A 72,089-nucleotide genomic window follows, 5' to 3' on the forward strand; every position below is an offset into this window, starting at 1 on the left:
CTTATCCATCCCCACTTCAGGAATAGTGATTGACCTGGAGTCCTGTTGTCTCCTGAGTGCAAGGACTGACCCATTCGCCAGGTCCTGTACAGGCCTCCAGGGTGGTGAAGGTCCTTTTGTCTCTCTTTCCCTGCTTGCTTACCATGTAGCACTGCGCACAGTGTAGTCCTGCAGTTGCTCCACACATACAAGATCTGTTCATTTGTATACAGCACACTGGTTTAGCATGGGTAGACATCATCTTAAATGTCTGCAGTAGAGTCAAAAGATATCCAGGGACACATATGGAATAAGATTTCCCATGGGAAAAGATGAAAAGGTAGCCCTAACTTACAACATAGAGCTAAGTTCTACAGTGACACCCAGTGCACCTTTGGCCTTTTTCATGGGGTGAGTGCTGAACTTGGTCCAGGTGAGTACAGAAATCCAGTCATTCTCTGTTTGTTCAAACTCTTCAAGCAGAGAAAATGATTGGCACTTCTTTGACACTATTAGTTACCCCTGTTCACCTTTTGATAATCATAGGTAATATCTGGAATAGATTTTCCATTCTGATGGTAATGGATTTAGATTTTGCATGTCCTGCAGCTGCCACCTCACACATCTGAAATAGGATCTGTACAATTAGCCTGATGAAAACAGGTTCACGCTAGCTTAACAATGGGGGTGAGAATGCCTTTTGTAACAGTCTGCCAGTGGGTGGCAAAGGAAATGGTTAATGCTTCCCCTGAGTAGAGGGAAAACCACAGATCTCTGTCCTCTTTACAAGGAGTGCTGGGGAGCCCAGACATGAAAGAAATATGATTGAGCTCAGCTGGAATGTTTGTTATTCTCCACAGGGTAGGAAAAGTAATGTGAAGACAGGACATATAATGAGCTTTTGATCATCTTACTTATGAGGTGGACTGATAAAGGAATCAGATTCATCTTAGCAGAAAGGAAAAGCCTGGCTACAAAGAGCTCTTTTGACTAACTTTATTTGGACTCTGATGGTAGAAAAACCCTCCTTTTAGCTAAATCTCAAACCTTTTAACTTTCTTCTTCCTCTCCCTCATCAACCCCAAACCCACTGCATGAATTTTAAAAGTATTAGGGCAGAGCACTATTCCGTTAGCTTTGTGGTTAGAGGGAAAGCCGGTTACAAAACAAAATGTCTTCATCACTGTTAAAAGGGGCCCAATTCTTGCCACTTCTTTGTAAAGCTCATAGCAACTCTTTGTCTGACAGCAGGTTTATCATAGGGGATTTTTTTCTGAAATGCTTCCCCAAATTGCAGTATGTTTGATATGAAAGTTAAGCAATCTCACTTTCAGTAAGTGAACGTGTTTACTTCTTCAGGCACTTGGTGGCATGAAGGGGAAAAAATCATCTATGACTTGATTAGATTTGGTTTTAAGCTAAAAGCAGAAATTTGATTGAGTCCCAGCAGGCAAAACTTGAAGAATCACAGCACACAAGCAAAATGTAAGGATTTGATCTAATTTCAATGAGCGTTAGTTATGCAAAAAGCAATTTAAATTTCCCTTCTTTTCTAAGGATAAACCACAACGCTTTCGTAATGAAAATAAAATAAAATAAAATAAAATAACCTATGCATATTTATTATCCAGGGTAGCATAGACCTAAGGGCTGCATTCACTGTGTTTTATCCATGGCCTTCCAAGCTGTAGAGGCCACGGGTGTTGGCCCCTGGACCTGCTTATCCTCAGCTGGGCTCAGAATCCATGAGGTATAAATATGACAGGTGAGTATCTCGTCTCTTCCACCCTCACCCTCACTCACTTCATCTATGCTGCTTGCTGAGTGCATCACCGAATCAGGGCTCCATTGCTATAACAGGCTTAACCACTACATTTTACTTATTTATTTATCTTTGGTATGAAAAAAAAATACCCCCACAAAACATCTGAGAGCCCTGCCAATAACTCGACTTTTATAATAACCACTCACTAGCTTTAACACTAATCTACAAATAAAAGAACTCCAGCAGCCTTAAGCAACCAATGGAATGCAACCATTTATCTCAGAAAGCAGACAGTAAAACTACAAAACTGCAGAAAAGCTTTTCACCCATAATTCATACCCAGGAACATATCGCTTGATGGTCCAAGTTAGACAAGAGAGAGACACAAAGTTGGGTGCCGTCAGCATATTGGTGGGGAAAATGTAACCCATACCTCTTTATTAGTCCTCCCAATAGCCTCATATACATATTGGAAAAAGAAAAGTGAAAATATAGGATCCTGATGTGCCTTAGCTTGATAGAAAAATTTTCCCCAGGTGGAAAGTTTGGCTTCAGGGAGAAATTCTGGCCCCAGCAAAGTTAATGGAAATTTTACTATTGATTTCAGTGGGCCCAGGATTTCATCCTAAATTTCTATAGAAAACCACTTCACAACTGTCCATGAGAAGAGAACTCATAGAACATCACTATCCTCCTTTTGTTATGCTATTCATAACTGAGACAACCTTGCTGAGACCACCTTACCTACTGATTACTTCTCTGGGTAGGTCAGAAACAGGAGCATAGTCTGGCCTAAGGGTGGTGGGAATGTGCAATGGAAGAGTATAGATGGCAATAAAAGGATAAATAATTGTTCAACATTACCATCGGACAATGGAGTGTGTATTTACCATTCCTGCTTTCTGGCGCTTATATTTATGCAGTCTTGCCTCGAGCGTTACTAAGTACAGAGTTGCTGACACAGTGAAGAATTTGCGGTAGCATGGTGCAAGTTGACAAAATGATGTGCAAGCATCACACATCAGAACATTACTCAGGATATGGGGAGGGGACATATGGTTCTGTATTTTTTTTGTAATAACTACAGGTCCTAGCCAAAGATTTTTGTTGATTTGTACAAAATCTCTTGATTAGATTCTTCAGCCATCTGCTGTAGAACAGCAATGTACGCAAATGTCAGCAGAAAAAAAAAACAGGGCTTATAGACTTATTTGTGGAAGAATTTGATTTTGGAATGGGTGTGGCGTAAGCAAATGTGTTCGACTTCAGTATGCTCAAGTCATCTTCCATAAATTGTAAATAAATAAATGTGGGTTACTCCCTAAAGAACAACACAGAAAACATTAAAGCATTAAATTTTATTTTTTTGTCTCAGTTGACAATCTCCAATCACGAAGATGGGGAGAAGAATTTTGCTGGGATGGAATCTGAATGATCTCCTAGCCTAGCCCAAAGAGTAGTTTATACATGGTCACTTGCATTATCGTTGATTGCACCGTCAGTATACTACACAGTTAAATATGTATTGTGTTTGATTCTTGTGACTCTTTCTTAACCCGCTTGAGTCCAGAAATTGATTAGTAGTATGCCTCATCACAACAGATGCAGTGTGATGTGGCATCCCAGCTGTCAGCAGCTGGAAATTGTCTTTCCATGACTGATAGGCAATTCTCTGAGAACCTGAGTTAAAAGCCTCTGCCTTTGATATAAACTCCCCTGACTTCAGTCAGAGCCAAAGCTTGGTCATATTCAGACCCCACTGTAAGATTATTTTATTCAGAGAAGCTTTTGGATGAACATTTTTGTACGTTGGATGTCTGTGTCAGGATAAGGTTTCAACAACGGAGGTCCTTCTGTATGTTTTTTGTTTTGTTTTGTTTTGTTTTTTTTAATTGGGAGAATGTGATTATCTCGAACTTCAAACAGGCCTAAGCAGAGAGTATTGTGACACTTCTAACTCTGTACACATTTTTAAATATCATTAGCACTCTACTCCTCATTTATCACTAGCTTTAACTTACAAAACAGAATGAAATGAGTTGAGAAGAAGGGGAAAGGAAGAAAATTTTAATCAACTTGCTCCAAGGTTATTAGATACTGGTAGTGTCAATTTTGTGTGGCTGTGTCGCTTTCCAAGAACTCATCTATGAAACAACCAGTATCATCCTCCATATAATCATGCATTTATATACATGCAGTCACAATAAGCTTGGGTTCTACCAGCATTTGGTACATTATTGTTCATACAGCATGTTCATGAGAGAGATTAGAAGGAATAGGCCTGATAGGAAAATAACAGGTTTAAAGGGAAAAATGGTCCATGCAATGTGTGAAAGTCTGTGTCAGGAGGTGCTGTTGTCTTTTCTGGATTCCAGTGGGGTGGGGGTCACTCAGAGAGAACTCCCCACTCTAGGGGCACCAGGTCATAGCCCCCAGATGCCAATGATGTTAGCAGACTGCATTCACTTATTTTCTGTTGACCGATTGTTTGGCTTTCCTTTATGGTCTCTTTACTGGCAGACACACCACCCATTTCCCCGATGCTCTTCTCCATCCATCATCCTATCCTTCCTCTCTCACCTTGATCCTGTTAACCCAACAGCTATTGCCGCAAACCCTATTCTCCCCTTCAAAAGAGAAAGAGGGAGGAAAATAACTTTGTAGACTTCCTGTCCCTCTCCCTTTATCTATTGGTGTTGTGGTTTGGGTGTTTGGTTTGGTTTGTTTCTATTAGGTTGTAAGCTGTTTGGGGTAGAGAGAGTCTCTCCTTGCTTGTTTGCATGACACCTAGCACTTCTGGATTATCTCTCCACCAGCTCCTTCTAGTGTAGGGTGTTGTGTGGGCACACATACTGCACATCCCTTTGGAAGGTGCCACCTGTTGCAGCACACCCACTCATTACATACAGAAAAAAGATGTCCATTTTAATACCACCTCCATTTCCGTTCTCGTCCCTCTGAGGGATGTGTACTCCAGGGAGTTCTTTCAGAATTAAAAGAAGGAGAAGGCTCTTTGCATTGTGTACCTGCACTGAGGAGAAATGCAACATGTCTGTTTTTTCAAAAGATCTCGGGAGACTTATTGCATGTAGTGAAATTGCTCCAAAAAAAAGGTATTTTTTGCTGATTGTTTTAATTTCATTATTATATTCAATTAGCATTTTTGCAGAATAAGATGCTTTCAGCTAATTTTTTCAGTGTGTTTTGAGACTGAGCTGTTATTCATAAGGGTTAAATCTATTGCTTCCAGAAGGTGATAAAAAATTAACAAGACTTAATCAAATTTGTGCACAGTTTGCTGGTGCAGTTTTATAGCTGAATGAAGGACTAAGTCTCCTTAATAAAACATCTGTAAATTACAGTTTGAAATGCCAGTTGCAAAAAAGGATGTAGATGAGTTGATTTGTACCAGCACAGCTGTATGAACCTATTCAGTGAGATTAAAAAAAACACATTGCAGAGGACAGCTATTTCTATCAAGTTTGCACCTCCCCATGGAAATTTTAAATATGCATGAATATAGAAGGTTTTAAACTCTAGCAAGGTAGTATATATATATTATACCCGAATAAGAGCAAGATTAGCATTAGCCTCAGCACAGGAGGATATAGTTTTTGTAGTCACAGTGTAATTATATGTCTGTACATCCGAAGATACCAATAACTATGTTCATGTGGCACCAGGACTTACAGAGCTGAATCAGGTTCAGTGAGTTCCACTCCATGTTTGTGCTGGTGTAACTGCATAAAACAAAGCTCCTGCAGGTACTCCCTGTAATGGGAGTCTTCCATGAATTAAGACTGAGGATTTTGACATAAATATGAACACTTAGAAATTGTGCAGTCTAAACAGTTTGTAGATGAGTTGATTTGTACCAGCACATCAATACCCTTTCCTGCTTTTTTTATATCAGAGGCGAGGTAGGTTCTATGGCACCTTAATAATGGTTTTAGTTTGAATTCATGAGCTTTCCTCCATGCTAGTGAATTTTAATATATCCTCCCATTATATTAGTCTTAATAGATTCCTTTATTTTTGAAATCATACACTAATGCTATTTTTCAAATATTTACTAACTTAAAAGAAGTTAATGTTCTGAAATATGGTCATGTTTCAACTTAAAGTTCCAATCCTGGACTCCTGGCATGCATACAACCCTAGTGAGTACTTTTCAGCTATTGGTTGAATACAACTAAAACTGCGGATGTAAGCAATACATATGAATGTGAAGGCTGCTGTAGTTCATTAAAGATCTGAACTGTAGTCACCCAATATTTAGCAGGTTGATATACTTTCCAATGCTTCTAAAAGAAATCCATTGTGGTTAGATCTTAGTGCCAAAGGGAATTTAGAAAATGATCTCGACATGTTTTGAGTTACAGAATGAGTGTCAAAATAGAAAATTGATTTAATAGTCTCTTACTTTTAGCTTTTGTGTAGTATAATTCAAAAACAGTTTATTTTGTGGAACAACAATGTTCTGGCATTTCCTCATTCTGAAAGAAGTCAATTAGTAAACTGACCTCTATTGTTGGAAAAATAAGAGTTCACACAGTGCACTGAGGAAGTTTTGATATCCCCAAAATTCATCAAGTATTTTAGTATATAAATTCTGTGTGTGTTTGTGATCGTTTGTCTCTTTTTCAGTATATGACTTGTAAGTAAGATTTTCAAAAGCACTCAGAGTTGGCCCCACTCTGCTCCCAAAGTCAATGGTTTACTATTGCTTTTAATGGGAGAAAGGTTAATCTAATGGTCAGGGCTTTTGAAAATTCCTCCCTGAAAGTCTGCCCAGACTCTAAAAGGTGTATCTTGAATTTGTGCAAGTTTATACAAGTTATACAACTAAGTGAGCAAAAAATATGAATGTGGCCCAAGCTCTAGAATTTACCTATCAAACACTTGTAGACTATTTTCATTCCCTTAACTGTCTCTTACTTTATTTTATATATTTCAGCTCCTGCTCTCTCTTCAATACTATTCCCAGCCCATTTATTTGGCTCATCTACCTCTTTCCTGCTGTTATTAACCTAGGCCTTGATTCTGCCAAGACTTTCATGTGTGTCTTTATTGCATGTTTGCATAGTGTTTGTCATAATGAAGCCCCAGTCAGGGAACTCTAGGTGCTACTGTAATACAAAATAATAATCTCTGAATTTTACCTCCAATATCTTTCTGCTAATAAATTGCTCAATGATGAGTGCAGTGATACAGGTGTAGTTGCGAAAGAACAGAATACCTAAGGATTAGTCTGTTTAACTAGGGAAAAAAGTAGCCTTATGGGATAGTAATTGCCAGCATCAGGGTGTGGTTTTATTTTTTGTTTGAAAACAGTAGTTAGGTTTGTTTTCCACAACTTTTTTTTTAACTTCCCTAATTCTCCATGATTTTTCAACATTTCCAATTATTCAGATTTTAAAAAACAGAAACAAAAAGCCCCTCAGGGTTTTTTTTCTTCCCTTTTTCCTGAAGCTGCCTTTCCTGCTTTTTTTATATCAGAGGCGAGGTAGGCTCTATGGCACCTTAATAATGGTTTTATTTTGAATTCATGAGCCTTCCTCCATGCTAGTGAATTTTAATACATCCTCCCATTATATTAGTCTTAATAGATTCCTTTATGCTTGAAATCATACACTAATACTATTTTTCAAATATTTACTAACTTAAAAGAAGTTAATGTTCTGAAATATGGTCATGTTTCAACTTAAAGTTCCAATCCTGGACTCCTGACATGTGAAATGCCACTGATTTCCCATTCCTACCCTTACCCCCCTCAACACTCTCTCTCTTCTGGTCAGCTGGAAAGGCAGGGCAGTTACTGACTCTTAACCTGACCCCAATGGCTCCATGCCCCTCCTGTCCATCCCTGTAAACTTTCTTCCTTCTCACCACCCATTGTAAGAAAGTCCTTAAAGGGGAAATGCCCCCTTTCTTTCAGCTAGCTGGACAAAGAGGTGGAAGTATAGGGCATTCAGTACTATTCAAAACTGGCCATATCCAAGATACTATCAAGATTAGTGCCTACATTGACAAATATGAAGAAAGGATTGTATTGTCTACTTATATGCCTGTCTCTTGAAATTGAAGAAATAAATTCACTTCAAGAATGAAAAATGGTGTGTATCTTGGAACGGAAAATGGGAGAAGGGAGTGCATTGTGCATCTGGAAACCACACAGTGTGTACTTCTGCATCTTGGAATAAGAGAATTCATTATGAAAACTTGATGAAACACTCTTTCAATACAGATTATATAAAAGGATGGCACAAATTTTGTGAGTAGGGTATGAATTACATTAGCCATTGTGTTCTACATCATCAAGCCTTTTATGTTCCTTTCTGTCACTCTTTGTACTTACAGTCTACTGTTCTCTTCTTACAACATTTATGGGCTTTTTCCTTATTAACTTTTGGGCTCCCAATGCAGCAACCATTATTCTTTTTCTTCTAAAATTACAATATCAAGCTTAAAGCAAAAAACCACAGACTTTTTTGTCCATATGTTGATAATATTTTAAAAACCATCCCCAAAACACCTGTATGAATGTAACATCTGTCCTTATGTGTCAGCAACTGAGGGTGAGATAGATGTTAATATATTTTCAGTGAGATGAAAGTTTAAATTACCCTTGGGTTGTAGCTTCATGACAACATTTTTAACACAGTCTGTGGTTGTCAATCATGTTGTCATATCAGATTTATATTCACAACAGCAACACAGAGCTCATTATTGTGATCTATAATGTATTTTGTACTAAACAAATTGTTTGGTTAATATTTCATTTGTATTCAGGTTTCAGCTGAGGTTCCCAGGTATTTTTATAAGAAATATCCATTGTCTATCACCTAAAGTGTTACATGACCATACATCATAAAAAATGAAATGACCGGGGGGGGGGGGGGTCGGGTGGGGGGGGGGGAAGGAAGAGGGTGATTGAACTATGAACGTTGTTTTAGTAAAATCAACTGTAGTTGTACCACACTTGCATTTTTGCCAGTATTTTAAAACTTTGGTAGATGGTTACATTCATAACACAATTTAAAAAAGAAACTATTTGTACTTTTAAAGAAAAATTAATATTTTCCCATTTTGACATCTGTAACATATATAATTCAATATAAAGACAACATACAATGGATGAACCTATAGAATATTCAGTACCAATAAAACAATATCTTTAATTCATGGGTGCCACAAAATAATTTGAAACCATCATTTACAAACACCTAATTAGATCAAACACCAGTAAATTTTTAGGCAATTACTCTTTCACTCCTCTTTTGCATGTGGTCAACTAATAATAAGCTTATTGCTTGGTATACTGCAATGCCATACACATTATCCTTAATCAACTGGAGATATGTTTTTTTAAGGAAGAGAGAAAGTAAGTCTTCTGCTTGCTCAGTGGCTATGGAATTTTAAAAGGGATTGAGAATTTAAAAAGACTTGAGTGCCCAACAGTGCATCATCTCTGCAAAACTTTACACATATGGGGAGTTCTTGCTCCTGTGAGTAGTACAATTAGATTCAATATGATTACTCATGTGAGTAAAGACTGCTCATCTAGCACTCAGATACTCAAAGACTCAGGTCTGAACCCCTAAGGTTAAGTCTACATGGTATAACCTTAGGCTGGCTTTATTTTGCTGCACTGTAATGTGAGCTGCAGTCTCTAAACCCAGCTCTGAGACTCACTGGTGCAAAGTGTTTTTTATGCCATGTAGACAGACATACCCTAAAATACTCTGGATAAAATCCTGATGCCATTAATATCAATAGTGGTGATGGTGGTGGTGATGTGGGGGGGGTTACCACTGACTTCCATGATGCTAGGATTTCACCCCATATGTATTCACTACTATCTTGAATACTGGGCCAAATTCTACTTTGCTTTCCATAGGGCCCACTAAAGTCTGTCTTTTTCCATTGATTTCAATGGGTGTTGGATCAGGACCTTAGTAAATAGTCCTTTTGGTTCTAATTCAGCCCCAGTGGTCATGGATGCCACTCCACTGAAGCCAGGGGAGATGTAGCTGCTTATGTCTGTATGAACTTGTCCCTACTGCTAGGATGACCAGATGTTCCGATTTTAGAGATACTTGGGGCTTTGTCTTATGTAGGCATCTATTACCCACTACCCCATCCCAATTTTTCACACTTGGTATCTGGTCACCCCAGGGATTACTCAGTTGATTTAGATGGGCATTACTCTGTTTACTCTAGGCGGGAGAAATGAGGATGGGCAGTGGGAGTTTCCATAACAAATATGTTTACGGAAGGGTGGGGAAAATTGGACTAACCCCAACATCTATGTTTTTAGGGAAATACTTGACAGAACATTAAAAAAACAAAAATCCAGCAGTTACTCTACATAAATATGTACGCAGAAATCAAGAATGGAAGAACCCATTGTTTTGGGTATCACAAAACACTTATTTTCATAATTATCTGAGGATAATATAATTTAAAATGTGAGCCAGATCCTCAGGCAATGTAATTCAGCATAGCTCCTGGGAAGTCAGTAGAATTGGCCAATTTACATCACCTAATATGCTCTCTTAGGTTTGCTTTTCTTTTTTTTCTTTCTTTCTAATTCTGTTCTAAATCTAGAACTTGGTGTTTTCGACAGGCTTCTAAATTTGGCAAAATGAGTCATCCCATCAGCTTCATCAAGCTCTGTGGGAGCAAGTATGCTCTACTGCCTAAATGCCAGAGATACAAATTAAATACTAAAGAGTGGAGTGGAAAATGGTGACTTTATGCCACTTCTTCCCTCATCTCCATAATCCTGGGACTCGCTGGTAAACAGTTTGTCTCTTAGTTCACGTTAGAACAGCTTTAAGGCTATAATCTAAAATTTGCCTGGGTGTAACAGCCTCCAATGGGCTCTTCTGCAGTGGAGGAGAACAGGAGAGCAGTGGTGCTCTGGCTTTCTCATCCCTCCACCATAACTCTGATACATATTCTAGGTGGAGAGGAAGATGCCATTCCTACACAAACTAGAGATTCCTCTATGCTAGTGAAATCACAGCTGGCGGTTTATAATGGCTTGCAGGGTTCCCTTGCACTGTAAGAGCAGTGTAAAGGAGCCAGAATTGAGTGGAGGCTCTGGCCCATTTGCCTTCATTAAAAAGTGGGCGACATTTTGTTGGTTTCAGGCTGAGGTGCTTGAGCACATCTGTTAACCATTGAGCACCCTTCACTCCCTCTGACTTCTCTCAGGATTGGGCTCATATATTGTACTCTCTAGTTACATGAAACACAACTGTACTTCTAACCCTTCTGTATTTACTATACTAAAGTTTTGAATTTTAATTTGTCTAAAAACCTGTTTGGACATTCGGGCTCTGCCTAAAACAAACCAGTAAATCGCTCTGTAGACAGCTTGATATCTTGAGCTTTGTCCTTGAGAGCGGCTGAAGCTTATTGGACTGTAAAGCCAAAATTACCTGGAGCATAAGGTATTTTTAAACACACGTTATTCCAGTAGACAGGTGCTCACTGCATGAATACTCCACTCACTGCTGTGCACAGCAGTTAACTTTCTCTACATGAAAGCACCAGAGCATGGAAGATAACCTATGCCCGTTGTTTTTTCTATTAGTCTTTACTATCTACTCAATATTATCAAAACGGCTGTATTTTGACAGGGAAAAAAAAACAGAACAAAAACCTTCTGGAAGCGCAGCAGAAAGATCACAGCTGATTTAATTAAATATTTAAGAAAATCATTTTGCTTTTTGATTAGTTACTAAAGGCCACCAAGAAGGAAAACATCAGGTTTCTTTGATTCAAAATAAGAGGGACACACCCTTCTATGACTGTAACTCTAGCATTTATTTTCCTCCTTTCACATGCCATTTAAAGTCCACCATTGGGGGAGCGAGGGGGTTAGTAGAGAAGAGCTAGAATGTTGACATTTTGTTACAATAATACATATCTTCCTCAGTAAAAGTAGGTTAGAGTGCACTCAACAATAGGTATAGCTAAGGCAACATGGAATACTAAGGGAAAATGGACTATTAACCATCTTTGAGGTACCAAGGGTACTAAGAAATTAAATCTATGCTGTAAATGTCATACATATCAGGAAGCTGCTGAACATGTGTACTAAGTGATGCAGTATCCAACCAAGTATTGATGTATCAAGTTCCAAACTTAAGTATTTTTAAAATGTAACTCTACTTGATATATTGACTTTCTATCTAAATTCCCTTAATTTCATGAACCATATAATTATCATGTGTCTACAATTTCTTATCTGTGCTTATACAGCTTGTTTCTGTCTATAAAGCTTTATAGAAGAATATACAGTAAAGGATTCTTCAAACTGTTCATGTTACTGGTGCACAATTCTAAAGAAATTTAGATTATTTTGACCAACTCATCGATAAAGAAGTACGTATAGTGTTATCAGTTTTAAAAAGTAGCACAATATTTTGAGAAATTTCACATCTTAATTTCCAAGGGCAGATTAACAAGACCCTGAGATTTGTTTGAATGGTCTCTTGTGTGACTACTGTAGTGTTCAATAAATAATATACTATCTATCTAAGTGCTTTTGGCTCCAAGTGTTCCAAAAAACCCAACAATATCCCATTTACATCTTCTCAGCATTTACTAGTTGATATATATAGATTAGGTTGTGTGAGAAAGAGAGAGAGAATGCACACACACCTTCTGAGGGAAAACTAAATCAAATAAATGAGGGGTTTTTTGCATTTAGTTGAAAATTCAGTGAGTGCTGAGATGATTCTCGGCTCTTCTAGGAGTGAGCTCTGTAGTCTTGGTCCAGCTAGAATGCTGACATTTTGTTTCTATCTCCTGCACACGGGAATTTTGCCATATTGATCAACAGTTTTGCAGAGTGAAAAGGAACAAAGGAGCATTCATTTAGAACAAAATTAAGATGTTGAGAAAAAAATTAAGGCACCAAAGGATATGAAGAGAAGAAGTTCTTTAAGTGTCTATGGATCAATGCAGGACTTTGGGTAATAAATAAGAGGAATTGGATTTTCTTATTTATGAAGATAAATTCAACCTAATTGGAAATACTGAAACCAGGTGGGGAGACTGATAGCAATGAATATAAATGAGAAGTTAGGAATTATAGAAAATTGATAAGAGAAGCCGCCGCCCCCCCAAAAAATTGAGAGAGAGAAAACCAAGGAGACATTAAAAGCCAGCAGAGTTAAGGAATTTAAGTATATTAGAAACAAAATGAATCCTCACAACATGTTAGTCCATTACAACAAATAGATGCTAGAATCATTAATAATAATAATTCAGGAAAGGCAGAAGTGTCCAATAAGTATTTCTGTTCAGTATTTGGAAACAGCAGGATGATGTATTCATATCTGATGACTATGATAACTTTTTTCCATTCCAATAGTAACTCAGCAATATGTTGAACAGCAGCTACTAATGTTAAATCATTTGTTAAATCAGCAGGTCCTGATAAACTGCCCAAGAATTTTAAAAGAGCTGGTTGAGGAATTATTGGAACCTGAAACTATGTGGACAAGCTAGGAAGGCATCTCTTGCATTTTGTATATTCAGATCCAATCCACAGTGAGCTTACTTGGTAAAGAGTTTTAACAGTAAGTTTTGGACCATGTAACAGAGGTGGCATCTGTGTAAAAGTCACCCAAAAAAAAGCTTTGTGAATTTAGTGTTTGCTTATAATGCCTACCAAATTCTCTGCACAAATCATTATAGACCCTGACCCAATGAAAGCAGGATGGAAGATATCCCCTGGAAGACCTAAAACACAATGGCTGGATGGCATCAATAGATAGCTGTCATCCTACTTAACATGCTAGATTTGGTTTGGAACAGATCACGGAGGTGCATAATGCATTAGATGGCCTCTACGCTGTCCAAGTAATGGCATAAGAGATAACCTAAGTTCTCCTGCATTTGAAACCTGGCATGTTTGAAAGTTTTTTGCATAGTGAATAGGAAGGGACATGATTCACATTATTCTTGTGTATTTATCTAACAGTAATATTTCACATACATATAATGTCTTGAAAATGAGGATCCCAAAGTATTTTCCAATTAGTCTCACTAGTGGGTAAGTGACATTGTTGATGGACGGGGTTACAATGTACAGACATGTTAAGTGTCCTGCTTGAAGCAAGAGAAGAAAATGCAATTAAAAGTCACTTTTTTCAGAAACATTAGTAACATCATATCATTATTAAAAGACAACTCATCTGAACTCAATTTTACTGTAAAACCAATTGTGTCCCTTTAAAAACCACATGAGAAAGCTCTTAACATGCAACCCAAACCCACATTCTATATTTCTTTATATAATATAAACTACCATATTAGCATTCAATTCTTTTGAACAGCCACACAAAATCAGCTTTACCCCTTCATAAAATATCATTGGCAATGGTTCTTTTAAGAGCCACTAAAAAACAGTCCAACTTAGTGCCTTTATAAAATATTGCAGGCAATGACCCTTTAACAAGCCACATAAATGAATATCACCTCTTAAAAATGCCAAAGCACTAAATAACCCCTTAAAATACCATTAAAAAGAGAAGGAAAACAACATACTTTTATCTTCTTGGCCTGTTGACAACAGTTTCTTGCCTCCTTAGAGGAATCAATTCTTCCTCTCTTGTTTGCTGTTTTATTGCCTTGTTTTCAGTCCCCTAGCAGTGTTAGTCTTTTTATCTACTAAGCAGCTGGTAGCCTTCATTATTTTAGTACCAGTATGGCTTTAAAATTTTCTGTCCCATTATTGGCTGTCATGAGACTGGAACCCTTGATCACATCTCCAGGATTGAACAGTTTAGCCACATGCTTTTGGCAGTCATGAGGAAAAGTGGCTTGCAGCATTGAAAGGAGATCAGCCTACCATAAAACTGTGCACCACCAAAACAGCCTCTAATCCTGGTCCATGCAGGCAGACAGTGCTACCTTCAAATTTAATAGTAATTGAAAAGACTTTTGCTTGTCTGTTGTGTTCTGATGACTGTATCCATTCTTTCCCTTCCTCATACATAGAGCCAAATCCTGTGACATTTCCTTAGATTGAGCACGATTTTACGTCATAAATTGTTGCATTGACTTCAGTGGGACAAGTAGAGCGAGTGAGTGAAGGTATTAGAATCTTCCCATAGTGTCATCGTCCATAGAGTGGAAATAGTACAGCAGGACCCACGGTCAGGAGAGGAGGTTACAATATGAATGTTTATTTTGGGGACAGGGTCAGTAAGGTCTGAAGACTCCAGTGAGACTGGAACATTAAAGCAAGCCTGACATCTCTGACTAATAATCAAGTTTGGAAAATCCAGCAAGTGACTAGTTTGGAGAGGCCTCTCAAACATTTCAGGTGCCACATATATAATTGTGCAACCAATAAAAATAGCTTCTGTCTTAGATTTAGGTTGAAAGCCAGTCTCTGTGGCCTGTTTATCATATTTACTCACGCTTAGTAGCATCTTACTCCACAAGTAGTCCCATTGACTTCAGTGGGACCATTCATGGAGTAAGGTACTATGCCATGTCAGATATCAGAAACTGCCTGTATGCAAATTATTATTGTCAGAAGGAGTTCAGTGGTACTAAATTACAGGTATAGTACAGCTTCATCAAAGCTAAGATGTCTATCAGCTAAAGGCAGGACACATCCAAATTAGTTGTTTGAGAAGTCTAATATGAAAAGAAAAATTATACAGGTTGATACTGGAATGCATATTGGTATCTTTATAGGGTCATAAGCCTTCAAGCCAAGTTGTGTCCCGCTGTTTGAAATAAAACTCACAAGAAGGTCAGGAACTGTGAATTTCCACTTGTCCAATTTCCACTAATCATCATCTTGGGAGGGAATGGTTTATTTCCATCCATAGACTGCATGTGAAAGAGTAACCAATCCTCCCCCACCCCCACATAGGAAAATCACAGCTATTGTCTACAGAGGGTCAATGTATTTTTTGCAGAGATGCAGTGCATCTATGGTACAACCAGTCTCTCCAAAGTCATTCTGTTAGTTCTCTGACACTGCCCGAGCTGAAGTCAGATTCCACACAAGATAATGCTTCTAGCCAGAAGCAGAATAAAACAATGTTCAATTTTGTTAGTATAAGTTCTCCTTCTAGTAGTGAAAATGTTACTTAATGTGTGTAACTGAAATGCTGCAAAATAAAATGAGAGATGGGTTCAATGTGACTGCCTCCTATATTGCTCAACAATGCCTTGTATGGGAAGCAAGCCCCAGAGAATCATCCTTCCAGAGTCAACTCCGTAATTCCAGCCTGAACCTCTGAAATATGGGAATCATGCATGGACACTTCAGGCAGTTTTGATTGAGGGTGTAGGCTTTGGGGTATAGGCTCTGCCTGTTCCTTCCCACAAAATTTGGCCCATTTTGTGAATCTTCTGTGGTTTTCCTGCATTAGTACAGGAATGTCATGTTGCCCATGTCAATTTCTAAGGAGGTTTTAAAGTTCATTTTTGCTGTATTTATCCTACACTGTTTACAGAATCTTCAACCTCACTCTCTTCCAATCAATTTGTTATTGGGGACTGGAGGGGGGAAGCTAAAATGTATCCCATTGAAAGTTTATGGTTGGCATATGACGAAAAATTCTATCTTTCATTGATAAAGTCAGTAAGCATGTTATCAGGTATTAAAGAATGGATTTAAAACCTATGCAACTATCAAAACCAATGAGTGTAGATAAAAGCAAACACTTCATGTTTATCCTGTGCAGATATTTATGGCAGTCTTGTTTATCTGCTCGATTAATGGGCGCTCACAAAGCCATAGTGCATATGTTTTTTCCAACATGCTTGGTGGGGTGTTGTTTTTATACTACTGTCAAGCATATGACACTACTACCTAAACTGGTCATATAATGTACCAAACATTATTCATTCTCAGTATATATCTTTTCTGTTTCTTAGCCTTCTCTCGTTTCTTCCTCAATTGCTCCATCACTCCGCCCAGATTCCTAATTCCTCCCTCCTTCATTTTCAAAAGGAGCACACTGCTTCCACCATCCTAACCCTCCATTCAGAACTCCCTTGCAAAGAGCTCCAGTCGACCCACATGCTTATTTCTCTTACATACAATAATCCATTGGTGTATCAAATTGTCAGACTCCTTATTATAACCAGCTAAAATCGCTTCTCAGACCTGATTCAGTTTTCAGATGGATCTGTCTCTAATCTCCTAAATTTGTCATTCTGGCAAACTCACCTTCCAGTGCTCTTCTGTAGCCTGAGTGAAGTGAAGAAATGGTATCGGTGAGGGGGGAAGTTTCACAGAGAAATATCAGTGAGGGTTTCCAGCAGCAGAAGAGCAGATCAGGTAGAGTGAATTTAAGATTTCATCCTAAAAAAAGTCTTTTGGTCCTCTGCACTGTTGGAAAGCATCTCTGATCCTCAGATTAGCTATGGCCAGCCAGCATTTTGACAGATGCAAAGAAAGACAACAAAGTTAGTCAGTCAATGGTGCTTGACAGTAGTGAGGGAGAAGAGACCTATGCATGAGCAGCAGACCTTCCCACAGTGTCTACAGGTCCACTTGCCAGATGGAGGTTGGTGCATATTCTGCTTCCTGGCTCACCTGCGGGCCTCAGCCTGGGCTGTCCGTTGACTCTCCACAATGACTGCACAAGTCTTGACCTGGCTTCTCCAGACTGAGTGCCTGTAGGCAGGGTTCTCCCAGTTGTCAATGAGAATTCTGAATTTCTTGAGACCTTGCTTTGCCTTGTCACTGTATCAGAGCTTTGGCCTTCCTCTGCATTGCGGGTAGTTCTTGAGTTGGCCTTCAGCAGATGATCTTGGTACATATTCTACACGTGTCCCAATCAGCAAAGCCTTTGAGTGTCCAGCATAGTCTGCATAGACTGTAGGCTAGTTCTCTCAAGAATCTTATTGTTAATGATCTGTTGGTCCCAAGTGACTGCAAGGATTTTCTAACACAGAGAAGGTGGAAGCTGTTCAGTCTCTGCTCCTGCTTGGAGTATATGACCCAGCTTTCACAGCCATAAAGGAGGGTACTGATGACACAAGCCTGATAACCCTCAACACAAAGGTGTCCATTTATCAGCTTGTTGCTGCAGACATGTGAGGTAAGTTTGCCAAAGGTGGCAGAGGCTTTGCCAATTCTTGCAGCAAGTTCTCTATCAAGGCTAACTGAGCTGGTTAGAGTTGAGCCAAGATAGCAGAAGTGATCCATGTTGTCCAGAGCTTCATTACTGATGTAGATTTTAGGTGGGATGTTGGTGCCCTGAGACATGACAACTGTTTTCTTGATACTGATTATGATGCCGAACTTGATACAGTTAGAAAACAGCTCTGATCCTCAGACTAGCTACCTTACCTGCAAAACACATTAGGAGCAGCCAGTTTCCTGGAGTTTTCCACCTGGGAATGAACCAATACCCTTACAGTACTGTTATCTAATGAGTTATTGGATTTTTGTGTCCATAGTTGATACCTAGGCTCATTCTTGGCAGGCTTCTTGAAAATATCACAAATAAACTTCAGGTAACATTTTGAAAAGTCTCTCAATTACTTAGGGCCCTAAGTCCCGTTTTCAAAAGTGATTTAGGAGCTTCAGTGATGATGATGTGTTTGGAAAATTTTATACTTTATCTCCTTTGGCCTGGTTCCTTTGTATTCTAATCCTCATCAATGGACTATGGATTTTGAGATATATTTTCAGACGGTCTGAGAACTGGTCTCTGTGCTTGGGGTGCAGTTTATGGACAAAAAGAAAAAGCCCACTTTTTTTGCTCATGCAATTGAAATTTAGATGCATATTTCTCCCACATACAAAAATCCACTGGATTACCAATTTGTGTTGGACTGGGACTCAGGACACCTGAATTCAAATTGTGCTTTACCACTGCTTTGCTGGGTGATCTTGGGCAAGTCACTTTCATCCTGGTGCCTTTAGTTTAATAGATTCATAGATATTAAGATCAGAAGGTACCATTATGATCATCTAGTCTGACCTCCTGCACAATGCAGGCCACAAAATCTCACCCACCCACTCCTGAGATAAACCTCTCACCTATTCTGAGCTATTGAAGTCCTCAAATCATGGGTTAAAGACTTCAAGGAGCAGAGAATCCTCCAGCAAGTGCCCCGTGCCCCATGCTACAGAGGAAGGAGAAAAAACCCCAGGGCCTCTTCCAATCTGCCCTGGAGGAAAATTCCTTCCCGGCCCCAAATATGGCGATCAGCTGAACCCTGAGCATATGGGCAAGATTCACCAGCCAGATACCCAGGAAAGAATTCTCTGTAGTAACTCGGATCCCACCCCATCTAACATCCCATCACAGGCCATTGGGCTTATTTACCATGAATATTTAAAGATCAATTAATTACCAAAATCATGTTATCCCATCATACCATCTCCTCCATAAACTTATTGAGTTTAATCTTGAAGCCAGATAGGTCTTTTGCCCCCACTGCTTCCCTGGGAAGGCTTTTCCAGAACTTCACTCCTCTGATGGTTAGAAACCTTCATCTAATTTCAAGTCTAAACTTCCCGATGGCCAGTTTAGATCCATTTGTTCTTCTGTCCACCTTGTTACTGAGCTTAAATAATTCCTCTCCCTCTCCGGTATTTATCCCTCTGATATGTTTACAGAGAGCAATCCTATCTCCCCTCAACCTTCTTTTGGTTAGGCTAAACAAGCCACGCTCCTTGAGTTTCCTTTCATAAGACAGGGTTTCCATTCCTCGGATCATCCTAGTACCCCTTCTCTTTACCTGTTCCAGTTTGAATTCATCCTTCTTAAACATGGGAGACCAGAACTGCACACAGTATTCCAGATGAGGTCTCACCAGTGCCTTGTATAACGGTACTAACACCTCCTTATCTCTACTGGAAATACCTCGCCTGATGCATCCCAAGACCACATTAGCTTTTTTCACGGCCATATTACATTGGCGGCTCATAGTCATCCTGTGGTCAACCAATACTCCAAGGTCCTTCTCCTCCTCCATTACTTCTAATTGATATGTCCCCAGCTTATAACTAAAATTCTTGTTATTAATCCCTAAATGCATGACCTTACACTTCTCACTATTAAATTTCATCCTCTTACTATTACTCCAGTTTACAAGGTCATCCAGATCCTCCTGTATGATATCCCTGTCCTTCTCTAAATTGGCAATACCTCCCAGCTTTGTATCATCTGCAAGCTTTATTAGCACACTTCTATTTTTGTGCCGAGGCCAGGAATAAAAAGATTGGTCCCAAAACCGATCCCTGAGGAACTCCACTGATAACCTCCCTCCAGCCTGACAGTTCACCTTTCAGTATGACCCGCTGTAGTCTCCCCTTTAACCAATTCCTTATCCACCTTTCAATTTTCATATTGATCCCCATCGTTTCCAATTTAACTAGTAATTCCCCATGTGGCACCATATCAAACGCCTTACTGAAATCTAGGTAAATTAAATCCACTGCATTTCCTTTGTCTAAAAAATCTGTTACTTGTTTCCTTGTCTGTAAAATAGAGAGATGATCCCAAGTTTTGTAAAGTGTTTTGAGATCTGTGGATGAGAAGGGCTGTATCCGATGTGGTGGTGGTATGATTGTCCTTCTTGGACCTGATCCAGTTTTCAAATGTTAGACATCTAATTACTTATCTTGCATCCACAGTCAAGTAGCTAGACAGATATTAGAGTTGGAGGGGGGAAAAGTGATTTTTTTTTTTGAAAAACAGGAAAATTCATATTGTACCTGAAAGTATCCATGCATGTTCACTAGCTCAATAAGTCTAGTAAATAATGGGGGAAGTGTTAATTCAATCATTTAATTTTAAAGAAATGTGAAATTGGTTTGGATACTATTTGTCAAATAACTTATTAACCAGTTTTATTTCATACAGAACTACCACTATTTGTGCCTGCAATTCAACTATAGGTGCAAAAATATGGGCGTGGGTTTTTTTAAAGCAGGTATAAATTGTGCCTGCAAAAGGAAGACCAGGCATATGCCCTTATACCCTTGAGTTGCATGCCCAACAGGTGGCTTCTCAACTGGCTTGGATTTAATCTAAGTTTTTAATTCTTCAAAATGTATATTTTATTGTTGCAATACCAGTGTACTTACAGCTGTTGGATGCTATTCCATTAAAATGACTGACTGGCTGTATTTTCCTATCTTTTCTAAGACAGCAGTGACCTACTTAATCCATACAGTGTTAGTATGTGCTGAATTTTTCAGAGCTGAAGTGAAACACTGAATTGGTAACTCTACTCACAGGCTGCATCTGGAATGATTTAACTGGTTAAGAAGACAACATAATAGGTAAAATGAAGGAAAACTTTTTGGGGCTGATTCTCTTTTCACTTACCCCCGTATGAACCCCAGGTAACTCCACTGACATAAATGTTATCCCAGTTCTAAAGTGGTGTAAGTGAATGGAGGATCAGGCCATTTGAGTTTTGGAGGTGACCGACTAAATCCTCAGCTGATCAAGTGCTTTGTTGAATGTACACAGCTTGCTCTCTAAATCTTTAGAGAATTTTATCTTTTTGAAAGAATATATTTTCTATTTTTCTGTCCAAGGGAGATAGCATAAGAAAATTTACCTCCAGCTTAAATCAATATTTCCCTTGACCAAACTGATAAACAATACTTAATGAAAACAGTGAAGAAATAATGGACAGCAACTAGGTCAGCAAAACTTCAGACAAGTAAATTTGTCTGTTAATACATTATGATGAAAATGTGTTTTTCCCTTTATCTGTGGTTTGATTCCCTAAAACAGTGTTGCTGTGGAACTACCCATGAGAAGCTAATTACAGTACATTGAAGTGACACACACCAGCACAAGCTGATCAACAGCACATTGAAGAGACCAGGTAGATGAGTAATATTTTATTAGACCAATTTCTGTTGGTGAGAGAGACAAGCTTTCGAAAGACTCCCATTGACTTCATTGAGATTTTGAATTAGGCACATAGGACTCTGCCCTCCTCCTCCTCCACCTCCCTCCGCACAACTGATAGGAGAAGGACGAAAAATCCAGTAAAACTGTGCCTTAAGACACAAAAGTGAAGTTGTAGCAGTTTTATGGCATATTAATCCCTCCCCCCTAGTCCCTCCACAGATACACTGTTGGTCTCTGAAGTGGGAGAGGCTGTCACCAGGGAGGGAAATGAAAACACTGAGATGGCTGCTTGTGAAACCATCCAGTCTTAAGTAGCACCTCTCATCTATAAAACTGAAAATTAGAGCTGGTTGAAAATTTCCTGTCAAAACTGTTTTGATGGAAAATTGGGTTTTTGACAAACTAATTTGTGGGTTTTTTTGTGAAAAAAATTGTTTCTCATAGAAAATATTGACTTGAGAAACCAGACACATGAAAAAGCTAAAACTTTTTGACTCAAAACTTCTGTTTGGAAATGCCCTTGTAGTGTCTCCCGGGAATTGGACTTTGGGTGCCTCTTGCCTCCGTTCTTTCCTCTGATGCAACATGGTGGCTCAGAAGGGAGACCATGGTGAATCATAGGAGGTGTAGTTTGAAGCCCAATACATAGAGGAGAATCGGGGAATGAGGCATTATATTACAACTCCCATGAGGCACTGTTGTAGCATTTCTTAACTGCAGATTTTGAGTGTTCTGACAAAATAAAATTGGCCAAAATTTTTCATCAAAATGTTAATATTTTCTATGGAAAAACTTCCATTTTCCAATCAGCTCTACTGAAAATCTTTTACAAGGAAGGTAAGTATAATTTTCTCCATTTTATAGATAGAGATTAAGTGATTTGTCCAAAGTTGCACACCTCGCCACTTGGAAACCAAAGAAAAGATCCCAGGTTTCCAGACTCAGTCCATTGCCATTAACCACTGGATCTGCTGCCCCAGGCCTAAAAGTTACTTCACCATAAGACCATGCTGATTTTCCACCTGCATCCTGGGACCTTCCTGAAGACAGTTGGGGCTAAAGTATGCTGCCTCCCTTCATTATCAAATGATATGTTGCAAAAATCAGAAGTTTAAACATCTTGTGTTTCCTGGCCCTTATAAGTGAATTTTCCCACACGGGGCACCATCCATCCTTACATGATTCTCAGACAGAGTTGTGCAATTTGACATTTTGATCCCAGGAAATCTCCCCCACCAGAAAAAAAAACAACAACTATAAAACCAAGAAGTTTTGTAATCCTTAGAGGAAACCAAGCCTTTTAGCAAAATAAATAAATAAAAATTAAAAAACCTAACTCCCTCCTTCCAAAATGCATAGTACTCAACATAACTGATTTTGAGGATAATTGAACAGGGAAAATTTTCAAACAGTGCCTTAAAATTATAGACTTTATACTAAAAAATCCAAAAACTCTTGGATTACATAATGTGAACTTTCATGGTATTCAATAACTGTCAAAATTTAGATTTGTTACCACTAATGGAGCTGTCTAAAAGTTATTTAGTTATTCTATGTGTTTGCACTTTAGTAATCTAATGATTTCAGATCCTTTGGCTTTTGAAGTTGGCTTTTAAACTGTTTGCAAAGTAAATCGTACTTTATTTCCTTCCCAATGCATATACACCTCTACCCCAATATAATGCAATCGATATAACATGAATTCAGATATAACGCGGTAAAGCAGCGCTCCGGGGGGGGCGGGGCTGCATGCTCCGGTGGATCAAAGCAAGTTTGATATAACGCGGTTTCACCTATAACGTGGTAAGATTTTTTGGCTCCTGAGGACAGCTTTGCATCGGGGTAGAGGTGTATTTTTCTTTTGTGTTTGCCAACATGCCACATACTTATTAGACATAACAGTAGCATTTATAATTTTTTATTGTTTTCTTATAAGTATAAAGAACCCATATCTGACCTAAAGGGAAGAAAGTGTTCCTCAAAAACAAAAGTACTTTATAACCTGGGAATCTGATGCACTGATACACAGGGGCCATGAGAACATACCAAGAAGCTTTGAAATGGCAAGAGAAAGAGAGTGCCATTTCCTTCAGAAAGAATTCTAGGAAACAAATATCTTCTGTGGGAGACATTTTTAAATGTCACCTGCAAAGGGTGTGGTGGGGGAATTGGGGTCGTGCCCTTTATTATTTCTTCATAATGGATGAAAATGGTCAGAAAGAGGTTTTGGGTTTTAAGTAGTTATTTAAGGTAGGGGTGTGTGTGTGAGAGAGCAAGAGCACTTAATTAGTGAAAGAAAGGCGTCAAAGAGTCAGGAGAGTGAAAATGGTGTCACTGAAGGGCAAATGGCTTTAAAATATATCTAGTAGCTTTGAAACGCTTCTGTTTGCTTGCGTTAATGCCTGTTTAACATTTTGGCTAAATGCCTTTTTTTTCCCCTGAAGATTCAGGACCTCCATCCTTTCAATTAACATGTTAGCGCTCTCTATAAACATGATCTGAGACTTCAAGTAAGTCTTCCAGCAAATTCAAGAACGACTGACTTGACATTCCTAATGTTTCTGAAGGAAAAAATAATACAAAGAAGCCTTAAACCCCTCCCTTCATGCCTGCCTCATATATCACAAATAATGGGGGGGGAACCCACAGGGAAGTGGAAACGATCTAAAAAAAACCCTTTGTAATCCATCTTCAAATGAAACTTTGTCTCTTCCTCTCTTTGCTTACTCCACACTTCTGCCAAAGGACAGTCCTATTACATTTGGTTTTGAGCCCCCTCTCTTGAGGGGCCTGTAGCAGGGCAGTTACCCTGCTCCTAAGAGAAAAGGCTAGGCTGATTGGAGAAACAGCCACAGCTGGTCCTATAAAAGGGCTGTGAGCCAGGAGCTAAGTCAGTTTCTCTGTAGCTGTGGAGAGAGAAGGGACCTGAGTAGAGTAGTGCTGGGGAAAGGCAAGAGGAGCTGGGGAGCTCCAACCTGGTAACTCCCCAGGCTGCAGGCCTTGTGCAAGGCCTACAGAGGTACTGGGGCTGCAGAGGTGTAGCCTGCAAAGGCAGCCGGTCGGTCCAACCCCCCCACTTGCCAATGATGAGTGGTTTAGACTGCAGTCTGCCTCAGTGAGCAGGGGCTGAATGATGACTGGCAGTAGCCACTGAGGCAAGGTGGGGATAGAGGGTTGGGGGTTCCCTTGGGAGGGGAGACCCAGAGTGTGAAGGCACTGCTAGGGGGCCACACCCCAAAGTAAAGGGGCACCGGGGTCCAAGAGGGACATGGAGGCCAGCGGCAGGCGAGACACCGGCCAGCGGGAGGCGCTCCATATGCTGGAGAGCTAATTCCCAAGACGACCAGCAGGAGGTGCTGCGGCGGCAAGTCTTCGCATCGCTACAGGGCCAGTACTGAATAAGCATGAAAAAACTTCCTTCAGTTTGTTTTCTTAATGTCAGAGTCAATTCTGGTGGCATAGGGAAGGTTATTCTTCTGTTGAACACTGTTTTGAAGTTAGAGATCTTTCAATAGCCATCAACTTTCAGAAGCACGAGATTAAGGAAGAACAATCTAATATGGATACAGCTGACATCAAGATATCATTTGTATTTCACATACTTGTGTTCATCAACTTATTTTGCTCTAATACTCCCATAAAGTTTCAAATAAAAAAATAGGACTGCCTGTGGATACCTGCATAATCCCAAGAAGTGTCTCCACATAATCCTACAAATAAATGTTCTAGCAGATGACCTACAACAGATGATGGGCAATACACAGCTGATTTGCATTGCAATCATAGTGCAGAACAGCTAGTGTGAATCTGGCATGAGAAATATACCACTTTATCCTCATTATACTTACATTTGCAGATATTCAGGAAAGACTTTAATTGTAGCTCTTCAAAACACTTCTCCTATAGAGCAAAACAGGTAAATTGTTACCTTTCAGATGGTTTGGTGGACAAGTGAGATGTTCAGTGTATAGTTCAGTTCAGTTTTACGAAACTCCCTGTAATCAAAATACTGTCTTTTTTAAATCAGCAAAACTAATAATCTTTTCAAACTGAATTTAGTTCTCATCAAAGGTTATTGGCTTTGACAGCTCTCAAACCCAAACTCCCTCTGTTTTTAAAACAGCAGCACAATCTTCCTTACAATGCTTTCTCAATGTTGTTCACTGGCCTACTGAAATGACCCCTGGAAGTTGAAGACATGATCAACATACATACTCATTCAGCCTGTGGCCTCTCTGTTCACACTGATAGCAAGGGTGAAAATAGCGCTAGTAAGGGTAGTGGTTGTCTGAAGTGAACATTTTTTCATTACACTTTGACAGCTTATGTGAAATTAGTCATTGGTCTATCAATGAGACATTGTTGACTAATAGCTCGGGTCTAATTTGGACTAATAGCCAGGCCCCCTCAGAGGTCCAGAGAGGCCTGGGCCACTTCCAGCTTTTGAGGCCCCTAGCCATAATAAAAATAAAAAATTATGACACATGAAAACAAAATAAGGCACCAAAAAAGACATAATTTGAATATTTTTTTATTTAACAAATGCTTTTCTAGCCTTTTTCTGTGCAAATGCACTAATTATTGAGGAAAAATCTAGCTTTCGTGCAATGTCACAGTTGATATTAAGCATGACGAGCCCATTCAAATGCTCTTGTCCCATAGTTGAATGGTGATAGTTCTTTACCTGCTTCAACACATGAGGGTGCATTCACCTGAAGCCCCTGATGCTAGCAAACTGACAAAAATACACAATGCAATTGTGATATTAGGAAACACCCCAGGAAGTCCAAGTTCAAGTATTTATTGAAGCAATTCCTTTGGCTTGCAATCAAATTTAAAGTTTGTGGAAAATATTCGTTTGAGGAAGATGACCCCGTCACTGAGATCTTTTGAGATTTCTTTGTTGTACTGTTGCTGAAATTGCTCAGCTGCGGAAAGTAGATCTTCATTACTCAGTCTGTTGAACTGCCAAAGAAATCCAAAAAGGGTACAAATTAGTCACAGTGACTCAAATCGACCTGTAAGACCTGATTGAATCGAGTCAATGATGACAAGGAAGATATTGACCCTATAATGCTGCTCAGCATCAGATTCAGTAGGTAAGTTGCGATTGGTGGAGAACTCAGATGAAATGCCAATATTCTGAGCTACTAATTTGGACTCAGTCAGGATCACATCCTATTATTCACAAATCTGTTGAATGTCATTGATAAGACTTTCAGTGTTATCCCTCTCAACATCAAGTGTAGCGTTGTGTGCTTCAATTACCAGATTTGTTTGGTGGATCATTGTAAGTAGCTTCATCCACAAAGATGACATCAGAATGCATTCAAATTTGGACATGTGCTTCTGAATAGACTGAAGTTTGGTTCGAGCCTGTGCTGTGAGATTGAGAGATTCGAGCTCATTTGAAAGCCTTTCTCACTGAATTCAAATGCTGCGCAACTGGTTGAACACCATCAATACATGCAGACCATCTAGTTTTGGACATCCCATGCAATGGAACAGGAAGATATTGCTTCAGAATTTCCCACCTTTGTGGACTGCTACTGAAGAGATTGTACATTTGCTGAACAGTTCCAAAGTAAGTAATCGCCTCCTTGCACGATTGAGCACAGTCAACACCTACAAGGTTTAGTGTGTGGCTTCCACAGCTGGAGAAAATACAGTTTGAATTATGCTCAAGCAGAGCTGCTTGTACAACTTTGTACTTCCCAGCCATATTAGATCCATTGTCATAGGCTTGACCAATGCAGACTTGAAAATATAACTTAAAACCTTCTAGAATTGCTAGTACTCGAGCAGCAATTTCTTTTCCAGTTTTTCTTGTGAAATTATCAAACAAAATAAACCTTTCTTCAACTGACAATTTTGAGCTGTCTTCAATGTTAACATAATGAATAACCATAGTAGTCTGTTCCTTGTGAGAACAATCTGGAGTGGCATCAACAATGATTGAAAACTGCTTGGCATTTTGAATCTCATCAAGATTTGTTGTTTGTACGAATGACCCACATAGCTCAATAAACTCATTTTGTATGCGTGTGGAGAGATAATGGACTTGCATGCACTTTTGACTCTCTTTCGATTCTCGAACACATTTAACATGCTTTGATAAAAATGGGTCATATTTGCTGAGGAGCTCAACTATGCATAGAAAGTTTCCATTTGCACAATCACTAATATGTTCACTGGAACCAAAGAAAGCCAATCCCTGCTCAGAAAGAAAAAGGATAACATTCAGGATGCACTCAAGAAGTTTCTTCCAGTTATTAGTTTCTGTAGAGACTTAAGTCAATAGTAAATTCTCAACTGAACTTTCAGCTGATGCTGCGCTACTGGCTGATTTCCATGCAACATAGTTTTCTTTGTGTGACGTTGAGCTGTCATGTGATGATATTCAGTCTTTCAACTTGCCCCAACCTCTGTTGATGCTCCATCCTGATTGATCAGAGAAAACTGATGTATTTGAAGCACTTTTGTTCAAAATGAAGCAGGGTGCACAGTACAGAGATTGTTTTTCCATATTCCAGCATAACCAGGCTCTTGTGCAGGTCTCACCATTTGGAAGAGTTTTTGTCAGCAAACAAGTAGGGAAAGCATGATTATCAGCATTTGTGGAATGTTACTTGGAATTTCAAAACAAATAATTTTGAAGAAAAGATTGCATTTGGGCAGCATTGCTCTTGTCAATAATTCCAATGTCACAGTCAAACCTGTAGTACTCATGAATTGTTCTTGCTGTGTAAGATCTACATCTTTCTGCTGCGGTTGAGATTCTTGATTGTACACAGGATCTTATGCTGCATCTGTTACTGTTGGCACATCTCCTTCTTGACTATTGTCCTCATGTTCAGGTATTGGCATTGAAATATCATCTGTTGCAGTTGCAGAGTTTTCATTATCTGTAGCATTGTTTGTTGGGTAAGGTGTGTTTTCCAGTGGTTTGAGAAATGAAATTATTGGCTTTGAGCTCTTAGCTGCTGCTTCACTCAGTTGTTTTCGTCATTTCTTGCTTGCACCACTTTCAAATCTCCTCTTCATAGTGATCTATCTAGTCAATATGTAGCCTATCCACACTTGAAATATTCTGCTGCAAATAAGTAGCTTATCTACACTTGAAATCTTCTACTGTAAACATGTACACAAAAGCTGAATGGTACACAAATGCTGAAAAGACTTAAAATGAAGGCATACTAATAAAGAACACAAAATGAAACAGGTTATTATCCTTATCAAGCATCCAAGGTATAATATAACAGGCTGAGCTGAAGACAAAGGGCTGACATATATATGTATATGTATATATATATATATACACAGTAAACACAGACATGGATACAGACAGAGGGATTATGTCCAAAAAATTCAAATGTGTCTCCTCACAAAACTCACTGTACAAGATTGTCCTCACAAATTTTAACCTTGAATCTGGGCCTATAGACTACGAAATCCTATAATGAATCTGATGGCCAAGCTAGGGCTCAGCCAACCAACCAGTCACCTCCTTTAACTACCATATGAAGATAATAATGAGGAATTCTCACACATAAATAATTCCTTAGTCAACTAGATGTAAAACTATAAAGACACTAAAATGTAACAATTCTCTACCTTTCAGCATGCATTTGGTCCAACACTAGCCACTAGTAGTGCTTTGTTCATATAATCAGCTGATCTGAGAGGATACATTCATCATAGTCTAATCTTGTGCCATCAGAACCGATATATTTTTATTAATATTTATGAACATTTTAAACTGTTTAATATGACAATCTATATCAGTTAACAAAAAAAAATTGTCTTTTAGCAAATCACACCTCTTTGCTTAAATTTGCAGCACTAAACTGAGAGAGTATGTCACATTTTGGTCTGATAGGAATGTGCATAAAAACAAGTTGCAAAACTTATCAAATGCCAAAAAATTAACAAGCGTCTAAATCAGAGGCCCCCTTTGAGCTTGAGGCCCAGGCCAAATGGCCCTCCTGGCCCCCTTTTTGATTGGACCCGCTATTAGTCAAGGTGAAAGTTTCAGTCCTCTGAGCCAATCCAATTTCCTCTAAAAGCGATGCTGGGCAGGTGAAAATGAATGATACAATGCAAGGGTTTGAACCACATAGTCTTAACCTTTTGTTAAGAAACTTGTGTGTATGTTCATGTTCCATGAGCTGTTGCATTTGTCATTCATATAGCACTAGAAACCAGATTTTCAAAGGTATTTAGCCACTTAAAGATGCAGATAGGCACCTAGTGGGATTTTCAAAAGTGCCTAGGTGCCTAACTCTCATTGACATTAAAAACTTGTAGATTATATATATTACAAACCTGCCCAAAATGAGTGTGTATGTGTATAGTTATGAGATCAAAAAAAATCAAATGCAAATATTTAATGTATTTTTTTGTAATGCCCTTACATCAAATAATCCCGTTAGACCATTTTTTAAAAAATCATGTTTTTAAAAGCAGTGAGAATTATAATGGCGTCATTGTAAACCTCTAAAAATTGGGGCATGAATGGTGCTACTACACTAAAATCTAATTTAAGAACTGTCCCATCAATATCATTTCCTTACTGTATTATTGTATGTTTATGGAGAAAATCTCAGAAATTCCCAATAGTCACTGGGACCGTGAACGTAAAGTCTTATGAGTCTGTTAGCTCATCCCAGACCATTTCAAGGTTAAATGTTTCAGCTAAGTAATTATAGCACCTTTTGTTACTGAAATGGTTCAGTTTTTCCCAGCTTGAATAAACTAATAAATTGTATCTCACTCTGATACGCTCCTTGTCACACACTCAACACCCCTCTCCATCAACCTCTTCCCACCAGCAGGCACAGAGGCACCTGCCATTGGAACCATATCTGCTGTGATTACACCTCCAGAAAGTTTCCCTTTTGTCAGGAGAATTTGTCACTAGTCATTTATTACCAGAATCCAGCCCTTTTGCAGGACCTGAGTGACTCAAAGGGGCTGGATTATACCAGAGAATCTGGACCCTTGCTTGTATTATAAGTAGAGTTGTCCAAAGAATGACAATTCTTTTTGCTACAACATGCAAGGTTTTAAAATTTCTTCTCATTCTGCATTGCAACAAAACTACAACCTTGTGTGCATTTTCAAGAAATGGAATTGTCATATATAATTTAAAAGGTCAAGTTTGCAATCCTTTTCTCTTTCTGGGAGTGACTGAGTCCACCTTGATGCTCAGAAACTTCCCATCAAAACTGAAATATCTCCATGAAATGTTTCAATGAAAAAAAATGTTTAGTTGAAAACATTCCAACCAGCTCTAATTTTAAGTTTGTTCATGTTAATTATGGGGTATTAAGAACTATGTTGAAATTGTAGTGTTTCACTTTAATTTAAGGGGTTTTCTGGTCCTGCTTGCAGACTTGGGGCTCTATAGGGAAGCATGTGATTAATGTCAATGTGTAGAAAGACAGCTTGTAGTAAGGTGAGGTGAGTTGTCTCTGTTTTAAGGAGCAGCCTGCTTTCTCTCTTACTGGATCTGGGTTCCTGTGTGGTGGTGATGGTCTGAAATTTAAGAAATAAAGTAGTGTTACATTGCAACCTTCCAGTGAGAGTATTGGTTTTTATTTAACTTCTCTATGTGTATGCTATGAACATAATATTGAAAAAGTATATGTTAATGTTTTATTATGCTATTATATATTACTGTTACATTTATATTTTAACATTGTTAGATTCAGTTTGGTTTCCAGTGGCTTGGGTTTTTTTTAGCATGATGTCTCATGGTTCAGTCTAAGCCCTGGTCTACACTACAAGTTTAGGTCAAATTTAGCAGCATTAGATCAATTTAACCTTGCACCCATCCACATGACAAAGACATTTTTATCGACTTAAAGGGCTCATAAAATTGATTTCTGTACTCCTCCCCTATGAGGGGATTAGTGCTGAAATCTACATCTCTGGGTCAAATTTGTGGTAGTGTGGATGCAATTCGACGGTATTGGCCTCCAAGAGCTATCCCAGAGTGCTCCATTGTGACCACTCTGGACAGCACTTTCAACTCAGATGCACTAGCCAGGTACACTGGAAAAGCCCCAGGAACTTTTTAATTTTATTTCCTGTTTGGCCAGTATGGCGAGCTCATCAGCACAGGTGACCATGCAGTCCCAGAATCACAAAAGAGCTCCAGCATGGACCAAGCGGGAGGTATTGGATCTGATCGCTGTATGGGGAGATGAATCCATGCTATCAGAACTCCGTTTCAAAAGATGAAATGCCAATACATTTGCCAAAATCTCCAAGGGCATGATGGACAGAGGCTACAACAGGGACCCGCAGCAGTGCCACGTGAAAATTAAGGAGCTCAGGCAAGCCTACCAAAGAAGCAAACTGCCGCTCCAGGTCAGAGTCCCAGACGTGCCACTTCTGTGATGAGCTGCATGCAATTCTAGGAAGCGCCCCTACTACTACCGCACCCCTGTCCATGGACACCTTATGGGGGGAGTTGCACGCAACAGATATGAGGATTTTGGGGACAAGGAAGATGATGAGGTGGAGGAGCATAGCGCACAGCAGGCAAGCGGAGAAACCATTCTCCCCGACAGCCAGGAACTGTTTATCACTGGAGCCAATACCCTTCCAAGGCGGGCTCCCGGACCATGAAGCCAGAGAAGGCACCTCTGGTGAGTGTACCTTTGTAAATATAATATATGGTTTAAAAGCAAGTGTGTTTAATAATTAATTTTCCCTGAAGGCTTGGGGTGCATTCATGGCCAGTATAGCCCCTCCTTTTAAACGGCCAACCCAAAGGGTGCTTGGTATGGGAAAGGATGGCGCTGCTGTTTGAAACCATTCCCACATGTTATGAAGGTTGAAGAAGCCAAAAGACTCTGGCTTACCATGGCTGCCTGCAAGCTGAATTCTGTTGCCCGGCCCTCTGTGTGTGATCTCTCACACCAAACCGTCAGGCCCTCAATATAAGAGGCAAAATGCGACCTTGTACCGAAAGCATATGTGCTATGTAATGTTAACAGCTTGGTTCACCATGAAAGATCTACCCATTGTTCTCTAAAATGTGTTTTTTTAAATACTACTCTCCCTTTTTTTCCTCCTGCAGCTGCAAATGTTTCAACGCTCCCCCTATCATCTCTGTCCCAGAGGCTAGCGCAGATAAGAAGGTGAAAAAAACGCACTCGCGATGAAATGTTCTCTGAGCTCATGCAGTCCTCCCGCACAGAAAGAGCTCAGCAGAATGTGTGGAGGCAGACAATGTCAGAGTCCAGGAAAGCAGAAAATGAACGCGAGGACAGGAGGGACGAGTGAGATGAGAGGTGGTGGGAGCAAGATGAGAGGTGGCGGCAGCACAATGAGAGGAGGCAGGATGCAATGCTGAGGCTACTGGGGGATCAAACTGATATGCTCTGGCATCTGGTGGAGCTGTAGGAAAGGCAGCAGGAGCACAGACTGCCTCTGCAACCCCTGTGTAACCGCCCACCCTCCACCCCAAGTTCAATAGCCTCCTCACCCAGATGCCCAAGAATGCGGGGGGGACCTCCAGGCACCCAACCACTCCACCCCAGAGGACTGCCCAAGCAACAGAAGGCTGGCATTCAATAAGTTTTGAAGTGCAGTGTGGCCTTCTCCTTCCCTCCTCCACCACCCCACCTAGTGCTGCCTTCCTTCCCCACCCCTCCCAGGCTACCTTGGCAGTTATCCCCCTATTTGTGTGATGAATTGATAAAGAATGCATGATTTTGAAACAACAATGACTTTATTGCCTCTGCAAGTGGTGATTGACGGGGGAGGGCGGTTGGCTTACAGGGAAGTAGAGTGAACCAAGGGGGCGGGTTTTCATCAAGGAGAAACAAATAGAACTGTCACACCGGAGCCTGGCCAGTCATGAAACTGTTTTTCAAAGCTTCTCTGATGCGCAGCATGCCCTGCTGTGCTCTTCTAATCGCCCTGGTGTCTGGCTGCGCGTAATCAGTGGCCAGGCGATTTGCCTCAACCTCCCACCCCAGTATTAACGTCTCCCCCTTACTCTCACAGATATTGTGGAGCACACAGCAAGCAGCAATAACAATGGGAATATTGGTTTCGCTGAGGTCTAACCGAGTCAGTACACTGTGCCAGCGTGCTTTTAAACATCCAAATGCACATTCTACCACCGTTCTGTATTTGCTCAGCCTATAGTTGAACAGCTCCTTACTACTGTCCAGGGTGCCTGTGTATGGCTTCAAGAGCCATGGCATTAAAGGGTAGGTGGGTCCCCAAGGATAACTATAGGCATTTCAACATCCCCAACAGTTATTTTCTGGTCTGGGAAGTAAGTCCCTTCCTGCAGCTGTTCAAATAGACCAGAGTTCCTGAAGATGCGAGCATCATGTACCTTTCCTGGCCATTCCACGTTGATGTTGGTGAAACGTCCCTTGTGATCCACCAGTGCTTGCAGCACTGTTGAAAAGTACACCTTGCAGTTTATGTACTGGCGGCCAAGGCGGTCCAGTCCCAAGATAGGGATATGGGTTCCGTCTATCGCCCCACCACAGTTAGGGAATCCCATTGCAGCAAAGCCAGCTACTATGACCTGCACGTTTCCCAGAGTCACTACCCTTGATAGCAGCAGCTCCATGATTGTGTTGGCTACTTGGATCACAGCAGCCCCCACAGTTGCTTTGCTAACTCCAAATTGATTCCCGACTGACCTGTAGCTGTCTGGCATTGCAAGCTTCCAGAGGTCTACCGCCGCTTGCTTCTGAACTGTGAGGGCAGCTCTCATCTTGGTATTCTTGTGCTTCAGGGTAGGGGAAAGCAAGTCACAAAGTTCCATGCAAGTGCCTTTAATGCATGCGAAAATTTTGCAGTCACTGGGAATCATCCCAGATCTGCAACACTATGCATCCCACCAGTCTGTGCTTGTTTGCCTGGCCCAGAATCGGCATTCCATGGCATGAGCCTGCCCCGTTGCCACCAGGATGTCCAAATTGCCGGGGCCCGTGCTTTGAGAGAAGTCTGTGTCCATGTCCTCATCACGCTCGTCACTGCGCTGCCGTCGCCTCCTCGCCTGCTTTTGCAGGTTCTGGTTCTGCACATACTGCAGGATAACGCGTGAGGTATTTACAATGCTCATAACTGCCATGGTGATCTGAGCAGGCTCCATGGTTGCCGTGGTATGGCGTCTGCAGGAGAGCAGAGTTGCAGTGGAAGCGGTGGCTAAAGACGATGCCACAAGAATAGATATTTATAGAGAACGACGAGAGGACCTGCAAGGTGGATTCATGAGAGCAGGAGAGCAGAGCTGCAGCGGAAGCACCATGTACTTTTCCCGAGGAAGAACACACGTACCCGGGAGCCCATGACAGACAACATGGAGAAATTCGCTATTGAGACAATAGCAGCAGAGCAGAGTTGCAGCAGATGTGGTGTATGATGACAGTTAGGAGTCCTACTGCACCGTCTGCTGCCAGCAGCACCCAGGACACTACACAGCGGTGCCGGTGAGCTGAGTTGAGCGAGCTGCATGCTTGCCGTGGTATGGTGTCTGTGTGGAAAAAAGGCGTGAAACGATTGTCTGCCGTTGCTTTCATGGAGGGAGGTGAGACTGATGACATGTACCCCAAACCACCCCGGACTATGTTTTTCCCCATCAGGCATTGGGAGCTTAACCCAGAATTCCAATGGGCGGCGGAGACTGCAGGAACTGTGGGATAGCTACCCACAGTGCACCACTCCGTAAGTCAATGCTAACCACTCTGCCGACTTAATGCGCTGAGTGTGGACATACGCAATCAACTGTATAAAATCAATTTCTAAAAATCAACTTCTATAACATTGACCTAATTTTGTAGTGAAGACGTACCCTCCTGAATGCAGTTGTTTCCACTTTGAGGAATATCACACGGACCAGAGTTGCTATGCTCTCGCACTGTGGACACAATGACAGCAGACACCCACAGCATTTTTCCTTTGAGTGTAAGTATAGTGCCCAGCTATTTATTTCAGCTCCATGTAGCAGTGTCATTCTTTTGAGAAATAAATATGTTAATTACATTTTATTTTTCTGTGGTTTGTCTGAATTTTATGTTTTAAAGTTTTGTATGGGTTTGGCTTTTTCAAATTGCACTGTTCTATTTCTATTTTCTGTCCAGTCTTGTTTTTCCAACCTATCTTTCTCATATTTCTATCTGTCTGTGGAGCCCAATCCTGCCAACACTTAGTAGCAATCACTGAGGTGAGTATGACAAAACAGTGCTTACACCAGTAATAAGAGTTTGGAGAAATGGACCTGTACATAGTTATACTAAGTCTCTCAAGGTTTGGTGAAATCCTGCTTCTTGATCAGACTCATTTAATTTGCCACTTTTGAAGTACTATCAGCTACTGTATATCGTTCATACAGCTAATTTGTCCTGTATGGTATTCATTAAGTAGGTTTTAAACGAAGTACCAATCAGCCTGCAAAAAGGGCTATGAATTAAACTGGCAGTTTAATTCAAAACCCATTTCTGCTGAGAAAATATACAACCATAGCCTCTTTTGAGCGCTGATAAGCACTAGAGGTTGGCTGCAGGTAATAGATTCCCCATATAGAACATCAGCAAAGAATGTGTAATTATTTGGAAACAGTCCGAGACTAAAGAGTTTGTAGTCATCTCTCTAAAAGTTTACTGCGCTATTGATTTAGTCGCGTACGCTGATTCAGTTGCTCCATGCTTGATGCTACTGCCCTCAATTTTATTTTTCTTATCCTACGGCACTAATATTAGCAGAAATCCTAATGTATATGGCCAGCTCCTGAACTAGAATATACTACAGAAGGACCTTGTTTTGCTAACCATAATCACACGCGGGAGTGCTGAAACACTTAAATAGACCCGTTTAAGTAGGTAGAACTACCAACATGAGTAAATACTACACAGGGTAAGGGTTGCATAATTTGCCCCCATGTTATTCGATGTAAACCAGACTGTAACATAAGTAAATTTCCTAAAGAAATCTTAGGATCATAAACATTTTCACATGATAGATGGCAGAAAGCATTAAAAATAATTAATTAATAACCTTCGTAGAGAAACAAGCATTTTCAGTTCCTCAGGCTAAAGCACTTCCCAGAGAACTTCATAAACCAGGACTGACTCCCACAGATTCAATGGTAATGGATTTAAGCTCATGCTGTGGCCATGGTATTTTGTTAGGCTTTTTTGTTGTTGTTGTTGTTGTTTTTGGTTTTTGCTAAAAAGAGGTATAAAGAAGAATTATTTATTAAATGTGACATATTTTTAGATCCTCAGATATGCTTTCAGCTCTTGCATTCAACATTACCAAAGGTCAGGATATTTTAGCAGTGATTTGTATCCTTTTTCTTTTCTTTTCTTTTTTTTTCTTGTCAATTAGGGTTTACCATTCTGAAGGAGCAGTTTGTGCCTAAACCCACATTGATGGAAAAATTGGCTAGCTGCAATATGTTCGTATATTTATTTCAATATATCTCCTTGGGATATGAAAATGATCATATACAATATGAAGCCATATTAAAGTCAGTCTTTTATGCAGAAGGAGTTTGGATTTTGCTTAATGCAAAACATCTAGGACATCATTATCAACAAAGTAGGAGTTGTCATCGGTAAACCCAAATCTTCCACCTGTGACTAGAAAGTAGCACAGCTGGGGGGAACAGGGGGAAGCATGGTAAACAAAGGCTGCTCTGAGCAGTAACACTTCACAACTGACTGGCAGCTCACATATTGGTCTACAAATATCAGTGTCTGGAGCATTGTGCCAGCAAAATAAGTATGTGTAGCCACAAATGTGCAACAAAATCTTTGAGGGTGGGATGTGGGGGTTGCCTACATACATCTCAATGCAGGCTCAGAGCTGGTAAGGGTGCATGAGACTCATAATAGGCTCATAATAGAGTGTACAAGACTTCTTTCAGCATGGGGTCCCCATCAACCATGGGTTGTAGTTTGATACCCCATATGGGTTCCACTGTGGGATGGTAGATGACAACTAGAGGTGTGCAGCTGGAGGGGGTTTTCTTTGTGTATTGAAGCAGGTTCTTTCGGGGTATTTGGATGGCCCATTCCATGATGCAATCTACTTCTCTGGAGGACTGTGTCCTTGTTTGGTGAAGGCTGTTTTGAGTGGGTGAAGGTGTATATCCCAGACTTTCTTCTCTGAGCATGTTCTGTGGTACCTGAGTGCTTGGCTGGAGATAACAGATTTATTTTTGTGTTTGTGGTTGTTACTGGATTTGTTAATGTAGGTGTTGGTGATCTGTGAGTTTCTTGTACTCGATGGGGACATCCTGAAAGAAATCCTTCCTGAACCCCCTCTTATGGCCTTCAAATAACCCTCCCAACCTCTCCAAGTTCATCATCAGAAGCAAGCTCCCCACAGACCAGGACACACAAACTCCCAAGAGATGGCCAGAACAAAAGATGAAAAACCTGCAGACATATCTCTACTGAATGATCAACATCCCCCACAACAGACCTTTGAAGATCCATGGATCCTACATATGCCTATCACGACATGTGGTGTACTTCCTCCAGTGCACTAAATTCCAATAACAACTAAGTGTGTGAAACCAGACAATCATTACACTCTCGAATGAACTCGCATGGGAAAATGATAAAAGACAAAAACACCCTATCACCTGTGATCACTCTAAATCACAAAGTGATCACTCTAAATCTGGCCTCTCAGTCCTCACCCTCACACTTTCAAAAGACAAGCCTGGGAGTTTAAATTGATAACTTTATTAGACACTAATAATCATGGACTGAACAGAAACACTGAAGTTAGGGCGTATTACAACAATCTATAACCCACTAACAATGTCCTGCCCTCCAGCTGCTTTTCCTACCTCCTTTTCTTCCCCCCTATCACTGGAGTGTGTTAATGGACACACTTCACCTTGAATGGTCCCTTGAAATATGACTGTTTAGCATAAGCAATTAAATCTGTTCCATCTTGGATTTAGCTGTGACATTCTGAATACCTTTCCCAGACCTGAAGAATATGTGTGTGTGGCTGGAAAGCTTCTCTCTCCCCCCAACAGCAGTTGATCCAGTAAAAGATATTACCTCACACATCTTGTTTCTCTAACACTTTGGATCTGTATGACTGGTGCACGAGACACAGTGCTTTACACACGCTTCACAGAGAATGCTGTGTAGCCCCCTTTTTTTGCAACTACTTTGATGTGCATTTTTTGACAAATTCATCATATTTTCTTCATGCAGCCATGAGTTTTTACATTCCCTGCGGGTGATCATACGGCTGTGTGAGTCAAACTGGAATACATTTTCTCAGTTGTATACTTTATGTCCTGTTAGTTCATAAAATCCTTCTGTTTTCCCCTTTCCATTTTCCCATTCCCATCTTTTTTGTATTTTGTAGCATACAATTTAAAAAAAAATTATTTTGTTTTGTTACAGGTTTTTAAATTTATGCCATGGTCCTAAATCTCCAGTAATGTGTTAAAGTAAGTAACACATTCAATTCAAAGAGTTTAAAAATGCAACAGGTTGAACAATCATCATTCTGAACCCACAAGCCACAGTTATTTCTTCTTATTCGTTCCTTATTTGATATGTTGAAGTCTAAGGTGCCTGTTGGTACCTGATAAACTGTTCTTTACCATTCCAGAACTTTAATTTCTTTAGCTAGTACAACTGGCCCTTGATTCTGTGGCATTTATTGCTATTTATTATTTGAAACCCATGTACATCACCAACTACAGGTAAGGATGTGCTGGTGAAGTCTAATTTTATATATTGAATATTCATTGATAAAATGGTGGTGATGTGTATATCTGCCAGCACTTTATATATATATATATATAAGATTCTGTCCCCCATCCTGGTCCCATCCCAAGGGTATATATGTAGGAGGGAGTGATTATCCCACAGAAGCCAAGCAGTGTTTCTGGTACATAAAATTAAAAATGACTATGTTTTGCTGCTGTAACATGGGTTGCTTTTTAGGGATTTTTTTTAAAACGGGGGAGGGACCTGTTTCTCCATTGCCATGCATATTTTTAGGCATTTACACCAGTGCAAAGTGGGCAGATAATGCTACTTTAATGATTAGCATAACCGTTTGCATCCATTTTACATTGACATATATAAGCACAAAAGGTAAAGGGCAATACACAATGAGGCCCAAGAGGTTTTAAGTAGAGCGGGTTGGAAATTTCCAGTGGAACATTTTCCCATCAGAAAATGCCAATGTGTCAAAATCAAAACATTTTGTGGGAATCTATTAAATTAATCAAATGTTTTGACAGAAAGAGGCAGGTTTCCAAAGGAAACCTACCTGGCCTCCTGCCAGCTCCCCTGCCTAAAGAGGTGCTGCAGAGCTGGGATCCTGGGAGCTTGAGCCAGGCTATCAAGGCTTCCAGGCTCTTGTCTTCTGAGTAGCCCATGTTCTGGGTAGCTTGAGGAGCATTGCCAATTTCTATTTGAAAAAGTCAAATTGGAATGTAATTTTAAAATGAAATTTTCAGACTCTCATGTTCTTTAGGAAATCTTGAAATTGCTAGTTTTCATTCCAACATGAGACTTTTTTTTATTTGCTATTTCCCATACAATGGGAATTCTGATTTTCCAACCAGCCTTAGATTTAAGTTCCCTTTCATTGAAGCAATAAGTATAGATCATAGTTCATATCAAATCATGGTTTGATGTCCATAGTTCATTTAAACTGTCCAAATCAGCGAAACATGACCCATGTCAAGACTCTTCACATTCTTAAAACTCTGTGACTCTTCCTCAGATTTCTACTTCTATCCCATGGATAGTCACATCTCTTCCTTGTCAGCTTTGTCTTGGTCTTCACATGACAGATGTGCTACCAAAGAAGATGCCTCCAGACTAAACCTGTGACTTATTTTTCCTGTTAGTATCCATCTCTTACTAATCTGTTATATGGTTTCTTCATTCATTTTCAGTTTTAGATGTTGCATGAAGTAGTCACCCTTTACTTTAAGGGTACACTTCTAAGTAGTTAATGGAAGGCTAAGAAATAATTAATAGATGTTTTTAATGGCTAATCAATTGTTACACAGTTCAACAGATCAATTGGTTCTTAAAACCATCCCTAACAATTTTGGCTAATATACTTATAATCATCAATAGGACATACAACTCATGTTGTAACATGCTTAGAACATTTTGGTTGTTTATTAACCCTATAAGCTCTTTATAAATGTACTCTTATAATATAGTGTTACCTTGTTTTTCTTAATAACTAAACTACACCGATTGTGGCCTCTGGACATAGATACAAAGAAACTTGGGTGTTTAGGGTACATAGTGTAGTCATCTGAACTATGATAATGTCATTAGCAATAATAAATAGGTCCTTGTAATCATTTCCCCTTCCAACCCTCTGACCAACCTCCTCCCTGATAGTCTCTTATGGACAAGCAAGAAAAAATAAAAAAGTATTCTACAGGTCAACAGTCAACCTCTGTCAATGCATTTTCATAAACTATGAATGGAGGTCTGAATTACTCTATGTTATAGAACTATATAGAAACTCTTCTACTATACAGTTTTCTGGAATACTGAGTTTTGGATACTCTATTGAAAAAAATTCTTTTCAGAAGGTGCATCCATTATAATTAGTGCCTATGTTAGCATTATTAAAATCCAAGTTGATTCTTGTTAGGGTCAAGGCAATGGTTAGCAAAGGACAAAATAAGTGTCTGTAATATCAAGAAAAAGGAAAACAAAAGAATTCTTGAAAATCATTCTCAGTGAGACATCTATCTATTACAGAGTGGGTCCCATGGATTACCATTATTGCAAGGAGGAAAGGACAAAAAAATCAACTAATTAGATTTTATGCAAAAGTACTTGACAGAAGAGCCCTAGAAATGTTCATTGTAAAAATCTCTGTAATTTGATATTAACACTGTGTGGATAGAACAATGAAATTTCACACTCCCTCCATTTTAGTTGCTGTTTATTTTTTTTCCTCCCATCAAAACTTAATCTTCAATCGCCATTGAGTCAATAAGGATTTGGTCGAGGGCTCAGGGCATATTTTGGGGGGCATAGTGGAATATGGGTTGGTTGGTTTTTTTGCTATTGCATTTATGGGTTATGTTAATTTCTCAGTTGTATTATGTTCCTTTGTGATATTCCTGGATGGATTGTGAGTTGAATTATTGTTAGGCCATGTACAGCTCATATATAAGTATATTTTATTGAACTCCAAACAAATACATATTCTGAATATAATTGGGCTGCATTGAAACATTTGATTACATGGACAAGATTCAACTAGAGAATACTTATGCAGAAAGCAAACCATTCCATATTTGCTGTGTTTTCTTTAAAGAGCACCGAGTGCCTACCAAAAAAAAATCAAAGTTCAAAAAACAGTTAAGGTTGCTAAGGGATATGTATGTACTTATCTATCGCATAAATCCAAGCACTTAAAAACATGGAAATGAAATGTTAAGGACACCATACATCTGCACTGCCCACTTGATAAATAAAACCATGTTTTTCTTATCAAGTTCAGAGAGCTGCATATTTATCACAATTCAATAACCTGAACTGACCTTTTAAATGTAAAATTGGTTTTAATATCTAAATATTTTATTAAGTGATGCTAAGTGGTAAAACAAGATAAAATATAAATTGACAGACATTTTTGATAAAGAATATATATTTATAGTTTCTTGAGAATAATATAGCATCTGTAGTATCAAAGGAAAAGTGTATGACATTGTTATCTATGATGAAATTGTGTCTGTACAGCTGCATTTGAGGCTGATCATTATGTCACTAATGTACACTTATATTTACGATGCTTTTTTCAGATGGATTTTGTGTTCTGATTATAGTCTGAGAATATTGATGAAAGAATAGTATTTGTTTTTGTCAAGGTTCCTCCCCCACTCTGAACTCTAGGGTACAGATGTGGGGACCTGCATGAAAACCTCCTAAGCTTACTTTTACCAGCTTAGGTTAAAACTTCCCCAAGGTACAAATTAATTTTATCCTTTGTCCTTGGAATATCCACTGCCACCACCAAACTCTAACTGGGTTTACTGGGAAACGTAGTTTGGACACATCTTTCCCTCCAAAATCCTCCCAACCCTTGCACCCCACTGGGAAAGGTTTGGTAAAAATCCTCACCAATTTGCATAGGTGACCACAGATCCAAACCCTTGGATCTGAGAACAATGAAAAAGCATTCAGTTTTCTTACAAGAAGACTTTTAATAGAAATAGAAGTAGATAGAAGTAAAGGAATCACCTCTGTAAAATCAGGATGTTAAATACCTTACAGGGTAATTAGATTCAAAACATAGAGAATCCCTCTAGGCAAAACCTTAAGTTACAAAAAAGACACACAGACAGAAATAGTCATTCTATTCAGCACAATTCTTTTCTCAGCCATTTAAAGAAATCATAATCTAACACATACCTAGCTAGATTACTTACTAAAGGTTCTAAGACTCCATTCCTGGTCTATCCCCGGCAAAAGCAGCGTACCGACAGACACAGACCCTTTGTTTCTCTCCCTCCTCCCAGCTTTTGAAAGTATCTTGTCTCCTCATTGGTCATTTTGGTCAGGTGCCAGTGAGATTACCTTTAGCTTCTTAACCCTTTACAGGTGAGAGGATTTTTTCCTCTGGCCAGGAGGGATTTTAAAGGGGTTTACCCTTCCCTTTATATTTATGACAGTTTTATATCTGAATTAAATTTGTATTATGATGGATTTTTTTTGTGCTTTATCAGAATAATGTGTTCATATTTATCATACAGCCAGTGTAGGATTTATGAAGTCCTTAACGTTTCATTTCCTTTCTTTTAAGTTACGTAGTTTTTCTAAATGATAGAGAAGACATTGTCACTTAGCAACCTTAACTTTTTTTTTCCCTGTCGGTTTTTGAATTTCCAGTTTTTTATTGTTTTTTTTTTTGATTTGTGTGTGTACAGGTAAATTAATATAAATTTTTTTACAGCAAATAAATAAATAGAATACAGGGAACCATAGGTTCTAAATTAAGACTGAGAAATACTAGTCAAGAAAGAATAGCTGGAGCTCAACATTCATATTCCTCTATTAACTTTGAAGTTGTTTTGGGGTAAAATAATCAAAATTCACTGTCTATAAGAAATACAGCACCTCACTATCCCCATTTCTTGGTGATAGAAATAATTGTTGACAAGAAGGGATTTTGTTTTTGTTTAAATTTTGCTGCCTGGATATCATGTATGGAGAGTGAGTGTGAGAGTCTGTTTATTTAATTGAATACTTCTGTATTTTAAATGAGCATCAAGGGTGCCCAGAGCTTGGTGGCTCTCCTTTGAAGTACAGAAGCTACATCTCTAGCATTGATATTGCAAAGAGCTCTATGTTGTTCACCCCTGCACTCACTTGTTGGCTTTACACAAGCTCATTGCAGGATCAGGACCTAGATAGATTAGGCTGGGATTTTCCAAGAGGACTAATGAAGTTAGGCACCCAGCTCCCACTGAATTTCAGAAAGTTGGACACCTACCTTCTCTAAGTGCCTTTGAAAATCCTGGTCTAGATACAACAATAAAATATAGCATTGTGTTAACTAATGTTAGACATATTAGTTATGGATTAGGCAAGCATATGCCACAATATTTTCCATGTGTAAATACACCAAAGGAAGGTGTAAATCCACAGTCTGCTGCTTTGTTTTGTCAGCTACTCCTGGGATCTGATACTAGCACTTGGTGAATCACTGCTCAATTTTATTATTTCTCTAGAAGACACATATAGTCCCTATGCTAGCTGTGAAAATCATCCTCATGATCATCCAGACTTGTGATCCATTTGCCAAAAGGGAGGGGGAAGAGAAGAGAACTGCAACTGGTTGTTTTGGGGGGAGGGAGGAGAGGGTTGTGGGGAGTTGGGTTTTTTAACGTCTTAAGAAGGAATGTGAAGTTAAAATGACTAAATTAGTTTTGGGATCTGAATACATTCTAAGCACAGCATTCTTACCACAGAATATAATATACCTTGTCTATCAAATATTCCGCTGATAACAGGAGAGGAAATAAATGTCAGCATGGCAATGATTCAGAATAAGCAGTTTGTGAGACAATAAAACCACAGGAATTGCTTTAAAGAAGCAGGTTTCCTTGCCTACCGTTATATTAAATCATACTCAAGCTTGTGCCTCCCCCCACAAAAGGCAAAGTTAATAAGTATTGTCACTCAAACTATAATTTACCTTGTCAAACTGTTTAAGCTAAATCAGGTTATAAACCCAACCATTATGTTATCAGTTTTGACTACCTATTCCAAAATGAATCATCTGTTAGGCATTTTAACAGTGTCATTAACAAATACTGTTTGTGCCAGCAGACAAGTGGAAAAACAATTCCTGCTAATACCATGGAGGGATACTATGACTGTTTTATAAGCTACCGACCCTTTGCTCCCCTATGTAGGCTATTCAAATATAGGGGAGTAGAAAATCAGGTTGTTTCAACTCAAAGAATCTATTTATCCACCAGAACGTGTGTGTGTGTGTGTGGGGGGGGGGGGGTTATGCCACAGAAGAAGCTGAAGGATTTAATTGGGAGTTGGATATTTAACTCCCTTCGGTACTTGAATATGAAAAATTCAATCTCCTAGGAGTATCAACTGGAGGTAATGGATATCCATACAATCCTCTTACCTCCACTCTGCCACCTGCTCCTCTTCAACATTCTAGCTTCATGAAGGGGCTTCCCAGTCCACTGCTGTCCGTAGAATGCCCCTTCAGTAGGATGAGTTTCATGTCACACAGGAGAAACCCATGTCAAGTAGAGCATGCTCAACCTATTAACTGTAATCTCTCTCCCCTGACCACACCCAGAACCCTATAGAGCCCAGTTGCAGGGTTTGGTTCCTGGGTTAGTGTTTTTGTTGTGTGGTGTGTAGTTGCTGGTGAGTATTTGCTTCAGGTTGGGGGGCTGTCTGTAAGTGAGGACTGGCCTGTCTCCCAAGGTCTGTGAGAGTAAGGGATCGTCCTTCAGGATAGGTTGTAGATCCTTGATGATGCACTGGAGAGGTTTTAGTTGGGGCGGTAGGTGACAGCTAGTGGCATTCTGGGAGTGCTGGTAGCGTAGGGCCTGAGGAGAGAGTCCACATAGCCACATAATCCTGCTGTCAGGGTGCCAGTGCCTGAGATGATGGGGCATCCAGGATTCCCAGGTTTATGAATTTTGGGTAGCAGATAGAATACCCCTGATTGGGGCTCTAGGGGTGTGTCAGTGAAGATTTGTTCCTGTGCTTCTTCAGGGAGTTTCTTGAGCAGATGGTGTAGTTTATTTTGATAATCCTCAGGGGGGTCAGAGAGTAATGGCCTGTAGAATGTGATGTCAGAGAGTTGTCTAGCAGCCTCTCGTTCATATTCCGACCTAGACCACATCACACAATCCATTGTCTACAGCCAAGCTCTCAGACACAACCGCATTTGCTCCAATCCCTCAGAGACAAACACCTACAGGATCTCTATCAAGCATTCTTAAAACTACAATACCCACCTGGTGAAGTGAAGAAACAGATTGACAGAGCCAGAAGGGTACCCAGAAGTTACCTGCTACAAGACAGGCCCAACGAAGAAAGTAACAGAATGCCACTAGCCATCACCTACCGTCCCCAACTAAAACCTCTCCAGTGCATCATCAAGGATCTACAACCTATCCTGATCCCTTACTCTCACAGATCTTGGGAGACAGGCCAGTCCTCCTTAGAGACAGCCCCCCAGCCTGAAGCAAATACTCACCAGCAACTACACACCATACAACAAAAACACTAACCCAGGAACCAAACCCTGCAGTGCCAACTCTGTCTGCATATCTATTCAAGGGACACTATCATAGGACCTAACCACATCAGCCACACCATCAGGAGCTCGTTCACCTGCACATCTACCAATGTGATATATGCCATCATCTGCCAGCAATGCCCTCTGCCGTGTACACTGGCCAAACAGGACAGTCCCTACGCAAAAGAATAAATGGACACAAATCTGACATCAGGAATTATAACATTCAAAAACCAGTAGGAGAACATTTCAGTCTCCCTGGTCACTCAATAACAGACTTAAAAGTGGCAATTCTTCATTAAGAAAACCTTCAAAAACAGACTCCAATGTGAAACTGCATAACTGGAATTAATTTGCACACTGGACACCATCAAATTCGGCCTGAATAAAGACTGGGAGTGGATGGGTCATTACAAAAACTAATTTCCCCATACTAATTTCCCCCTACTGTTACTCACATCTTCTTGTCAACTGTTTGAAATGGGCCACTCTCATTACCACTACAAAAGTGATTTTTCCTCCCTTGGTATTCTACTGTTAATTGAATTGTCTCATTAGACTGACCCCCCACTTGATAAGGCAACTCCCATCTTTTCATGTACTATGTATATATACCTGCTACTGTATTTTCCACTCCATGTGTCTGATGAAGTGGGTTCTAGCCCATGAAAGCTTATGCCCAAATAAATTTGTTAGTCTCCAAGGTGCCACAAGGACTCCTCATTGTTTGTGCTGGTACAGACTAACATGGCTACCACTCTGAAACCTATTTAGGTTTTGTCATTCTAGCCTTGTCCCCTTTCCCACCTCTCCCTCTGACTTCTGCACCCATGAAGAGCCATGGTAACCTGTTGGTGCTGTGTAAATGATGTATCACAACATTTTGAACCATGTCTTCAGAGTTCTGCCACTGAAAACTTGAACAAGCAATTATCTATCCATACTGCAATTAAACAAATCACTGTTCATTATACTAATTATTCTATATAGTCTACAAACATGAATTTTATTCATTGCTTTCTGAGAGACCAAGAGGCTCAGGATACTTCAGAGTTTCCTTCCCCACAAGATAAGGTTTTTTTAACGGGCTTTGGTTGTTATATAAATTCGATTACTTATGTGCTCCATCCTGCCAGACACTGAGCACTCTGGCTTTGACCCAACAAAGTCATTAAGCATATGCTTAACTTTAAGCAGGTGATTTCTCCCCTCGTCTACACTGGGACTACTCATCTGCTTAGAGTAAAGCATGTGCTTAAGTGCTAGATCTGGGCCCAAGTAGTCAGCACCATACAGGTTTAAGGGCTCTAAGCCACTATCTTTTGTGTTCCTGTTAATGGAAGCCTCAGTCTGGTAGAAAGCTTTGGGAAGAGTGTCTGGATGGCATTATGATGATATTCCTCAAAGTCTAGCCCTTATGATCTCCATTCTGTTTTTTATTATCTGTTTGTTAGGCACCAAGAGTGAGTTCAGTGCTGTACAAGACACAAGAGAAAACAAGGGATCTGGCTGATGGCCCAAGAAGGTACACAATGTGACAAACCCAGAGGAGTTTCCATGTCAGAGAATTTTCCTTTTTCTTCCAATTATTGTCTTGCTTATCTGGTGCTAGGCATAAGTTGTTGTTTTTTTGTTTGTTTGTTTTTTTCAATTGAGATTGTACATTTGAGGGTTTTGCTAAAGAAATTTTGCATGTATTCAAATACACAGAGGTAGATGCAAAGTGCTGGAATGCAATAAGTCTTCCATTTCTACCTTCTCATTTATTTATAATAGAAACCTCTTAACTGTTGCCTATAGCAGACACAGGCTGTGTGCATTTACAGAATGCTCTGAGAATACTGCAGATATTTACCCTCTTGACACTCTGCTGATCTACCTCTTGGTTTCAGCTGAGGCAGTCAGTTTGTGAACCAATGATAATTTTATCTATAATATTTTTAGCTGTCTAAAATGCCATTAGGCCAGATACTGATTCCCTTACGCACAGTGGGTAGTACCTTACTTTGAGCTAAATAATGGTTTAGCAATAAGCATGAGACAGTGCACTATTGTGCTGCTCCAGGAGCACCCTAAGAAGCAGATTGTGGCTCAGAGCCAGTCTACCTTCTGGCAAGGACAGTACCTTGCTGCAGCCCTATATATGGTACCATGAACATTCCTATTGCACTTGTTCAGCTGCCCCCTCCAACCCACATTCCCAGGGCAGGGAGGTAACAGATTTATACCTTTTTATCCCCTTTAATGGGCATGCAGGCCAGGTCACCATCTGGTCATTTGCCAGTAGAACCCCCTGACTTCAATGAAAATGCTTGAAGAGTACTCCTCAACACTTGTACGGGTAGCAGAATTTGACTCATTGTCTGTAGGTGTCAACCTGTCATTTAAAAGCATCACAGAATAATGCAACTCTTCATGATCCTCCTCTGTGACAACCAGCTGAATGTTACTTTCAGCTGCAACATGAATTCTTGCAGTGGATATGGCTAGCCTTCTAAGCCAAAAGCTTCAGATTTCTTTGTACAGCTATTTCATCCAAGGGAAACCCAAACCTGGTTCAACAAGCAAGAGTACACGAGTAATACAGAACAAAAGAAATGTGACAGAAATTTCTAACTATGTTGTTGTCAAGGTTCCTTCCCCACTCTAAACTCTAGGGTACAGATGAGGGGACCTGCATGAAAAAACCCCTAAGCTTATTTTTACCAGCTTAGGTTAAAACTTCCTCAAGGTACAAACCATTTTACCTTTTGTCCCTGGACTTTATCGCTGCCACCACCAAGCGTCTAACAAATATAACAGGGAAAGAACCCACTTCGAAACGTCTTTCCCCCGAAAATCCCCCCAATCCCTAAACCCCCTTTCCTGGGGAAGGCTTGATAAAAATCCTGACCAATTTGCATAGGTGAACATAGACCCAAACTCTTGGATCTTAAGAACAAGGAAAAAGCAATCAGGTCCTTAAAAGAAGAATTTTAATTAAAGAAAAAGTAAAAGAATCACCTCTGTAAAATCAGGATGGTAAATACCTTACAGGGTAATCAGATTCAAAACATAGAGAATCCCTCTAGGCTAAACCTTAAGTTACAAAAAGACACAAAAACAGGATATACATCCCATTCAGCACAACTTATTTTATCAGCCATTTAAACAAAACAGAATCTAACGCATATCGAACTAGATTGCTTATTAATCCTTTATAGGAGTTCTGACCTGCATTCCTGCTCTGGTCCCGGCAAAAGACAACACAGACAGAGAGGACCCTTTGTCCCCCCACCCCTCCAGCTTTGAAAGTATCTTGTCTCCTCATTGGTCATTTTGGTCAGGTGCCAGTGAGTTTATCTTTAGCTTCTTAACCCTTTACAGGTGAAAGGGTTTTTTCCTCTGGCCAGGAGGGATTTAAAGGTGGTTAGCCTTCCCTTTATATTTATGGCAGTTGTACTGTACATTATAGCCAGAGACTGCTTTATAACTTGAAATGTAAAAGACTCTAGTACAATACTACTGGGGGGTGGGGTCTTTAAATAGATAATTTTAAATTATTTAGAACATCTAAAATGTCCTCAGATGCTTGAGTGGTTGCACATCTCACCTGTACCTTTCAACCTAGACTGTGCCTGCTCTTTGTGCAGGTGTGTAAGGGGGAGAGGGAACAAGGGTACCTCTCATGCAAGAGTCATACAAAACCACAGTGCCTGTACTTCTCTGAGCAGAGGGACTAATTCCATCTTGCACGCCAAGGGTGCATGCCTTTCGAAGCTGTCGAGGCTAGGGAGGAGAGAGTGCCATTATCCTGCCCTGCTCTGCACAAGCCTGTAGAACTGGCTAGACTCTTAGAAGGAGCAGGCTTTCCCATACTAAAGGATGGAGCAGTATGCAACATTCCCTGGAAGCTCTGGAATAAGGCAACTGTACAGAGATGCCCCTGTGTCTTTAAAGTTCAGTGTGGGCCAAACATAAACTCAAAGGCTCATTGAAACTGCACTTAATTGTTCACATGCATAATAATTACCCTTCTGTGTGGATCAAACCTCCAGCACTCTGTGCAGAGTTTTGTATAAAATTGTGTATATACAGAGATAAGGTGAAGATAAAATATAATCTATTCTGCTCCTAATTCTAAATATGTTAATAGTGTGTTTTTTCCATCAGCATATGAGATGTTGGTGCATAATTTTCAAGTAATATATAACAGATGGCTCTGAGCTGTTGCATTGCTCAAGGCTGGAACATTGTATTTTTTTTAAGGGTGTAGTGAGTGAGGAGAAAAGATGCCCATTTGGATATGAAATTTATCTCCATGTACAGCTGAACTGCATAGACTTTAAGGTCAGAAAGGACCATCCTGATCATCTAGTCTGACCTCCTGAACATTGCAGGCCACAGAACCTCACCCCATCCACTCTTGTAATAGACCCCCTAATTCCTGGCTGAGTTACTGAAGTCCTCAAATCATGATCAAAAGACTTCACATTAGAGTAAATGGTGGATTCTCTGTAGTGTAAACCACCAAGTGACCCGTACAGAGGAAGGTGAAAAAACTGGCTGGTTGAATGCAAGTAATATACAAAATAAAGACGAGAACAATAAATATAAATGATTTATTAATATAATTTAGGGGGGAAGAGAGAAGCAGGCTGAAAAAAGTTATAAGTGGGAGCATTACTTTTCTTTTTGTAATATTTGTGCTTGTTAAAAGCTATGAAAGATGAATGGAGACGTGTTTTTTTTAAGCAATATCATTACTGCTTTTATAATTTTACTTGTAAACACTTAGGAAATTAATGGGCTCAAAAAGATCACAAAAGCATATAACTTTTAAACACGAAATAGGCCACAGCAATATTCTGAGTCCATCTACTTTTGAAATAGATGTGCCAGACCGAACTCTTATAGGCATAGTTACCAAAAGCATAGACAAAAGGTGACCCTTCATTAGTAAGTAGTATTCAGAAATCCTGGGAGAAACCATAGGCCCAAATCAAGTGATAACTTTGTCAGACAACAAAATCTTGAAGAGGTAGACAGTTCAACCTTCCTAATCCAAAATAAGAGTGAAGTAATGTGAAAGATCCTAGAAGAAAATAGAAAACTTCTTTGCAATATAACTATGTGCAGGACAATCACTTTATATTTGAGAATGGCAGAAATGCTGGAATCTCTGGGCAAGCATCCAGCCAATTATACCAACCTCTAGAATGAGATCTCATCCCATTGGGAGGGAAGCAGTAGATGTGGTATAGCTTGACTTTAGTAAGGCTTTTGATGCTATCTCTCATGACCTTTTCATAAACAAACTTGTGAAATACAACCTAGATGGAACTACTATAAGGTGGGTGCATAACTGGTTGGAAAATCATTCGCAGAGACTAGTTATCAGTGGTTCACAGTCGTGTTGGAAGGGCATAACGAGTGGAGTCCCACAGGGATTGGTTCTGGGATCGGTTCTGGGTCTGGTTCTGTTCAATATCTTCATCAATAATTTAGATAATGGCATAGAGAGTACACTTATAAAGTTTGTGGATGATACCAAGCTGGGAGAGGCAGCAAGTGCTTTGGAGGATAGGATCAAAATTCAAAATGATCTGGACAAACTGGAGAAATGGTCTGAACTAAATAGGATGAAATTCAATAAGGACAAATGCAAAGTACTCCACTTAGGAAAGAACAATCAGTTGTACACATACAAAATGGGAAATGACTGCCTAGGTAGGAGCACAGCAGAAAGGGATCTGGGGGTCATAATGGATCACAAGCTAAATATGAGTCAACATTGTAACGCTGTTGCAAAAAAAGTAAACATCATTCTGGGATGTATTAGCATGAGTATTGTAAGCAAGACATGAGAGGTAATTCTTCCACTCTACTCCACTCTGATTAGGCCTCAACTGGAGTATTGTGTCCAGTTCTGGGTGCCACATTTCAGGAAAGATTTGGACAAACTGGAGAAAGTCCAGAGAAGAGTAACAAAAATGATTAAAGGTTTAGAAAACATGACCTATGAGGGAAGATTGAAAAAATTGGGTTTGTTTAGTCTGGAGAAGAGAAGACTGAGAGGGGACATGATAACAGTTTTCAAGTACATAAAAGGTTGTTACAAGGAGGAGGGAGAAAAATTGTTCTTCTTAACCTCTGAGGATAGAACAAGAAGCACTGGGCTTAAATTGAAGCAAAGGCAGTTTAGGTTGGACATTAGGAAAAACTTCCTAACTGTCAGAGTGGTTAAGCACTGGAATAAATTGCCTAGGGAGGTTGTGAAATCTCCATCTTTGGGGATTTTTAAGAGCAGGTTGGACAAACACCTTTCAGTGATGGTCTAGATCAGTCCCAAACTTGGTTCGTGGCTTGCTCAGGGTAAGCCCCTGGTGGGCCAGGAGATGCTTTGTTTACCTGAGTGTCCGCAGATACAGCTGCTCGCAGTGGTTCGCCATTCCTGGCCAACGGGAGCTGTGGGGAGCAGTGGCCCTGCCCACGCTGCTTCCCGCAGCTCCCATTGGCCGGGAACAGTGAACTGCGGCCACTGGGAGCTGCAAGTGGTTGTACCTGCGGATGCTCAGGTAAACAAAACATCTCACGGCCCGCCAGGGGCTTACCCTAAACAAGCTGCAAACCAGGTTTGGGAACCTCTGGTCTAGATAATACTTAGTCCTGCCTTGAGTGCAGGGGACTGGACTAGATGACCTTTCGAGGTCCCTTCCAGTTCTATGATTCTATGATTGTCCTTTCTCACATCTAAAGCAAAACGTAAACATGTTCTTCCTCGAAAGGAAATAATCAGACCTAGTCACTGTTTTCCCCCACACAATGTAATGGCATAACCTTATAGACTTGAGGGTGCATTGTGGTTTTCTGACAACAATAGTTGATTGGCAGACTGGCAGTAATCAGTTGTGTGTTGTACCCTTAATTCTACACCCCATAAAAACTGTAATCCAGATGCCAAAGAACTAAATCTCCCTGGTATTAGCTCCTGTGTCCTCACTATAGTTTCAGGTGGAACATCCCATTAAAAAAAAAACGTGTAGAGCAGTGTGATCTAATGGCTTGGACAGTGAAGTAGGAGACACAAGACACAGGTTTTGTTCCATGCTCTGCCATGGATCTGCTTTGTGACCGGAGGCGTGTACTTCACCTCTCTGTGTCTCCGTTTCCCCTCCCACTATTTGTCTGTCTAGTCTTTTCTGGTCGTAAGATGTTCAAGGTAAGCAAAACATCTTACTACGGGTTTGTGCCATGCCTATTATAATAGTACCCCAATGAAGGTATACTGTTCAAGGGAGAGTGACTGACACATTCCATCCCGGAGGTGGCTGTATTTCAGTAGTTGGTGAAGATTTCGATCCACTTCAGGGTTAGAGCTGATCATGGGAAATTCCAACTTTTTAAAATTTGTTTTTGTTTCAAATTGGAACAAAAATATAAAAATTAAAAAAGGAGAATGAATATTTTGATTTTGATAAAAGAAAATGTTATGAGTGATTATAGCATATAATATACAAATGAAACTAAATCAAAACTATCTTTTGACACATTGCTGTCAAAAATTGACTCACTTCCTGTTCAGATGATTTTTTTTTTTGACCCTGCTGTGTTCAGGATGACAGTCCTGCTGTACCTAAAGTATGGTAGATTTTAGAACTGGGTGTATGCTATGTGTCAGATAATGTATTAGATAAACAATGCTGGTTTTCATCAAGTAATTTGTGTGAATCATTGAACCATTTACAGAGTTGGCTGAATCGTACATGTAACACACATCAAAATAACAAGACATACGGAGTCCTGAAATGAAAGGTAACAAGCTGATTCATTCTAGTTCAAAGAATTTATATGGACAAATTAATAGCAGAATACAAAAACAGTACATCTATGAAGCTCACTCTGTCAATGAGACAAGTGAGACTAAAGCTCAGTGCAGGTTTTCAAGGTCACTATCTTATGTAAATCATTAAATATCCATTGGCCGATCTGTCCATTCTAACCATTCTAAACATCATTGTTCTTTGAAAATATTGTAGTGTTTGATTGTCTTGAGGGTGGTTATTTTGGTTTTGTTTTTTTTATAGTCAAACACCACAGCATTGCAAAACAAGGTTTGACAGTGATCCTGCTGAAGATAGCTTTCATCAATATGCAGTTTGCCCATTGTCAGGCTCTGAGAGGGAAAAACTGTCACTGATTAAAATCCTGTAATGTATAGTGTTTTCTCACTATCACAGGAGAGGTTGAAAACTGTCGTCTGGAACAGATCTGTTTTTGTTAACCCCTCCTGTTCCCTCTTGGAATAATAAGGATCTTATAAAGGTGCTTTGCTGCTACTCCTAATGGAATATCATAGATAAAGACATCCCCAGTCACTGGACGTTTTCTAACAGGACCTAAAGTGCCAAAGGAGTCAGTTATCAATGCAGTAATTATGGAAGCAAAGAAAGAAAGAAAGAAAAAGGTTTTGCCTAAAGAAAAAAAAGTAGAAAGCAAACTTGTAGTAAGTGTTATTTTCCATAATTTAGGCCTTTCTGAGATACAACCATGCTGGAGAGGATATGGAATGGCAGTATACCAGTGCCTCTTAAGGTGTTCATCCCATAAAGCACACAGACAGAGAGAATGGTTCCAGGGATGTCCGGGGCATATATCCAGACGTGGCTCCCACAACACCTTTTTGGAGGGACAGCCACAATGCACCTTTAATCTCCTTCCCACACATCAGCCACATTCTTCCACCAGATACAGAACTGGGGAGAATGTAGAGGTCCTCACCTCACCCCCTTGGAAGTTCCTGGGCTAAATTGTCCCCTACATTCAGTCATCTTCCCATGGATTCAGTTACACAAAATTGCCCTAAAGCAGGCAAAGCTAGCCACTGCAGGATAACTCCTCTGCAATGGGATCCAGGTGTGGGGCCAAGTCATTATGATATAATGGCTCCTACACTAAGTTCACCTCTCCTGCAACCAGGGTAGAAACTGCAAGGAAAGGGTGTGGCTGAGACACCTGCATCATGGCAATCCCTGGCTCCTGGGGGACCAGCATGGCACAAAGGGGCCAGAGGATCAGGGGAGTGCAAAGGTGGGGTAAAGCTCTCTTGGAACATCAACTTCCTGAGCTGCATGAGCGCTTCTTAGCCAAAGGCAAATATCTGGACATCTAACTCCATTATTAAGCAAAACAAGTAAAAAGCAGCTATGAAATTAGTATATTTTGGGGTTAAGGGTATCTAAACCCCACACTGGTAGACAAGGGGTTAACAGGACCCTGAGAGCTCAATTAGCCTACTTGTTGCACCTGGAGGGGTATCAACATCAGTTCTTTATCACAGCCAGCTGGGGGAAGAGATAGGTTTGTTTAATAAAAGGAATGAAAATCTAGGTAGGAGGAAATTTAGGAGGAAGAGACTGATTTAGGAGAAAAAGCATTTAGTGCTTTACCTCAAGGTGAAAAGCACCTCAGGGGAGCTACAAGAGGACAGCTAGACCTGTGGTCAGCCTGGAAACAATGGTAGCGCTAGAGGGAGGTAGTGTTGTGCAGTACTGCTGTGGAAGCAGAATTGGGCAATGGAGAAACTGCAACCTAAAGTTTTGGATGGGTGGCTGTGGCTTAAGTAGTGTTTGGTATCCTTGGAGGTTGTTGAGCCTTGCTGGAGGCTTTTCGGAGTAAGTGCTGGGCAACTCAGTACTCTGAAAGTAAAAACCGGATTGATGAGGAACCTATGAGGGGTGGAAGTCATTTCATTGAAAGCCAGTATTATGTTTTGGCACTATTTATTTCACACAGTGATAAGCCAGAAGGGTGAGAATGTGTGACCTGGCTAGAGGGTCAAATCACTAGAAGAACTTGATCACCACAAGGCCTAGAAGTCCATCAGAAGGAGGTGACTGAAGGAGAAAGTCTTGCAATGAACTGCTCAGTTGTGAGGGGCTCATCTACAGTTTTATTCTGCATTGCTCATATTCTTGTTTTTCTCTTTTCTCTTCAACTAAAATTCTGCAGGGCCATTGCTGCATAGCATACACTAGTGATATGCAGTATTTTGGAAAAGATAAAGCAAAAGCAAATTTCCCCCATGTACAATTACTATTTTCTTTGCAAGCACTAGACTATTTTTCAACAGAAATACCATGAAGACTTCTATGCTATAGAACATGTACAACAGATGGAGGCTGGGATTTTTCAAAGGGAACTAAGGTTTCAACTCTCATTGAAATTCATTTGTGAGTTAGACACCTAACTCTGTCTCCCCTGAATATTGTAGCTGGATTGACCAAACAGACCATAATAAATTTAGAGACACCATTATAGTCAATTGTTCCAATAAGCCACATAGTAAGATGTCCCTGAGTTCTCATTACAGCTGGTATGTTCTGAGCAAAAAATCCATCTTAAACAAAGCCTCTAAACAAAGGTGCAGATTTACATGATCTATTGTAATAGATCCAGAACAGGCCTTATAATCAATTGACTACATTTTTAAAGCCCCTAAATAATACTAGCCTCTTTAATTGACTATGGTACAGATGGTGCCCAACTGCTATGCATTTACAGCCTGAAACGAAGCCCACTGAAATAAAAAAAAAAAGGCTCCTATTGACTTTAAGGGGCTTTGGATCAAGCCACGAAAAAGCACTCAAAGTTCTCCGAATAGTCTGAAATTCCATAAGATACTTACTGCTTCCATTTTATCTCCTTTGGTGTCTCCGGAAAATAAAGAATGATATGCATTTAACAACCCTAGATTACAACTGCTTTGGAGGGCCTACTTATGATCTCATTTAAGCAATGTAACTTCATTGATTTCAATAGACTAATTCCTGACTAGCACTGCTGTGAGTGAGAGCAGAATCAGGTTCTAAGGGTTTAGATAGGGAAACAAACTGACCTGTAACAGATTTGGCTCTCTATCAGCAAAATTCAGCAATGACTAATCATGTATATGTAGGCCCAGACTCAATTAAAAAGCAGAAATTATTATATCAATATCTAGATTCAAGATATTTTAATGAGATTAAAAGGTGGAAGACTCCAAACTGATAAAAGGAAATATAGTTGTTGTGGGTTTTTTTCCCATGCAACAGGCAATTTGACAGTGGCACTCACTGCACAAGATGCCACAGAGACCAAAAGTTTAGCAAGAGTCAAAAAGGGATTGAACTTTATATGGATAGCAAGAATATTTGGCATTATAACAGTTCATGCTAATACATATTGGAAGAGATATTAAACATATTTCAATGTGTAAACCAATCCCTATCTATTAGGATTGAGTAGGACACCTACTATGAGAGGTAGATTATACCTATTGTGCGTTTTGTTTTTTAAACACTTTTAAATGAATCAGCAGCTGTCAGCAGAGCACTGCATGGAATCATGGGTCTGATCCAGTAGGGAAATCCCTTTGCTCATACAAGGAGGGTATTCACGACAGGCTTTCAGCCCTTACTGGCTTGATATTGGCCAATTGAAGCCAGAGCTGAAATGTTGTTGTAAAGTAGTTACATGTTAAAATAGAACTTGGAATGTATTGTATAGCTTTAAAAGGTGAACAGTCAGTCTCACTGCTGTCTTGGGTCTATATAAATATTGCTTCTTCCTAAAGGTATGTAATTTCATAGAATAAATTATGCATAAACTATGGCTAATGCATCTTAGAAAAGTGATAGTTCTGATCATCAGAATCCTTTATTTCTCAAAGTTCAGAGTGTGCCACGCATGGTACAATGCAGGTTTCCTCATACTCAGGCAATGAACCCTGAAGGAGGAAGCAAATATAGGCCTACATCCAATCCTTAGGTGCTCCCTAGAACAAAGAGTACCAATTTGAGGAACTGTAAAGTCGTTTTGTTCGGTGCCTTACTGTGTACTTGACATTGAGAGGAGATAAAACATAATTTTCTTGTTGCCTAAGGCAAATTCAACCAAGTTTCCCATCAAGTAAAAAATCAGTACAGTATTGTTATACATGCACTTAAAATATGATATAATACTTTATAGCTCTCAGATGTGTTATGGCACCACTTATGCATACATTCACCTTGAGTACTTTGAAATTGGTTCAGAGTTGTGAATAACTATTCTAATGGGTGAAAGAATTTTAACCATGAAAATGTATCCCCCATATTGCTGAGGCTATACTTATTTAACATTTCTCCCGATAATAGACCATGGGTTCTGGGCTGCACCTCAAAGATTATTGTATGAAAGAGAGAGAAATCTTTTCATATTATCTTATGCATGCAGCTTTGTTGGTTGCCTCTCTCTCTTTCAGAGATAAGGGAAACACTGTGTAAAGAGATGCTGGCTACAGGCAAGTAGGAGGAATGTTTTTAAAAAGGGCAAAACTTGAAGGGACTGAATAAGAGGGGCAGAATGAAAATTAATCTGACCAAGATCAGGACAAGTTGCAGCTGAAACAGCTAGATTCTGGGGGTTACCAAGGGAAGTTTAGAAAGCCTGAACACTATTGCTGGAATTGTTTGTCCGAGAGGCTCCACATAAATTTCTGTCACTGAAGAGCAGTGTGGCCACAAATGTAGATACCTCTGAAGTGTGCAGTGGGTGTGTTTGGGGGGTCAATGGAATGTGGCCAGGGACTGAGGGCTTAAATGCAATCTCATTAATTCAAGTGATGGATTTTTAGGGTTTCAATTTCTCCTGCTGCCTGTTGTAAGGACAAGTATTGTGTTAATAGTGAGGGAGTGACCATGCTAGTGAGATGATGTAAAGCTTGAAAGGGAATTCTGATTTACACAATCTATATACCCTATGTAAGTGTGAATGTAGGGTCAAACTCCCCCTTTCTGTAATTTAATTCTGTCTTAATGTTATTAGATAACACTGTCTAATACAAGCCTTCTCCTGGAAATTGGCTGGGTCCCTATCTCAGGACTGCTCAGTCCTGCCTCTAGGTCCTCTCTCTCAGATCAAAAATCCCCTTGTTGGGACAGCCCAACTCTGAAGCCTGCTTCTTTCCTTTTTATTCAGCCCAACCGAAGGGGTATCCCTTCAGATTTCACATTGCTAGCATGGTATTGGGCTGGCTTCAGCCCAAGCCGCAAAAGGCAGTTTTCCATAAGAGTGACGATGCTATGCCTATATTAAGTCATGTTCAGTGTGAGCTAGGTAGTTCAAGCCTGAGCAGACTCAGCTGAGGTGCCATTAATAAAAAGTACTGTGCCTTCTCTCCTGACAGACCTGACTGCTGATTAAACATTACAGTCCTTGCTGCAGGATGCTGTCAGTCAGGCTTAAATAAAATCTTCAAAGAAGTCAGAACTTCAGAACCGTGCTCCACAAATGGGAGGCACTGGTTATGTAATCCAAAGGGGAAAAAAATCCACTGGGCAGCTTCCAGATAAGCTCCTTGTGTGCAAGCCTATTCAGGCAGACAAACAAGATCGTCTTGAATTTTGCAGCGTACAAGGTGTTACCACAGTGAATCGTAAGTCAGGATGGTAACCTTTTTCTACAAAGGTCCTTTGTGCAAGACAAGCTTTGCCAGATGCCTTGATAACTAAGGCCCTGATCCTGAAAGTTGTTCCCAGGGGTTGGCCCACCTAGAGTTCACTCCAGAATCAGGACCTAAATAAGCATGCAGTGAGAGAATCTCAGTATTTCTAGTATTAGATGTCCTAGAGTAAATGTAGGGAAGTAAAGAGAATTCCCCAGATATTGTGACAGACCCAGACCAGTGGGGTACAGGAGTCTGGTCTTTTTGGGATCCAGGAAGTGGGCGGGCGAAGCTTGCCCACTGCTAAAGGATCCCTCCCAAGCCTAAGAGGGGGGGTCCACAAGACCTGGAAAACCAAATAATTACGGGGGACAACTAATGAACAACAGGGACAGGAGTGCGGTTAAAGGGTCAAACAAAGGGAACCTGATGGGACACCAAGCAGAGAACCCCCGGACAGTGCCCACTGCTCCTCAAAGGCATCAAGGGAGTCAGTGGACGCCACCCAGAGGAACTCTGCCCGGAGGCGTGAACGGACGGAGGATTGGAAATAGGCCCCACAGTCACAGGAGACTCCATCGGCCAACCTCCTCACCCTGGTTTTACAGATGGCCACTTTAGCCAGGGCCAGGAGGAGGTTGACCAGGAGGTCCCGCGACTTAGTGGGGCCATGGACAGGGAGTGCGTAAATAAGAAGGTGAGGAGAAAAGTGCAACCAAAACCTTAACAAAATATTGGTGAGGAGCCGGAATAGGGGCTGCAACCTGGCGCACTCCAGGTAGACGTGCGCCAGGGTTTCCCTCACGCCGCAAAAGGGGCAGGTGTCCGGGATTGGGGTAAACCGCGCCAAGTACACGCCCGTGCTCACGGCCCCGTGTAGGAGCCGCCAACTGATATCCCCGGCTGGCCTCGGGACTAAGGTGGAATAGAGGCTGGCCCACCGGGGCTCCTCACCCTCTAGAGGTGGCAGGAGATACCGCCACTTTGTGTCAGGGCGGGACGCGAGGGTGAGGACATGAAGGGTGTGGAGCACGAGCGTGTAGAGATGTTGTTTTGGCGCGGTCTGGAACCGGACCGGCTGCAGATCGTGCAGCTGGCTCACGGTGAAGGGGGGGGGGGGTTGGTCGGGTCCACGGGGCAGGGGCCCGATGAAAAGGTCTGGAGGGCCTGGGGTGGAGGGTGGGCGGGGCGCGCCCTCTCGCAGGACCCGGTCGAGGTAAACCCGAGCAGTGGGCGGCAAAGCGGCCCTCACCTCCTGAAGTACGCGCAGGGCAGTACGAGGTCTGGAGAGCCCCATGCGCTGAGCGAGCGTCAGGGGATCCAGCCAGTCTCCCCGGTCGTAGTCCAGGAGGTCTCCGACTTTGGTGACTTCTGCCAGGACCAACCGCTGGCACACCGAGGGGGACTCCGCCGCCTGCACACGCAGGTAGGGGTTGTGTAGCAGGGGCTCCGCGAGGAGGTCTTCCCCCACGGAGGCCGCCACGGACCTGGTCGCTGCAAAGAGTTTCCAGGTCCGGAGGAGGTCCTGGTAGAAGACCGGCAGCCCGGAGAGGTCTCGCGGAAGACCCCTCGGATGGAGATAAAGGAGCTGCCGGTCATATCGGAGCCCTCGGAGGCGGCGCAGGAAGGCGTGCGCCAATATGCTCCATGCCGGACTACCTGCACCATAAAGGAGCCTCTGCAGGGCCTGGAGGCGGAAGACATGGACCTAAGTGCGGAGACACTTCAGGCCCTGCCCTCCCTCCTCCAGGCCTACAGGAGTCTGGTAGAAGGCAAATATACTGGCCACTCGATGTATAGTTTCTGTTCTCTGAATAACCAGAGCAGGGGCTGCCCTAGAGCAATCAGGAACCTGCTAGAATCAATTAAGACAGGTGAGCTAAGACACCTGGAGCCAATTTAGAACTTACTAGAATCAATTATGGCAGGCAGGCTAATCAGGACACCTGTTTTAAAAAGGACCTCCCATCACTTGGGGGGGGGCGGGGGGGAGCAAGGAGTGAGAATGTGTGCTGCCGGAGGACTGAAGAGTACAAGTGTGATCAGGCTTAAGGAGGAAGATCCTGCAGTGAGGATAAAGAAGGTGCTGGGGGGAGGCTATGGGGAAGTAGCCCAGGGAGTTGTAGCTGTCATGCAGCTGATAGAGGAAACATTGTAGACAGCTGCTATCCACAGGGTCCTGGGCTGGAACCTGGTGTAGAGGGTGAGCCCGGGTTTCACCCCATCCCTGCAACTCTTGATCGGACACAGGAGGAGTTGACCTGGTCTGTGAGAAACACCAGATGGGAAGGTCTAATTTGGAAAGGGATCTGGCCTATCCCCTACCCAATAGGTGGGACACAGACTTCAGGGATGGTTATCCGTTTCCCCCATTTTGGCCAGTGATGCGGTTAGCTGAGTGAATGGCAGGTTTGAGCCTCGAGCAGAAGCAGCCAAACTGAGGGCTGCCATCAACCTCTGAGGCGAGCAAATCCACCAAAAAGTGCAGGACGCACCAAGGCAGAGGAGGAACTTTGTCACAATATTAAGGTAACAATTGTGACATTCTGTACCTTGGGGGAAAATACTGGAACCCCCATATTTCTCATTTTTTTTAAATAATAATCTTGATCTAACCTTATAAGGCATGCTGTATATGTATCAGGGGAAAGGTTATGATCTGCTGAAAGTAATTTCTCTATCCATATATGTATATCCATTAATGCATATGAAGTTATGAGAATTGTGTTGTATGGTGTTCACTAAAACATGCTGTAAGTTGTGGAATCAGCCAAATATTAGCTCCCCAGAGGCAACAGCAAGGAAAATAGCCGACGCCCCGGGTGGGATGTTAATAAACCATTGTCCAGCAAGGGAGCTACAATGTAATGACCCACCTGCATGAGGCCACACCATGGGAATTGCTCAACTGACTCAGCAATGTACCCAGGCATGCCTGGACTTGTGTTTTTTCCAAGCACATGGACTGAGGGTATAAAACTGAAAATGGGGCCTCTGTTGGACCTTTCTGCTTCACCTACCTACGCTGCAAATCACAAGGACACTCTGAATACCCCAACTGAGGGGACTGGCCCAGATTTCAAGGGTGAAATCTGTGTACTATAAACTGCAAAATCCAGTGGAGTGAGAAAAACTGCTTAATCTAGTTCAGGGGTGGCCAACCTGAGCCTGAAAAGAAGCCAGAATTTACCAATGAACATTGCCAAAGAGCCAGAGTAATATGTCAGCAGCACCCCATCAGATCCCCCCCCACCCCACTCCCAGCACCTCCCAGCCACCAGCAGCCATGCCAATCAGCGTCTCCTGTGCCCTCCCCACACATCCCAATCAGTTGTTTTGTGGCTTGCAGGAGGCTCTGGAGGGGGTCGGGGGGGAGGAATGAGGGCACAGCAGGCTCAGGGGAGGAGGTGGGAAGGGGTGGAGTGGTGGGCAGGGCCTGTGACAGAGCCAGGGGTTGAGCAGTGAGCACCCCTAGGCACATTGGAAAGTTGGCACCTGTAGCTTCAGCCCCAGAATCTGTTCCTGTACAAGGAGCCACATGTTAACTTCTGAAGAGCCGCATGTGGCTCTGGAGCCACAGGTTGGCCACCCCTGGTCTAGTTGTTGCCCAGTCTTATGAGGTTGAGAGTTTAGACTGTGCTTATATTTTATTTCTTTTGGTAACTAACTCTGACTTTTTGCCTAACTGTTTATCTTTGCCAGTGAGTTTGTATGAAGTCTGTGGCAAATCTGCTCAGGTTTTGTAAAGGCTGGTGTATATCCACTTTCCACTGATGAAGTGGTGAATCAATTAATAAATTTGCATGGCTCAAGATGCGTATATTCCTGAGATACAGTGCTGGGAGCTGGGGGGATTTAGCTCTGGTGCCTTTCTCTGTGTGATTCATGAGTGGCTCTGGGAGCATTCATGCAATCTAGCTGGGTGTGGGGGCTCCAGATGCTCTTGTGCTGAGTGATCACAGCTCCTGGAGGAGTTTGCTGCTGGTCACTAGCAAAGCGTTGTGAGAGACAGCTGAGGCTGGAGAGAGTTCAGGGGGCACAGTGGTCCCATAGTACCAGGCTGCACCCAGGGGGTCCAGTCACAACAATATCTAATTATTTTAGATTAAATTGACACCCTTTAAGGGCCACCACTGTTCCAAAGCAAGGTGAAGTAACTATTATAACTCCGGGGCGGGGGCGGGAAGAGGGAGGGACAAGGATCACTTAATGGCATTCCTGATTTTAAGGGCAAATGTATTTCCTATTTTAAAAACATTTTTGCTGTAAATGCCTCCATGACAGTGTGTGAGATGATATGATTGCTCTCTATAAATATATCAGAGGGATAAATACTGGAGAGGGAGAAGAATTATTTAAGCTCAGTACCAATGTGGACAGAAGAACAAATGGATCTAAACTGGCCATCGGGAAGTTTAGACTTGAAATTAGATGAAGGTTTCTAACCATCAGAAGAGTGAAGTTTTGGAATAGCCTTCCAAGGGAAGCAGCGGCAAAAGACCTATCTGACTTTAAGATTAAACTCAATAAGTTTATGGAGGAGATGGTATGATGGGATAACATGATTTTGGCAATTAATTGATCTTTAACTATTCATGGTAAATAGGCCCAATGGCCTGTGATGGGATGTTAGATGGGGTGGGATCTGAGTTACGACAGAGAATTCTTTCCCGGGTATCTGGCTGGTGAATCATGCCCACATGCTCAGGGTTCAGCTGATCGCCATATTTGGGGTCGGGAAGGAATTTTTCTCCAGGGCAGACTGGAAGAGGCCCTGGGGGTTTTTCACCTTCCTCTGTAGCATGGGGCATTGGTCACTTGCTGGAGGATTCTCTGCTCCTTGAAGTCTTTAAACCATGATTTGAGGACTTCAATAGCTCAGACATAGGTGAGAGGTTTATCGCAGGAATGGGTGGGTGAGATTCTGTGGCCTGCATTGTACAGGTGGTCAGACTAGATCATAATGGTCCCTTCTGACCTTAATATCTAAGAATCTATGTCTTCCAAAGTCTGATATCTGTGTGTGTTAATAGGACAACTCCAGTGATCCTTTCACCAAGGAAATTGTCTTTGTAGATAAAATATATCTTAGACATGACATGGAAAAAGTGGGAGCAATTGACATAGAAGCAAAATCTGTGGATTGGTGTTAATTCTATGTTAGTAATTAAAAATAAAGTATGGAGATGTATTAATCCACAGACTTCAATAGAGCCTTAATTTGAATATAATCCAGTTAACATTATTAGAGCTAGGTTATATCTCAAAAGTAAAATATTCAGTCATATTAGAAGCATTATTTAGTAATTACTGTTGGATTAGTAAAACTGTAAGCTAACTATCTTTAATGAATTCTCTGGATATTATGGGCCTAGTTTTCATGTCTCTTAAGGTAACAATCCATGGCTGTAATCGAGCAAAGGTACCATAAAGGTGCTTAACTAGCTATCCAATCATTCCCTTGGCATATCAAATATCCTGGGTTGTAGAGCCACCTAATGGCTCTATTGCACCTCCCCTCACAACACCTGACATAGATTATAGCCAGAGGGCTTCTGTTCTCAAGTTATTCCTGGCTCCTGGAATGATCCTTTGGGGATGTATTATGGGCAACTAGGTGTAGGTTGAAGCAACAACAAGGCTGTTATAATTTATGGCAGGGGCTGAAACATTTGGGAAGTTATAATGGTGAGGTAAAGCCACCACTGCCTCCACCCCAGCCAATCATCATGTCTTGCAGTAAATGCCTGGTAGCTGGACCCAAGAATTGGGATCTGTACTTCTAAAAGGCGGTTGCTCTGCCGTGGGAGCAAGCAGCAAAAACTTTGTGCTCTTTCGGGTGAAAGAGTGGTTATTGTGAGAGCCCCTTGAATGACCATGGCAGTATGCTGCTGAACCCTTCCCTCCCCTCACAGTCTATGCCTGAACAACTAAACATCCCCATTAGAATCTCACCCCTTAAGTATGGGAAAATCTGAAAAAAATTGGCTTTTGTAATTGGTACTATATTGCTATCACTCCTGTCTGGTACTGTTATGAGAGAGGAGAGAAAATGCATGTTACCGGAAATGACTTGCAGCCCAGCTCCTATATCACACAGATAAAATGCTGAAAAATGTCAGGAACCTCATCTAACTGGATATTGATTAAAACAAAACTCATTTTGAAATGACAGAAGCTTTGCAGCAGGTACTGCCATCGCTGTTCTGTGACTCGCAGCCACCTGCGGCAGGTATCTTGGAGTGACATTGGCTGATTTTTTTAAAGATGTTAGAAACAGCCTTATTTAAAAATTCCTCAAAGAAAACAATTTATATAGAATGGGGCAACAGACAATTGATTGACCTGATCCTTCTAAAACCGGCCTGCTTTATGTGGATAATTAGATCAACTTTCAATTGAAGTTCGTCTAAGGACTTCATCCTCTAGTCTGATTGATGGATTTCCATCCAAATCTGAATGATACTACTGGGGACTAATACTAAGATGTTCAGCACAGTTTTAAATTAGGCCTTAAGAAATTGTCTTGTGTGTAAGCGTGCGCCTGCTGTGTCTACGTGTGTGTGTGTGTGTGGACCACCAGATCATCTAGTCTGGCCTCCTGTATATCACAGGCCACCAATACCACCCAGCACCCACATACTAAACCACAATTAGACTGAAGTCCATTAGGCCCAAATGTCATAGGCTGTGCTGTTGAAGATGTAACAGGGTCAAATTCAGGCTTGGTGTTAGCAGGTGAAACACTTGGCCTATAATTAATTATATTTTTTTTGGATGAAAGGTAAAATGGAGGTTCCTACTATGTATCAAAGCTTCAGAGATACTTTATACAATAGTAATGGTATTGACCTCAGTATCCTGAATACAACATGAGTAGTATAGAGACAAGGTGGAAGAGGTAATATATTCTATAGGACCAACTTCTGTTGGTGAGAGGCAACACAGAGTTTACACAGAGCTCTTCTTCAGGTCCGGAAAATGTACTCCAAGTGAAAATGTGCTCCAAGTGAATATTATGTCCCGTGAGTTTAAAAGCTCTAAAAGATGCTGCTAAATATTATCTTTATTTTACTTTGTTCTAACCTGTAAATGTACAAATTAAAATTTAAAAAACTGGGGAATACAATGCAAACTTCTGCTTAATTCATGGGGAAAACTTTGTTTAGTAGCTCCTCCGGGCAGGGAGGGGGTGTTTAACAGAGCTGTATCTTTAAGCCCAGACCTCTCTGTTTTGGACTATGTTCAAAATGCCGCTTTCTCAGAACATTCTCTTAAAAAGCAAAGATATTTTGCTTTAAGAACAAAGTTCTGTTTTTTTAAGGAAGTGAGATTTCACAACTTTTAAACTGTATGATTAAGTCATAAAAGACTACACTGTATTAAGATGTTTTGTGTGACTACAAGTGAAAAGAGAAATCTATCACCTTAATTAAAAAAAGTAAATCTTTTGTTAAAGACTCCCTTGTAGATGGAGATTCAAAACATTACAATCAAAGGAAAATTCAGTCAGAAGAGTAACAGAGTTCCAAAAGAGAAAATTCCTTTACTGTAGTATTTCTCAACCTTTTTGATGCCAGAGACCAGCTTGTTGACTTCCTAAACTGCCAGGGAAATCTCAGGGACTGGCAAAGAGGCTGCACAGAGCGGTGCCAGTCTATGGACCAGTCACGGAGAAGCACTGTTTTGCTGTATTAAGGTTCCAAGTAACTGCTCCTAGCTGGAGGAAACTTTCCATGGTTATGGACATGTTAGGCAAAATTCTCTGGTCCCCTCCACAGGTGTTCCTGGTTCAAAAGCCTGCATAAATGTACTACTTACATTGTGTAGGACATGGTGAGACTAGGGAGCAAAGAGCCAATGAAAGGGGACTGTGCACAACTCTGGGCTGGGTAGAGACATGACTCTCTAAGCAGAAGCATGGGTTCAGATTGCAGAGGGGCTGGGGTGTATGATGGGACTAAGGCCTGTGGATCCATGAACAGTACAGGCACACCAGCCAAAATCTTGCATGAGATCCAGCAGTGGATCACATCTCTACTCCCTCCACAGCACCCACATTAGCAAGGACTGTAAAGGGGCTTTGCTGTAGGTTGACGCTCAGGATTCCATCCTTTAGTCCTGAATGTACTTATGTGGGGACAAATCCTGCCTACTTTAGCTGGGAGCTCTGTTCAAGAACTCGGCCCTTTGAGATTGGGTACACTAGTGTTGACTTGCTGTTGGTGGGTCGCATAGAACAGCAGCTATAATTTACGCTCAAAATTTAGGAGATGGAATTCACAGGATATTAAAATGAGAACAAATCTAAGTGTGCCCTACCTCTTAAACTACAGCTTCACCTTTCTTTTACTTTTATTGTCTTGTTTTCTTTATTCATTTAATAAACTCACTGTCAAAATCAATGGCCACATCACCCAAAGCTCTTTCTTTAGATAAAATACTTCCATGGATCTGTACACAGTAGGGAGGGCAGAACTTGGCTTATGGAATGATGAAGACTGTGTCAACGAGGCACTGACCTTAACTGGGGATATGGGTGGGAGGTGGAGGTGTAGCTGCATTGCAGGGAGGGGAACTGCAGGGAGACTGTCATCCCCTGTGCCACCCCTTAGGAGGTTGCAATGTAAAGCGTCCATGCCCGCAGCTGGGAAGGTCTGCAGACTAGCTGGAGTGGGACATGAATCATAGAATCATAGAATAACAGAGTTGGAAGGGACCTCTGGAGGCCATCTAGTCCAACCTCCTGCCCAGAGCAGGACCAATCCCAACTAAATTATTCCAGCCAGGGCTTTGTCAAGCCTGACCTTAAAAACTTCTAAGGAAGGGGATTCCACCACCTCCCTAGGTAACGCATTCCAGTGTTTCACCACCCTCCTAGTGAAAAAGTTTTTCCTAATATCCAACCTAAACCTCCCCCACTGCAACTTGAGACCATTACTCCTTGTCCTGTCATCTGCTATCACTGAGAATAGTCTAGATCCATCCTCTTTGGATCCACCTTTCAGGTAGTTGAAAGCAGCTATCAAATCCCCCCTCATTCTTCTCTTCCGTAGACTAAACAATCCCAGTTCCCTCAGCCTCTCCTCATAAGTCATGTGTTCCAGTCCCCTAATCATTTTTGTTGCCCTTCGCTGGACTATCTCCAATTTCTCCACATCCTTCTTGTAGTGTGGGGCCCAAAACTGGACACAGTACTCCAGATGAGGCCTCACCAATGTTGAATAGAGGGGAACGATCATGTCCCTCAATCTGCTGGCAATGCCCCTACTTATACATGGAAACATGGCCCAACCTCTCTCCACCCCTTTTGGAGCATCTTGCTCTCTGTTAGTGTCCTCTTGGGGGAACATAGGGTCTGCAATTGTGGCTGGCCTTTGCTGCCTGGGAAAGATGTGTGTGTGTTTTTTTTTTATTTTATTTTTTAATCTCACACTTTTGGAGGGAGAGGTGTCCTTATTTGAAGAGAGGGATTGTTACTTTTCACTCTTTGAGTCCTGAGAGTACAGAAAAACAATGGATTACAGAGCAAAGGTTCCCTCGCTGAATCTGCTCTGTAACTCTGCTAAGGCCAGGCCTATTTGCCTCTTGCCATTGGGAAATTAGGCTCCCAAACCTAGCAGGATCAGCATGGCTGAGTTTTTCAATCCTGCGCTGATGGATTAGGAAGGTATATCCTTTACCTGTCAGTCTACACCAGATATTTGTTGCTCTTCGCTTTCCCCTCCCCACACACTTGTCTGCTTCAGTGGTATTAGCCTCAAGTGCTAATGATGAGGCAGGCCCCCAAAAATTATGATTAAAAGAAATGAGGTGGTTCTGATTTGCCTTCTAGGTTTGAGCATTTAAGGTTCACATTTTCAAGCTTTTCTTCATATTACAATTTTTAAAAGTAGTAAATGAAACTGAGATTCTTGCACTCATCTCCAGCTGCTGGAGTCATGTTAAGAAAGATAGCAAATATTGCAAGATTCATTAAGGATTTTATTGCAAGCCTTGAAGTGGTGGTGGCTTTGGTCTGAGATTGCCAGGTTCATGGCAAATATTGGTGTGCTGGAATGAGGGGCAAGGATTTGTAACAGTAAGATAAATATCCCAAGTTTGAGGCACTACTGATAATTTAGTTTAACAACTCACCTAAAGGAAACACAACCAGCGGCAACATCCCGAGATGCAGCAGCATTAACTTATGTTTGTTTTTTTTTAAAGGGGGGAAAATACTCCATCCTTCCTAAAGAATACCCCTCCAACACCATTAAGGCTTTTCTAAAGCCCCTTCATTAAGATGGTCCTTGAAGACTTCAAGCTATTTCAGACCATATCGTTTAACAGGTTCCAAAGCCAGTGATTTGGGGCGGGGGAGGGGAACAGCCTTCCAGTAGCTCCCTCTCATCCTAAGGAGCTTCAGCTCAGGTGACTTCTGAAGCTGCAGTCACCAAAGCATCACAGGAGGAGAGAGGCCTTCTCTAAATTAGGCATGTATCTGATCATTTTAAATCTTTATATGTCCAACTGGCAATTGAAATGTCACCTATAGGGCTGATCACAAAGTTGTAGTGTAATATGCTCAGGGCAAGACACTCAGCTTACCAAGCAGACTACAGACATTCTGGTCCAGATAGATTTAAGATGTAGCCCCGAACAGAGCACATTACAATAATATAATTGGGGGGGGGGGGTGATATCAAAGAAAGAAATGGTCACAACATCTTCCCAAAAGCAAATGTCTGTCCTGGCTATTGGTGAAAGCTGATCATATTCTCAAGTTCTGATCCTGGGTGTCAAATAGCAGACAAACCCTCTCAGAGGGATTAATAAGTTCTTTGTCACTTCTGCTTGCTTTCATCAATGCATTTACATTACCAGCATTTCATCTGGATCTCTGATATCCATACATCAATCTCAAACACACTGGGAAAGTGATTTTTTTTTACTCTGATTAAACAAGTAATTTTTGTCATAAATACAAGTTAAATATGTCTCTCTTTTTCCCCAGCTAAAAGGAGATTGCATGTCTTACACACTTAAATAAGGTTTATGTGTGACACCCATCTTGCTCTCTGTTTGTACAATGAAGTGCTGGCCCATGACTGGGGGACCCAGGTGGTACAGCAGTATAAATAATACTGAGTAAATCCTTTGGAGAGACTTAATCCGCTGAAATTGGTCTACTGATAGAATGTTTGTGTTTGCTTTTTTTTTAAACTCACAACTTGCTACTTATTGCAGTATTAATCAAAACCCTTGTAAATTGAAGAACCACTAGCTTGCATTCTCATGGTTTTTTAAATATTTCCCATGTGGCAAGACCCTCAATACAATCTTGTGATCTGCACACAATGCTTTGAACTCTGCAAACGTGTCAGGCAACACCAGTAAATGAATAGCTTTAAAGTTCTGCCAAACCTTGGGGGATTCATACAAGTTTAATAGACCGGAAATGTTATATTTCCAAGTTGCTGTCCTGGTTTTGCTTATAAATAAATACCAAAAGCAAGATGTCCAGTTCTTTTTCTAGAGAAACTGTCCTGTAACCACACACTTATCAATCTGTTGAGCTTGCAAAATAATGGACTGTCAGGATATTTTTGTGGAGCAGTAGCAGCAGCCAAATGCTAATTAGATTCATTTTAATGAATACTTCCTGATGCCTGTTCCTAAGACCATAACTCATTCCCTACACCTCCAATACAAGTAGGGATGCCTACATTCAATGATCCAGCTACACCCACCTGCAGCGGACCTCTGTACCAATTCCACTCCCTATCAAGGGGACAGAATGTGCTAGACAGTTTCTAGTTGGAGTCCTAATCGCTGGCCACTTCAACATCATTGTGATACATGTGTTAGAACATTGCTGTGTTTAACATTTTTACTTCTAAGAGCCATAGTATATCAATGGCCAACTTGCTATGAGTCCGTTGCAGGAATAATTTTATCAGTGCTCACTAATCAGCTACTCATCTCCTCAAAAACTTGACAAGCTTCAGAGTAGCAGCCATGTTAGTCTGTATTCGCAAAAAGAAAAGGAGTACTTGTGGCACCTTAGAGACGAACCAATTCATTTGAACATAAGCTTTCATGAGCTACAGCTCACTTCATCAGATGCATCCGAAGAAGTGAGCTGTAGCTCACGAAAGCTTATGCTCAAATTAATTGGTTAGTCTCTAAGGTGCCACAAGTACTCCTTTTCTTTTGTCAAAAAATTGAGTCGTCTTATGTCCAA

The sequence above is a fragment of the Natator depressus genome, chromosome 8 (assembly GCF_965152275.1).
Source record: "Natator depressus isolate rNatDep1 chromosome 8, rNatDep2.hap1, whole genome shotgun sequence".
Lineage (NCBI taxonomy): Eukaryota > Metazoa > Chordata > Testudines > Cheloniidae > Natator > Natator depressus.